This window comes from Podarcis cretensis (genome assembly GCF_951804945.1).
Source record: "Podarcis cretensis genome assembly, chromosome: 17".
Classification (NCBI taxonomy): Eukaryota; Metazoa; Chordata; class Lepidosauria; order Squamata; family Lacertidae; genus Podarcis; species Podarcis cretensis.
The window spans coordinates 14,934,373-15,006,461 of NC_137187.1; positions in this window are offsets into that span (position 1 = coordinate 14,934,373).

A 72,089-nucleotide genomic window follows, 5' to 3' on the forward strand; every position below is an offset into this window, starting at 1 on the left:
ATATTCCAGGTTTTGCTGCTTACATTTGAAACAACTTGGCTCCAGTTGACCTAACAATCTGCCATCCCCTCTACAGACGAAGCTGATATTAAAGAGGTTCCAAGGAGACCTTGCTCACAACCATAAACTGGGTCACTCGGTGGCAATATAGAGGGGACATTCTTGGTGATACTGCCCACCCTCTGGAATGTCCTCCCTCAGATAATTCCAGAGGCAGAGGAAGCAATAATACTGAAAGTGCTCTTAAAACTAATATGCTTTCTTACTTTTTTTTTTTTTTGTTCTTTTACAAACCACTCAGTTTTATTTGTGACTTAAACCTGGATTTTGTGTCCATCTTGTTTTGTCCTGTCTTTACATGATTGTTTCGAATGCAGTTTGCATTTTGATTGCTTTCATCGCATTGCAATTATAAACCACTTACGGATTTTTTATTATTTTAAGTGATGTAAACATTGTATAAATCAATCAGAGTGCATCTTCAGCAATGTCCTTCCTCTGCTGTTTCATCAACAATCAAATTGCAGATGCTGCAGGCAGATGGAAACCTATCATTCAATAATATTAATAATAAAAAAGATCACACAGTTTATGCAAAATAATAAAGAGGGAGGAAATGTACATCCATCCATTTCTCAAAGAATTTCCAGAGTCACAAGCAGAGGTGCTTCCTATGCTTTGCCCAGGACAATTTTCATTCTTCTTTTCTTCCACAGAACTCCACAATATCCATCTAGATACTGTACCACGAATCTCTTTGTACCATGGCAGATTTTTCATTGGGCAGCACAGAACTGTTGCTCTTCACATGCCTTCAGAAGAGCAAAAGAAAGAAAGGCAATAACAGATTAGAGCTCACTTTATTCCACTACTGCATAGGCAGTAGTGATGAGTGAGAAGCATCACCTGAAATGCAGCAGGAAGGAGAGAGCAGATTAAAGCAGGATGGGCAGCACAACATTTCAATATTCATGGACAAAGAAGAGTAAAACTGGGATTTTATGTCTTGTTCTTTAGGCGGGGGTGGGGGTGGGGGTGGGGGAGTGCAACCAATTTTGGACAGATACGCAGATATTTTTATCTATATCCCTTTGGGCAATTCTTCTTCTTCTTCTTCTTCTTCTTCTTCTTCTTCTTCTTCTTCTTCTTCTTCTTCTTCTTCTGCTCCTCCTCCTCCTCCTCCTCCTTCTTCTTCCAGACCCATCTGGTTGGGTTTCCCCAGCCATTCTGGGTGGCTTCCAACAAAAGATTAAAAATACATTCCAACAAAAGATTAAAAACACATTAAAAGATCAGTCATTAAAAACTTCCCTAAATAGGGCTTTATGTGTCTTCTAAACGTCAGATAGTTGTTTATTTCTTTGACATCTGATGGGAGGGCATTCCACAGGGCAGGCACCACTACCAAGAAGGCCCTCTGCTTGGTTCCCTGTAACCTCACTTCTTGCAGTGACGGAATGGCCAGAAGGCCCTCAGCGCTGGTCCTCAGTGTCTGGGTTGAACAATGGGGGTGGAGACTCTCCTTCAGGTATACTGGGCCGCGGCCATTTAGGGCTTTAAAGGTCAGCACCAACACTTTGAATTGTGCTCAGAATTGTACTGGGAGCCAAATATATAAGTTTGCCAGGTTTAAAACGCTTAAAAATAGTTAGATCTGATTTGCTGTAATTGCGGGTTCAAAAAATATCTTTAAAATTGGATATTTATGTGTGTCCGGGCCTAGCAATCTTGGAATGATCACCTGTCATAGACCGCCTGTATTCAGAGGAGTGGAGAGTAGAGAGAGGCACCAGCTGGGGAAACCCTTCAGGGGGGAGAAGGCTCAAAGCTAGGGGATTGGTGGTGGGACCACAATGAGTGGTCAGAAGGAGAAGAGGGAACAGACTGGGAGAAGGAGAAGCTGAAGAGGTAATAGGGTTTAGTGAGCAGAAAAAGGCTGTAGGAGAGAGCCGTCCAGAACAGAGGCAGAAGCAGAGCAAGTTCAAAGGCACAATGGAGGCAGGCTGCTGAAGAAGGAGACTTAGGCTGCTGGGGAAGGAACCAGGAAGGAGGAAACTTACAGAGCGGTGGGAAGGCGGGGACCTTCAGCCATCACAACTGCTTCATTGGGGCAAGACCTACTGGGAAGAGCTGCTGTGATCACTAGGCCTGCACTGTTTTGGTTTCTTTGAATAAAGAGTTAACTTCACTGGCACTGGGTGTTTTATTCCTGACTCCGGTTCCTGACATCACCCTGTGCTGTTTTTGCGGAAAGCGGTCCCAACAAATAGTCCTTTGTCCCTTGCTGTGAGTAGCAGAAGCACAATCAACTAAAGGCCAACTAAAAGACATCATTTGTGTTTGCTGAATAGGTGAGAATTATTTCGGTTACACTGCTCATTTCCTGTTGTCTATAGAAATTGGGTTGTTTTGTCTTGGTACGGTTCATTTTATAAATAAAAATGAAACCTGCCCTTGATAGACTTCTCCAGAATTTAATTTCTCTAATGGATAAAATACACCTGCCTATATTTATCATTGGAATATCTGTGTGTATTTCTTGTTTATGCCCATGTTCTCTTTTAAATAACTCATCCCCTGGTTCCAAGATGCACTTTGGTTCTGCATTTGTTTTCATTGTATCTTTCTATTTATGGCATTGTGAGCTGTTTATTTCTCCCCACAAGGCAAACTGATTGCCACCATTCATAATCACAAATGCCTCATCTTTTACACTAGGGGATGAGGCTAAGACAAGTAGGATACTAATAACCTATCATATGTGAGCAAATAAATGGCTGGTGCTTATATTTTTAGCAGTGCTCCCTGGGTAACAGTGATTCACGATGTGGTGTTGAACTGAATGGAGTGCTAACGCCAACTTCTGTGTTTGGTGTTCCCTTCTCATGTGTTATTTATTTAAAGCAGGTGTAGAATCTCAGACCTGGGGGTTTTCTCTATCCAGGCTTCTCTATCTGGTCTTTGAGATTCTTCTTAAGTCATAGGAGCCAACTCCTAGGGGCCGAGGGGTCCCCTCTACTAAAATATTTGAGTGGGATGGCCCCCAGAAAATTGATGGGCATTGACATTCAAGTGGTGTCTGTGCACCACATCATGTGATCAGTTATGCAGGGTGGGGCTTACCTGGACCCACTCCATATTTTATTTAAGTTGGCACCTCTGACCTAGGTCATGCCCCCTCAACAGACCACACCCTTCAACAGTCATGATCCATGCCCCCATTGATGGCATTTACTTGGTCACTGAACTGTGAAGATACGTATTGCTTGTAGACAAGTCTTTTTCCATGTATTGGAAGAGGATTCCAGTTGACCAGAAGCAAAGCATTATGGTCCTGTTCTATTTACTAATTGTGTGTTTATCCTGTATTTCTTTGAAGAAGCTGAGGTCTGGGTCAGTGTCCCCTCTCACCCTTGCAACAATGCCAGGGTAGGCTAAAATATAGCGAGTGGCCCAAGGTCAGTCAAATGAATTAATGGCTGGGTGAGGATTTGAACCCAGGTCCCCCAAGTCCTTGTCTGACACTCTAGGCACCACACTAGGTTCCCTTCACACTGCCTTTGTACAAAAGGTGACTGACTGATGATATTGCAGAAGATTCTGCTTTGTAAAATCACTGACAGTATTTTAGGACAAGAATACTTAATTGCTCAGCTGCTCACTGCTTTGTAAGACAGAAGCTGTACACTTTCTCTTCTGTTCAAGTTAATTGTATATGGAGTGCTGTCTCCAGTCTCCACATGGCTTATTTGTTTGTGCTTGCTGTACACTTTACGTTTCAATAATTATGACCAGGACACAGCAAACGGATTAGCCATCAATACTCTAAAGAGTATGCTGATTAAAGGATGGTTTCATTTCCTCTGGCAGCATATACCTGACAGTGTATATATATAATGTCACTCCCCAGCATTGTTCTGGAATTGGTAGCCAATGAAAGACATGGATCTACTTTGGTGAACCCACACTTTGAGTTGTGATGGTTGCACCCCAACATAGGGAAGTTGTGAATCTGTCACTTTCAGGTTCTCTTTGTTCCTTGTTTTTCCGATCTTAACTTCAGTTCTCTACATTTCCACATCTGTATGTGAATTAATTAATTCATTCATTCTTTAAACGGTCCTCATAACAATTTGTCAGCATTCGGATGAAGATTTTCCCTAATATACAATTTTTGTATGCTGTTTTTGTATTTATGTTTATTTATTTATTTGGTTTGTATACCATCCTCCATCCATAGATCTAAGATAAAAAATTAGTTACAGTATATATGCCTTTTTATGCACACTTTAACAAGTATATGCATTCTTGTGTGCATTACTTGGAGGGAGAACTGCATTGCAAAATTCAGAGAAACGTGAGTTCTAAAGCATAGCCATGTTCCAATTTGTGTATTGTTTCAAAAGGTGTGAATTTTGTATGTTTGCATGTTCACCTTTAAATGCAACTAAATCCAATTTCTTCTCCATCCCTAGCTGCCTCCAAGGTTTCATGGTGCTAGGATGCCGAAATGTATTTGTTGACTATTATTTGTGCACTTCAGATCTCTGTTAATGGTTAATAAATGGACTCTTTACCTAACTTATGTCTCATGGCATTGTTCTGCAGGAGTGAGCAAAGGCTTTTAGGCAGACATTATTCTGTTTGTAAGTCCTAGAAGTAGGGAATGCTCTGATAGAAATGAATATTGCACTGCTCCTTGAGGTCTGCAATTCAAAGTAGAGGGGAATTTATTAATCTAACAGCCAATCCATCAAAGACAGCCCTATTTGGATTGCACTTTTCTGCTGTGTGAATACTTGAGGTGGGGAGATTGCATCTTTTAAAAAATATTCACCATGTATAGAATCCCAAGTGCTTAGAATACTAGCCTAGCCCTCTCCCTAATGTGCTATGTTTCTATAGTCTTCAAAGCCCACCACTCTAAAGTTCTTGACCTTCTCTTTCCAAGGTCAAATAAATACTGCCTTTTGGAATCTCTCATCCTCTAAAAAATTCTTTTAATGTGAAGAATCAAGAGCAATTTATGCCAATGCCAAGTAAAGCAAGATGATAAAGCTGTGCCGCAAATAATATAAACAAGGCAGGCCTGGATAGAATGAATTGCAGCCGTTCTGGTGATAGATCACTGACATGCTATTAGTGGTTTATCAAACTTGCTGTCACAATAGTGTAGTAGATCAGGTCTTACACTGCCGTACTGCTGCTTTTTGAACTCACCGTCAATGTCCTCATTATCTGTAGCATTTCAAGTGGCTGAAGAATGAGAGAAGTCCCCTCCCCTTTAATTCTAAAAGCTCCTCCTCCTAGGAATAAAGGAATCTGCCTTGTATAGTTCAGTATGGAACTAGGGTGAGGAACCTGTGGCAATCAATGGTCAATGAGATAATAGAGGGCGACAGGTTCCCTAGCCATGATCTGGAACATGGAGAAGTGCTGCTGGAATCAACAGCTTGGCTGGCATTCTTGCAGGTACCATTTGTTTGAATTAGTAGTGCCTCCATGTGGATAGCATACCCATTGCTGTCTTGATTCTCATGATGGCAGCACCCTGAATAAGTAAAGTTGCCCTTTTATTATCTTTATCAGCATGGCAATTAAGATCAGTAGCAGGCAGCGCAGCAGTCACACACACACACACACACACACACACAAAATCAAACAAACAAGCACAGTGCTTAATAATTATGTACATCAGACTAACAGGAAAGCAAGTAGATACCAGTTGAATGGACCAGAGGAACCAAACATTAAGGATGGAGCCTCATTTATCTTCCCCTAAGGAATTGCTCTAATGAAGATTGATTAATATAATCAATATTTTTTTTTTAACCAAAGGAGATTAACAGCCAAGGTGAAACATCACACACACAGAGGAAATCTAAGTGTGGTCTTCAAGGTGAACCTGAAAGGAAGAAAGAGTTGTGCTTAGGATGGTAGCAGCATTCATTGTGGCATACAGGAGAAACTGTTGATGAAAAGCCAGAAGCATAATGAAAAGTCTCTATTTTTCAGAAACCTGGAAAGCGAAATGGCAGGCTGGGTTTGGAGTAGCACAACTATTAGTAGCGAGACCAGCTGCTAGCTTAAAAGGAAGAGAGTGATGTGGGGTCCCAGTATGGTGTATATAGGACTATGAACTAGGGCCTAGAAGTTCCATGAAGCTCACAAGACCTTGGGTCAGCCATAATCTTTCAGCATAACCTACCACACAGGGTTGATGTGAGGATAAAAGGAGGAGGGGGAAACTGTATATGCCAAAAACCATTCCTCTTCTATTCAGGCAGAGATAACTGATGCTCCTTTTGAACATTCATCCTGATTTCCTTGCATAATGCTTCCAGGGACGTTATTCTATCCAGTTTTGGTTTGCAGGGCAGTTATTTGACCATGAGTGTTCTTCCTGGTTTGCTTTCCTATTGTTTACATGGCTTCCCATTAGTAGTTTGGAGAGCCAGTGTGGTGTAGTGGTTAAGAGCAGTAGTCTCATAATCTGGGGAACCAGGTTCGCGTCTCCGCTCCTCCACATGAAGCTGCTGGGTGACCTTGGGCCAGTCACACTTCTTGGGCAGTCTCTCAGCCCCACTCACCTCACAGAGTGTTTGTTGTGGGGGAGGAAGGGAAAAGAGAATGTTAGCTGCTTTGAGACTCCTTAAAGGGAGTGAAAGGCGGGATATCAAATCCAAACTCTTCTTCTTCTTTGCTCACTCCCACACTTTAAATGCATTTTGCCATCACTTTCCAAACTGTAAAAAATACCTTCTTTTTAAAAGTGGATCTGTTGCTTTAGGGTGACAAAGAGTTTTCCTGTCAGGAAGTGAGAACTTGCCTAGGAAATCCTTTCAGTGAGTTACTTATTGAATAGCAGAAGGTAGAGAGCAGCAGGTGGTCCTCTTTTGCAGTGCACATTTTAAGCAAGTCACTGCTAATACCCAACCCTTTACTTAGAGCCCATAGCTGACTAACTGAAAAATGACTTCTTTCCCCGCTTCCTCAAGAGAGAAGCCAAAAGTTGTCACTAAATTTATATCTTTTAAAAAAATTGCCAGAGATGTCATCCTATGATAGACATCAAAATAAATAAACAATGGCTAACTACCTGGTTTTTTTTTTGTGCCTGAAGAATCAGAGCAGAGAATGAGAAAATTACTTTGCATGCCATGGCATTATTTTAATCATCTGCAAGTGATGTTTACTTTGCTCGCAATATGGATCTGTTTGCTTTGTTGATTAATGTTGCTAGGTTTCCTCCCCCTTCTTCTCCCTAATTGAGGGACTAGTGTTAATACAAAATATCATATGCAAAGCTAAGATTTCTGCATAGTTAAAAGCACGATACGTGGATGCGGTATTGAACAGGGGTGTGATTCGGCTGCAAATGAACTTGCTTTGCTTTTTTTCTTTGATTTCAGCTGGGGAATGTTAAGCACATGCTTAACTTTCTCCCTTAAATGAATTAGATTTCTGAGTGCTTTGCTTTGACCAGATTGGAAGAAAATCAACAAAACAATTTGTTAAACTGGATCAGACAAAAAAGAGTCGACTGAATCCAGCATTAGACTTCCAGCAATGGATTGTCAAGAATATCGAAAAACTCACAAGCAGGCTGTTAAAGCAATTTCCCATTGTTTGGTCCAGGCAACTTCCTGGTGCAGGTTGTTTTTAGCCATTTTGAGATTCTTTAGTAGGAATCATTGAATTAAATATTTCCAATCGCCACATTTCCTCTGTGGGCAGAATACTATGGTGAGGATTCCTTCAGATGGTATACGTAGTATGCTCTAATATGCTATGTAAATGGTAAGTATTGAAATTTCTACTAGTAATAACACTAGCAATATGGTGGCAGTCATGGCAATATTTGCAGCAGGAACCTGTTGTCAAAACATCCATTGCTTTAGTCATTTATGAGTGAAAGCTTAAATTAGGGCTCTACGGCATCACTGAGTATGTAAGTACTGTGAATATGGGAGATGCTGAACCATGTGTGCTCAAGTGCAACAGACCTAAATCGCTCCAGCACAAACTTGTTCGTTGATAAGTGAAACCCTAAGAATGGGGTATGTTATGCATTGTGATGCTTACATTTGTGGCACTAAGAACTCAGGAAACTGTCTTATATTGGTCCAAATAGCTCAGTGTTGTCCACAGAGCTAGAAGCTCTCCAGGGTTGGAGACAGGGGTCTGCCCCAGCCCTACATGGGAATTCCAGGGATTGAATTTGGGGTGTTTTACTTCAAATACAGGGGATAAATGTAACCCATAAAAAAGCAAAAGGGACAAGGAACAAAAAGCCAGCTTCTTCAGAACTCTGGACTGGGAAACCTCTTTCCTCTGTATTCTTAGAAGCTAAATTGATTCTGTAAAGATCACTCTCAGGGCAGCTGGGCAAAAGAACCCTGTCTCTCAGAGAAAATATAATTAAAGATAAAACAAATATTAATTTGAAGCTTCCTGGGATGGGAAGGTATTACTTAACCAGGCTCTGGAGCAAGGGTCTTTCTCCAGGTTTCCTTAGACAAACAACTTGGCATGCTATTACAGGTAGAAAATGCCTCCAGAATTTCTTTTCCAAAGGTATGAAATGGCCCATGAAACTGAAAGACCTTTCTTCCCCTCTCTGAAGAAGGACCACGGGATGGAAACAATTTGCTCAAGGCCAAGGTTTGCTATTTCCGTTTCCAATAACTCTGCAAATCATCAATCCAAGCTGGCCTAACTGAAAATGGTTAATGTTGTGATGCAATATTTTTTTTAGAAAACATGCTAATCAGTTAGTAATGTTGAGTGGCTTGAGTTTGCCTCAAGCAATGCAGATATTCCTGTCCATTGCTTACTCATAATTATTGTCCCTATTTACTGCTTTCCTGTATTAAAATCGAGTTAGAATAAGCTACTGAAAAAAGCACACACTCTACATTATGCTTCCAACCCTTTGACAGAACACAAGTTCAGATGTCTTGCCCATTCAGTAATCCATTTGTGGGGTAGCTGGAAACACACAGGTGTTCTATGAGGATCCCCATATGCCAGTGATGGGGAACCAGTAGCCGTCCAGGTGATGTCAGATACACTCCAACATCCCATACCCTCCTACATTTATCTGATGAAAATAGGGACATCCTATTCAATAATAATAATAATATACTCCCCGCCCATCTGCCTTGCTTACCCCAGCAGCTCTGGGCAACTTGCAGCACATATAAAAACATAATGAAACATTAAACATTAAAAAAACTTCCCTATAAAAGGCTTCATTCAGATGTCTTCTAAAGGTTGTATAGTTACTTATCTCTTTGGCTCAGGGGTTGCATAACTCCATGGCCTCCAACATTTCTCTGGTGAAAATAGGGACATACTAAGAAAAAGTGGGACATTCTATGATCAAATTAGTAACCAGGACAGCTTCTGTGATTCCGGGACTGTCAATGGAAAATAAGGACACTTGGAGGGTCCTTATCATCATGGCTTTTTCCATTCAAGACCATGGCCTTTCCTCGTGAGACTGGTTCAATCTGGCCTGCACTGTTCTAAGGAGAGGTATCAAACCTTCCTAACATGTTCATGCATAAATGCTATTTAACAGTGCATGCTTAACTCTCCCGTTTCAAGGGCTCATTTCAATTTCATGGCTGAGTAAGAAGCTATGCATCCCACTAACATCTTTAAATAATGGTGTTTTGGCAGAGCTCTGCACACTGAACCCTACTTAAGCGGGTGATTTGTTTGTTTTTGGCATTAGCAATCCAAAGGGCATTTGATGACACTGCTGCAACAAAGGCCTGTCAGGAGGCTGTGCTTTATTGCTCTCCCCACCTCTCCAGTCAATATCTTGAAATACCTTTGGCAGTCACTGTATGTCTCCAAATTGGCATCTAGGCTCCAGGTCTGCCGAGACGTGTACACAATGCAATATATGCCCTGTTAAGTGGCAAAACTTTACTTTTGCAGAGGAATTAAAGTATGTGGTTTAACTGCTTAAAGAAACAGGATTGGTTTTCTCATATTGTTTATTTCTTTTTTACTTACATATGTATCATAATTTTACACTAAACTATTTTACATGATATATCATCATGCAAATGGGCAAGATTGAACTGGGCAAAACTTGATAGTGACTGAACTTTTTTACTCCATCAAGCAAGACCAGCCTGGTTTGAACATGCAGCAGGCTGAGGACACAGCTACATTAGTAAAAAAAAGTGCAGCATTTAAAATGCGTTATAACACTGTGACACCAGATGGAGAGTTTGTGACACCAGCTGTAGAGTTTGATCCTTCAACAATGTCATTTCTCATTATGAGTTTTACAATGCGTTTTCCTGAAACTTTTTTTTAATGAGTCTAGATCCAGCCTGGGTGTGAGAACAGCCCCTTCCTTTCAGTTCCGGAACACGGTGTAGCTAACTGTAACTCAAAATTGAAAATTGCAGCAGGGCAACTACTGAAGAATGAAAACACAGAAGTGCCTACTGAAACAAAAGAGATAGGAGTTAACTTTCAGTTGTTTCATCCTACGGCAAGGCCACCAGCCCTCCTGCACAACTGTCACATTCATAACCCCATCTCACCCCAGAACAGCTACACTGTTCTGTGTTAACTTTTGGTGCTTTGTATTAATTCAGCAAAACAAAAAGCAAAAAAATAAACCACACAGAATAAACGTTTCTGCAGTGAGCGAATACATGGACTCTCCTCTGATGCTCAGTTCATATTTGCTGTGCGTTGCTTCTTAGAATGATTCTGCAGCCAGGTTCATTTGCTATCATTTACCTTCAACAGGGTCTCTATATGCAGACAGCTACTGGGCCCTGGCATGCAACAAAGAGGGAATTCTGTTGGGGAAATGGCATGGCAGGCAGCATAAGGACAGCTGTTGAAACTCTGGCAGGTGAGCAAAGCCCAGGCTAATCCTTTCCTTCCCTGCAGTCACTGGGACCTGGAAATGGAGATAGCTGTTCTGCTAGCTGGAAAGGTGTGGGGAGAGAGTCAGCGGGGTTGCTGAAGCTCTAGCAGATGGGTAAAGCTGGAATGCAGCCGATCCCTTTCCTTTTTCCAGCTACTGGACCTTGGCAGATAAGATGAAACTTCTTGGCTATCACATGATCTACAAATGCACATTCATGCATTATTTTATGAAACCGAAAGCCTATGAAGGAAGAAGAAATCTTAGTAGAGAAGGGATGGGGGGCAACCTGTGGCACTCCAGATGTTGTTGGAGTCCAACTCCCAGCTATGCCCAGCTGCCTAGTGCTGCTGAAAATCAAATTAAAGGGGATACAGGGCATGTTGTTGCAGATATTAAATATTGCACAGTTTGAAGTGAGTGGAAGCAAATGAACTGACATATTTTTGGAAGAAAACACTTTCAAGGCCCATAAAAATATTATTCAACGTTTATGTGCAGAACTCTTTTAAAATACAAAAGCAGAACAGTAAATGAACATCCAGGTAATATCTTGTGTAGTCCAGCACAGGCTCTGAGTATTAGAAAAAGATTCTAAAACTCCAAACGTGTCTCTTCCCTATTCCAGGCTGCTTTCCAGCTTCTAGGCTGTTTGCTCTCCCTTCAGGAAATCTACTTTTACATCTTCACTCCATTGAGTTTGGCAGAAAAGACTCAAAGGCAACTCCATTCAAAATGAAGATTTGCAACCCAATACCTTCATTCGCTTTTGTATCTGCCACCATTGACACCCCACTCTCTTGGGGGTGCCAAAAAAATTAAAAGGAAAAGAAAACTGGATGTACATTTCCAAAATATAAGGTAAAAAACAAATAAAGTAAAACCTACATACAGCAATAATGTTTTGTGTTGTGTAGGCTCCTATGATGTAAGTAATGGGCCCTGCCTGCCAGCCTGCTCCCTAAAATATCACTGGTTTGATCATTTCTATATATAGGGTGCCTACGTTCTGCATGGACTGGTTGCATGGCAACATGTGCAAATGGCTTTAGATACCTATTAGGTCCATAAATTACCATATAGCATATATTCAACACAAAAAACGGTGACAATTTGTTGCTGACAAAGGACAGCTGGACATATAAAGGCCCCCATGACCTTCAGTAGCTTAGGGCCTCATCAAACCTAAATCTGGCCCTGATGAGAATCCAGCCTTCAGTCTGAAAATGGTTCCCCATTCCTGATTTAAGAAGTAAAGTACAGTTTTCTATATGTACAATTAAGTCCACTCAGGACCCTTGAAGGCACTAGAGTGGTGACGGCTATGACTCGTTGTTCATTAATAGTCCTCGCTTTGTAAGCAATCCAACCAAATCCTTCATGCATATGGCTTTGAATAAGTGACGCTTATATTGATCACATCCTTCCAAATCAATTTTTGATTAGTCAAGTTCACTGCTTAATGAACCATGGCATATATGCAATTATGCTGCGCTGCAGTTTGAAACCTAAATTCAGCAGCTTGCACTGGAAAAGAAAACTCAAGCTCTGATGTAAGTAGAAGCAACATGAAGCTAGGAAAAAGAAATGGTTAGAATGCAAAGAATGCATTCCAGTGCCTTTTTAAGTCCTAAGTTAACTTGTCATATTCAAAACCATGCAGTCGTATTCAAAACAATGATTCCCCATTGTTTGTGTTGCAATATTGTTCTTGTAATGGTTGGTCTTTTTCGATGGATGATAGCAAACGTTGGTACTTCACCTTGGTGTGAAGAAGCTAACCAGCATAGATCACCTACCATGTGCAGAACTTTCTTATCATGTCCACACTATTTTTATCAGTGGGAGCCATGTTCAGTGTAATGGGCTGATCATGTGAAAACAACCTTCGGCATCATTCTGATTTAACTAGGGGCGAATCTACACTCATGGTTTTTAACATTAAGGAAGGGTTAAGGAATGATTTTCATAATGTAGATGGACACAAGACGTCCTACTTTTTATGCTCATGATGTATTACCTTGTCTTTTTTATCGCTTAATTTTTCATTGTTTTATGCTGCTATATCAGTGAAATGCTGCTCATATGCGTTTTACCTTTTTTACTGCATTCAAACTTCACATTTTATTTCTCCCTCCTTCTGGGTCCTTTGTTATCTGCACCCCTCCAATGATATTCGAGGGGCGCAGATAACAAAGGACACAGTGGGAGGGAGGGAGAAATCAAATGTGGCACCAGAGAGTGGAGCAAAGCGATCAACAACCACCAGCAGGGAAAGAAACAGAGTTTTGGAAAATGGCATGGCCAACTATTACTTACATAGGACCAAAAAAAAAAAGGTAACAAATGTTTTAATTCACAAGAATGCCCTGTGATGTATTAGAACAACATACAGTGGTACCTCGGGTTACAGACACTTCAGGTTACAGATGCTTCAGTTTACAGACTCTGCTAACCTAGAAATAGTACCTCGGGTTAAGAACTTTGCTTCAGGATGAGAACAGAAATTGTGCTTTGGAGGTGCAGCGGCAGCAGGAGGCCCCATTAGCTAAAATGGTGCTTCAGGTTAAGAACAGTTTCAGGTTGAGAACGGACCTCTGGAACAAATTAAGTACTTAACCGAAGGTACCACCGTATCTAATATAGTTCTAATGGGGAAAATAACATTAAACAGGCAGTGTAGATCCAGCCTAGGGGCTAGTTCATAAAGTTGAATCTGTAAACTCACTCCAGGAAGAAACATTGCATTTTGAGGGGGATATGAAGTGATGTGAAAGATCTTTCTCTGGTGGCCCAATCACATATCCTGGTGTAGGGATGGGTAAGAGCGAGAGAAAGAAAGACTCGACCTCTGATGGGAATCTCATTTAAACGCAGAGAAAGATTTTCAGCTGTTTCCAAACCACTAGCTTTCATCCGCTTACCATTCTAAGCTTATTAATCGACAATTTTATAAATAGATTGATTGATTTACTACTGCAGAGGGCATTCTCTCACACAACTGCACATCAGTCCTCTCCATATAATATCAATGAACTTCTGAGGCTCTGAGTCCCTAGGGTAGAATGGTCTCAGATTCGTCCTCTCACCAACACTCCTGGCTCCGAAACAGAAACAAAAGAGCAAGTCGGAAAACAAGTGTAAGCCAGAATCAATTCTGAGAAGAGCCTCCAAAGGGTAGTAAGCTTCTCAAAGATGCCACAGGAGTTGGCAACAATGCTCATTCTTTGCGTGGCAAGTTAATTGATTTGCATGAGCGCGGCAACCGAGGACTAATCCAAAGTTCATTAAAGTTAATGAAAAATAACTGTGCAGCCTTTAGGGCTTGCCTGCAGTTCTGCAGTTCCTCCATAGTAGTCGCACTGGTTCAGCCAAAAGTGTTCTCCATGCTCTGGTCAATGAACAAGCAGGATGTTATCCTTTTTTAAAAAAATAGTATAATTAGAATGGTAATTATACTTGCTGGGAGGGAACTGAGGCTCAGATCAAGTGTATAGTTGGCCACTCACTGAACGTTAATTGAATTTGTATTGCTTGGAAACAGAGCCTAATGATGCAATGCTGTACATACTTTCTTAAGGGTAAGTCACACTGAATTCAGAGACTTCCTTCTGCATGAATATGCATGAGAAAGGACTGCAACACACATTTTGCTTCCTTCACCTTTGAGTGGGAGATGTTATGCCTGCCATATAGTTTTAGTTGAGTTTTAGCAATGCAAAAAGCTGTCTGAGGTGGACTTCAGGGTCTCAAATTTCAGCAGCGCCCTATGTGATGCTAAAATCCACCCTCCCACCTCTAAATAATAGTTGTGGTGTCACCTGCAGCACCTTCAAGGCTCTGTGCCCAGTGCGACTGCACCAGTTGCACTCCCCTAAATCCACCAAACTGGTCACACTCTCCTAAATCTGAAGCCAAAATTCTACACACACACATATCCGCTCCAAGAAGCGGACAGACAGCAGATTTGGGAGGTTGCCAAGGTAATGGAGGGCATGATGTCACAGCAAGATATGTCATTAAAAAAAAATTTTAAAAAAGTCTAAAGGTGTACTGGGAACAAGAAGGAAGAAGCTGGGGCTGGCTGGAGAAGGCTGCACTGAGAGACAAGGAGTCATGATTGACTGCTGCTTTGGAGAGACCAGGAGTTGTGATTGACAGCTGCTTTGCTGAAGCTATGAGAGGGGCGAAGACAGGAGTGCCTGGCGTGCTCTGGTCCATGGGGTCATGAAGAGTCGAACATGACTAAACGACTAAACAACAACATGAGAGGGGCAGGGAGAGACACTCCTCCGGTATAATGTTCTGCAACCCCTGAAGACTCCAGGTATAAATCTGTGTAAAATAATCCATATTTCTTAAAGATGCTAGATTTTCCCTATGGATACACAACACTTGGGGAGCGCCTGGTATCCCCTGGAATTTTGCTACTGCATGAAGAGTTTGGGGGTGGTGCACAGCCTTCGTAACAATATGTTATCTCCATATCACCTTAGAAAAGGATTAAGAAGTTATTACTGGCAACCTTCCCTGAGCTAATTTTCATATAAATGTCAAGATAAGATGTAATAGAGGAGGCATTTTAAAGGATTCACATCACCTCCAGACATGACTGAAGATAAGCTCTAATTAGGTCACATGCATGATCTATTTGGGACTATTTAATAATTAAGCTGACATCACTACCCATCCTTTTCTCTTCAAATGGCTCTGAGAAGAGCTTTAATTAAAGGTAAACCTATGCAAATTCTGAGTTAGATTATTTGAACGGTTTAAATTAACCTTCAGTACCATTTAAAAAGCAATTCAAGTTCTAAGGCATCATTATTTTGCCAGGGGTAGCATAAAGCAGATCCAGGAGTCACCCAAATGGGCTGTTTTGGGGGGCAGGGGGTCTCAGTATTTAAAAGGAGTCTATGAAAAACATACTTTGAACTCCAGAGTTTAGTTTCATTAGTTAGGAGACTAACGGAAAGAAATGCATTTTGTAATATGGTGTGTGCACGTGTGAATGTTTTCCTCCAGTAAATCCTTTAAAATAGGTAATCCAGAAAACATTTCGACAGGCAACCAGAGATTTGGAGACATCACCATGCCCCATCCTCTTCCACTCCAGATTATAAAGTTGTGTCAAAATCATTATCAAATTCCCACCAGGATTGCTCTCTGTGTTTTCATGGTAGTTGTTGTTGTCCTAATGTTGCAGAAGCTGGGATGCTTTCAGATTAATTCAGTTGTATACAGAGGTTAAAGGCAAAGGTTGAAATATTTTCCATGGAACTATGCCCGTCTTACAAGTTGACAGGAAATTTTGGGTAGAAAGGTATTGAAATTGTTTTTGCATGAAAGAGATTGCCTAAATTGCTTTCCTTGCACACCCATTGACAGAACTTTGTGCCTCGGATTGGCCAAGAGGAAATCAGAACTCTGGCTGGGAAATGTAGTGGAAGTCTAACATTAAAATTCGTCCATTCACTCATGATTATTTCATGTCTTCAAAGTGGCTGCTGGGATTAAAATTCTGGCTAGCTCAAATCTGCCTGTTTATCTTGTGTAATTAAAGTCAGGCTGATGGCAGCTGTGAATAAACAGTCCATGTTCACAGATTCGGGGCTGTTTTGATTTTCAGTGCTGACTTGTACATCTTCTGATTGCACTGAGGCTACAGGTGAAGCTCCCCTATCCTCTCAAATGCAGGAATTTCCAAGGAAACGTATAAACTAACTCCACAGAATAGCATTGTGTTTTGCCATGATGTGCCTGACCCTGCTTAGCTTCTGAGATAACACGAGATTGGGTATATTCAGGGCAGTATGGTCATAAAGGTAAAGGTAAAGGAACCCCTGACCATTAGATCCAGTCGTGGCCGACTCTGGGGTTGCGGCGCTCATCTCGCTTTATTGACCAAGGGAGCCAACGTACAGCTTCTGAGTCATGTGGCCAGCATGACCAAGCCGCTTCTGGCAAACCAGAGCAGCACACGGAAACGCTGTTTACCTTCCCGCCGGAGCGGTACCTATTTATCTACTTGCACTTTGACGTGCTTTCAAACTGCTAGGTTGGCAGGAGCTGGGACAAAGCAACGGCAGCTCACCCCGTTGCGGGGATTCGAACTGCCAACCTTCTGATCAGCAAGTTCTAGGCTCTGTGGTTTAACCCACAGTGCCACCCGCTGTTGGAATTCAAGCCTCTATCGGGAGAAGCTGGCAACTCTCCCAGGCCCCCAGCTTGAGTTCCGATGATCTAATCTGGCTGCCCACGTCCCGGCAGTCCAGGCAGACCTTGATAGGCGACCCTCTCCCGCGTGGGAAGAGCACACCCACTCTTTCCTGCCCCGCCCCCGGCAGGGGAAAGAGATGGTCAGAAACGTCTATTTACATGGCTTTATTTCTGACTCTTCAGCATTACAAAAATCATGTCTGCTCTCTTCAAGCATCGGCAGACAAGTGACAAAGACTTCCTGTACTTCCTGTACATACACAAGAGGAAGAGCTCATATTACACTCTGAGCAAATTCCGGTGCATTGCCCTGTGAACTGACTGAAACGCTGTTTCCCACAGTCAGCCAAATCACATGGTGTAAATAAGCTAGATATCAGCAGCTTCGATGAGCTCATATCCTGACACCCGCATCCCTTAGTATGGCCATAGATGAGTACATATGAACATTTTGTCTGTGTTGACCCATTCACACCTGCGAGTCAACAGATGATGTCATTTAAAATCATGTAGTAGCTAGTAGTAGTAGTAGTAGTAGTAGTAATAATAATAATAATAAGGGCAGAGTGCCCCAGCCACTCTGGGTGGCTTCTAACAGAATATTAAAAGCACAATAAAACATTAAACATTAAAATCTTCCCTAAAAAGGGCTGCCTTCAGATCTTTTCTAAAGGTTGTATAGTTACTTATCTCCTTGATATCTGATGGGAGGGCATTCCACAGGGAGGGCATCACTGCCAAGAAGACCCTCTGCCTGGTTCCCTGTAACTTCACTTCTCGCAGTGAGGGAACTGCCAGAAGACCCTCGGAGGAGGACCTCAGCGATGGGGGTGGAGATGCTCCTTCAGGTATGCAGTGCTGAAGCCACTTAGGGCTTTAAAGGTCAGCACCGATGTGTTGAATTGTGCTTGGAAATATAACCCACATTGGCTCCCGGTACATGGTCACAGCGGCCGCTCCCAGTCACCAGACAGTAAACATGCATGTGTGAACCACTCAGTGTACTGTAAACAAAGGTAAAAAAAAAATTCAATTTATGTGTAATGTGTGAACTGGCCCTCAGTGCCTTGATAGTGCACTGCTTAGGGGTTCTGAAGGCAGCAGAATTCTCCTCTCTGTACATTTTCCCTCACAAAGTACCACCATGATGGATATTTTGGGGAGGGTTTGAATTCAGAAAGCTTCTCCTAGAATCCCCATCTCTGACAAAATGCTGCATAGATACTGCAGCGCAGTGTCTCTGCTGTAAAAATCAAAAGGTCAAGCACAGCCGCATGGCTACCCTGAGCGATTATGATTACTAATCTTTACTGCATCATCTGTAGGTCCCTAGTGGGTACTCATGCAAGCTCGAAACCGATTAAATAGTTCATAAATAATAGACATGGGAGGAGTGTCTTCTGATAAACAGGGCACTGGAAAACACATGGATGAAGAGAAATGCTTCCTGGAATATATGTTTGAATCTGAGCATTAGGCCTGTGGCGTTTTTGAAGTCGGGATGCAAAGGTTTCATAACAGGGTGGAGGGGAGTACTGTGGAATTAAGAGTGCGCATTACTTCCTGGAGCTTGACCTGAGTCATGAGGACATAAACAAAATTGCCTTGGGGAATTGGAACTAAGATCTAGAATGGTGCTCTAGTACTTTGTCTATTACAGTGACTTATCAGCGGTGGATGAACTCCGCTGGCATCAAGGACAGTACAATACTGTGAATGGCCACACCTAAGCTGAGACCCAGAGTGGAGTTTCCAGCCCACAGTGCCTGAGCTCAGCAGCCTGAACTGGAAGAATGAATTGGTCCCAATGCTTGATCTAATGCTAATCATACTTCTCTGTACTCTGTAGCCTAATTTCTACACCCTGAAATCTATGTGTGAAGGGAAGTATAAAAATTTAATAAATAACAAATAATAATTTGCATTGGGGTGTGTGGGGGTGTGGGTGTGCATCAACCTACAAGAGGGTTACAATATACAGTTTTTGGTCACTTCAAATCTTAGCAATACACTTCATTTATTACATCATTTTATTTGTTCATCAGCAGTACCTTCTAGGGAAGAAAAGGTGCTGGTACTGCGTAATATCTCCAGAAAAAAGCACTGTTTAGCTGCACATTAACATCCTCTCCTTGGTGGTTCTTTCCAAAATCCACCCACCAGTATTTTGTTCCTACAGCAACATTGTGAGGTACGTTTGGTTGAGAGATAGTGGCTACATGCATAGGTAAAGGTAAAGGGACCCCTGACCATTAGGTCCAGTCCTGGCCGACTCTGGGGTTGCGGCGCTCATCTCGCTTTATTTGCCGAGGGAGCCGGCGTACAGCTTCCGGGTCATGTGGGCAGCATGACTGAGCCGATTCTGGCGAACCAGAGCAGCGCACGGAAACGCCGTTTACTTTCCCGCCAGAGTGGTACCTATTTATCTACTTGCACTTTGACATGCTTTCGAACTGCTAGGTTGGCAGGAGCTGGGACCGAGCAACGGGAGCTCACCCCGTTGCGGGGATTCGAACCGCCAACCTTCTGATCGGCAAATCCTAGGCCACCCATGTCCCGGCTACATACTACGCCTTTAAAACACATTCAAAGCACATTCTTTCGCTCAAAGAATTCTGGGCCCTGTAGTTTACCCCCCCCCCCAAGAACTACACTTCCCAGCAACTCTTAACCAGCTACATTGTCCATAATTCCTTGAGTGGGGTTGGCGTGGGGTGTACTTTTAATGTGCTTTAAAAGTATAGTGTGTAGACAGCCAAAGACCATGAAAAAATCTCAGCTTCATGGCTGAAGGGTTTTGACAGAATGTGATTCAAACAGATCAAATAGGCACATCTTTGGCATTCAGCACCAAAATAGGGCTACAGAGCATAGGGGAGATTGAGAAGAATTCTGTTCTCTCCCCTCCTGCTGCCTTGTTTTTTTTTAAAAAAACTTATTTTTGATTTAATCTATTATTTGATAATATGCACAATGCACAACTCACTGATTCCAACAAAATAAAAGAACAAACAGGATCTGAAAATATGTACTGGATGTAACACTTGTAGCTACAATGATATTAGAGATAATCATATATTAAATGAAAGTGAGAGGAGCCTGACTGCTTTTGAATACATAATATTTCAGATTCTTGCAAAAATAGAAAGCAACAATTTCTTTTATTTATATAGGCACGTATCAGTGAGCCAGCATTTATAAAGGCAATTAAACAGGAAATTTGGAATAAAATCTGGTTTGGGAAACAATTCTCTTCATCGTGTAAGAGAACAAGATTGGCAAGATGTGTTAGTTGGTAGTATTACACACACAAGGAATTTAGAAATTAAAATAAATGAAATGAATCCAGTGAGACTGCTAGCCAACTCATATTTGAAACCTAGTTGTGGGCGGTGATTTGGGGCAGATAAGCTATGAGTGGGAAAGAGATTAAGCACTCACATGGACATGCACAATGATATCCACCACTGTAAATTCCCCTTTCCTCAAACTGCCCCTTTTCTTCATTTTTTTAAATAACACTAGAACTGCTTCCACAGTAGGTGTTTAGTATGGAATTGCCATGCTTCATTCACACAACTAGAGATGGGTGAATCTGCCAATCTCAGTCTCTCTCTTTTCCCTTCTGAAATCTAGTCCCTCATACTACTGCATGAGTTTGCATTTATTTATTTTTAAGAAAGGTCTTCCAAAAAAAATTCATCAGCATATTAGTAATGCCCATTGCTTTCAATATAAGATGAGGCAATTTTGCCTAACATTCACATTTTTGAAAGCAATTTTGCCTTTTTGCATGTTATTTTGCATGTTATTCCCCTGTTCAGGGAAGTTTTTAATGTGTGACATTTTAATGTATTTTTAATCTTTGTTGGAAGCCGCCCAGAGTGGCTGCGTAAACCCAGCCAGATGGGCGGGGTACAAATAAATTACTACTACTACTACTACTACTACTACTACTATTACTATTTTCACTACTATGTACATTTGTAAGAACACAGACGTTTTTGCACACTAGTAAATTGGGTCCGATAAAATGTGTATCCTCTATTCTGCCTTCTGAATCTTCTGAAACATGCCATTGATATTGAACTCAAGGAGGGATGATGGGAAGGTCTAGGTAGCAACACCCTTGATCTTTGAGGGTTGTCCTTTTAAGGAATAACAATAATCCCTTTCTCACCAATGGGCATAGAAATGCCATTGGCTCATTCAAGGAAAGTTTGGATGCCTTCCACTAGGCCTTGTTCCCCTAGCTGCCCAAGAGACTGATCAGGTTCCCAGTCTTTTTATGCGCCTGAGCAGCTGGGCTTCTCTTAGGAGGGCTCTTTGCTTTTCTCCCTACCTGGTCCTCTTGCAACAAGGTTGCTTACAACATGAAAAAATACAGAAGTACAACATAACAAAAGTAGTCAAGAACAAAAAATATATGGTTAAAAAACACATAACCAGGCTACACAATTTGCACATAAAGCACAACAAAATCTAAAAGAAAGATACCAGAAAACAGTAACAATGCCCCTCCCCCGCGCCAACTCCTGCACTCCAGCCCAAGAGTCTATTCAACAGTCTCCGCATTTGTAGCTGGAGTCAGTCAGAGCTCCACCCTCCCGATGGGAAAAGGCCTACCAAGGCAGGGGAAAGGTCTTCCAGGATTCCTAGCTAATATGGTCCTTGATAGTTCCTACAAACAGCATATGATGAACTTGTGTATGGACTGCACTGCCTCAGACTGCAGAATAGTCTCACCTGGTGCATCACTTCTCTCTATAAATACATTCCTACACACACACACACACACACACACACACACAAACACCTTAGCATGTTGGGAAGAAAACTAGGCTCAAACTTTTCTCTCTGACATCTCCCCCGCCCCCCGCCCATCCTGCATTCTGGGATTTATTTCTTACTTTTCTATAAAGGAACATTCATTCATATAAGTTTCCCTAGGTACACATTGGGTCTTTTGAAGATCTGACCCATTCAGGTGAAGGTCATAGTTTATTACCATACTACTCATTTGCCTTTCCTGTTTCAATTATTGGAAAAGATATTAAATTGCTAATTTTCTCTCATAAACGTTGAAAAATGCATCCCCCTCCATTCTCCTCCTAGATCAGCTTTACCCAGTGTAGTGTCCAGAAGTTTTAGACTGCAATACTCATCAGCTTCTGTATGTTAGAGACTCAAGATGTTAGGCCTCTCCATTAGATCCTCAATACTTATTCCAGGCCACACCCCTCATTAGCACTGTTGCAAACCTTCCTTAAGGACTCTTACTTAGCTGGAAGGTGTCCTTGAAGAGCAATAATAGCTCTTGTGTGTGTGGCTGGAGAACGAGAAAAAAAGACTATTTATGTATGCCACTACTGCAGCCCGTGATTTGTTAGCCCCAAAATGGAAAAGGAGCAAGGTCCCAACTGAAGAAGAACAACAACTTAAGCTGAAAGAATATGTGCAGCTTATAGAGAACAAGAAGAACATACGTTTAGAGAAGATTGGAAAATGTTTATTGAATATATGGGGGGAAACTGTGTACACTTGAAAATGTTGGCAGCATTAAGATAAATTCAACAGTGTAAATAAGTTTTGATGGATGTAATAATGGAATACTGAATGGTATAGCTCATGTAGCATATGAAGGGATTTGTAATATGCAAAATGAACCATGGAAAGAGAAGGAAAGTCGCTCTATTCCCCAGTGTCATCCTCATCCTCTGCCAATGATGCTGTTCCCACCTCTGCTCATTGAAGCACCTTTAAAAATCTATGATTCCTAATGGGGCACCATGCCTGACCATATAACTCACAGAGGGTCATCTCTTCACCTGGAGAAGCAATGGGTGTAACCATGACAATGTGTCACATTCCACTACAGTGGTACTTTGGTTCTCAAACACCTTGGAACCCAAACACTGCAAACCCGGAGGTAAGTGTTCCAGTTTGCGGACTTTTTTAGAATCATAGAATAGAATCATAGAATCATAGAGTTGGAAGAGACCACAAGGGCCATTGAGTCCAACCCCCTGCCAAGCAGGAAACACCATCAGAGCACTCCTGACATATGGTTGTCAAGCCTCTGCTTAAAGACCTCCAAAGAAGGAGACTCCACCACACTCCTTGGCAGCAAATTCCACTGTCGAACAGCTCTTACTGTCAGGAAGTTCTTACTAATGTTTAGGTGGAATCTTCTTTCTTGTAGTTTGGAACCATTGCTCTGTGTCCGCTTCTCTGGAGCAGCAGAAAACAACCTTTCTCCCTCCTCTATGTGACATCCTTTTATATATTTGAACATGGCTATCATATCACCCCTTAACCTCCTCTTCTCCAGGCTAAACATGCCCAGCTCCCTTAGCCGTTCCTCATAAGGCAACTGTCAGAGCTGCCTCTAGGTCCCAGCTCACAGAGGACCAACGCTAGGCTGTAGTAATGTACAAAAGTCTTTATTGAAGTTCAGTTTCCATTTCAAAGCCACAGCGTGCAGCCCTACGTCTTAAACCCTAGATCGGCGAAGTCCCATCTGAGTCCCCTCCCCTATGACACCAGTTTAAGATCCTAGCCCTGCTCCACCTTTTACACTGCTCTCTCCTCCTCTGGGTCCTCCTGCCCGCTGGGGCATTGCCCTTTCTGGACTCTTCCGACGCTGAGTCGCTTAGCTCCTCCCCCTCCCTCCGGCGGGCTTTAGGACCCGGTTCCCAATCCTCATTCTCTGCTGTCCCGCGCTCCTGTACATTTGAACTTGCCTCTCGCGCCAGCCCAGTGACCTTTCTCCTAACCATTACACTTCTTCGGTCACTGCTTCCCTCTTCCGGGACACTGGCTGGATCTGACCTCTCCTCCGTTGTCCGACTTTCTGATGGAGGCGTGGTCAGCCCTGCCTTATCTTCTCTCCCTGGTGGGGAATGCACTGGCCCCGATCCTTGGGACTCTTCCCCCCCACTCTGCTCTGGTGGGGTAGCTGGTCCTGATTTCCAGCTACTGCTCTGGGAGTCCCTGCTGCCCCCTTGCTCCTGGGGCGTTCCCCTTGGGAACCCCCTACCCCTGGCCACTGGCGCCCCCTTCTGTGAATCTTCCGATTCGCTGGAGAGGCTCATGGAATCCCTCGGTCCACTGTCCTCTTCTCCTACGCTCCCCTCGGATTCTTCCCCTTCGCTCTCCATCTCCTCTCTTCCCTGTGCCTCTGCTCCTGAGCCCCTGACAGCAACGTTTCCAGGCCTTTGATCATTTTGGTTGCCCTCCTCTGGACATGTTCCAGTTTGTCAGTGTGCTTGTTTTGAGTGTGACGCTTCCGATTTGAGTGCCACACTTCTGTTATGAGTGCTACACTGAGGTCTGTCTGTTTTTGCTATTTATTTAGCGTTTTTGTTTTTCCGGCTTTTTTTGTTTTGTTTTTGTGGCTTTTTTGTGTGACTGTGTGGAACCCAGTTCAGCTACTGATAGACTGATTGTGTGACTGCAGAACATTGTTTATTGCTTTCATTTTATGGATCAATGGTCTCATTAGATAGTAAAATTCATGTTAAATTGCTGCTTTAGGGGTTGTTTTTTAAAGTCTGGAACGGATTAATCCATTTTGCATACTTTGTATGGGAAATTGCACCTTGGTTTTGGAACGCTTTGGTTTTGGAACGGACTTCCGGAACGGATTAAGTTTGAGAACCAAGGTACCACTGTATGTTAAGAATTTCCATGATTTACCACTTATTTTGTCTTAAGCAAAGCTGAGCAAAAAGTGAGGCAAATTATTCAGCAATCTTCTTTTGGAAAGCCCTTACGTGAAATGGACTGAATAGATTATGGGCTGTTTAATCAGTGGAGATTTTAAGCTGCTTGCAAAGGAGAATGTGTTCTTTTTCATGCAAACCTGGAGGCTTGTTATTAAAAGCCGATTTCCCCTTAATGCCAAGCAAAGATCAGAGCTTTAACATAAATGGTGAAGCCACGGTGTGCACTGGTGACTGACATTAAAAGCTTTGCAAACATGTGGGCCAAAAATAACTGTTATTCCCTAGTCATGCCTACGGAAAGTACAGGGATGCTTCAGTAATGTTACCTGGTTTAATATTGCCCACTGTTATTGGATATTGGGGGAGATGTAGCATTGAGAAGGTCGACGGTAAACACTCAAGGAGAAATTAAATACCAGACAGATTGCACAGAAGGGCATATCAAATCTAATAGAGGAAAAAGGCAGATTTGATTTTGAAGTTGTCACAGCAATATAAAACCATCCAGGAAGAGGTGACCGTGACCATCAAATGGATTCAATCTGAAAACTGAAAGGATTCATAGAAAGGTAAGTAAAATTGAAAGGTTCAAAGTGATGCCTGAAGTTTTAATGCTGGGCTAGAACTGTGGCAAAAAGAAGAAAAGATTGGATTGCAGACTATGCATAATTCCCTGGGAGAAAACTTGATTGCAGATGGTGGGACTTGATTTCTGAGGAGAGGCCAGCAGAACGGCCAATTTCTGATCATGCCAGTTTTGCAAGTATGTTCACTCTGCCCTGATTCCTCATTAATCTGCAAATTTTGTTTTTAAAAATGCAAAAATAAGTTTTAAAATATGCATTATATCACAAATTATATATTTACATATCCATTTAATCTTAATGTGTACATTTCTAAATGTATATTATCCAAAAATGTACGTCACTTTTGTATTTGTGCTTTGATTTTGTAACCCACCCTGTTAGAAACCATCCTCAATATGAAAACAGGAGTGCTACGAGAGCACATCTGTTTTAATCTGTAGAATGTTGCTAGGTGTGAATGAGAAGAATGCAGGACAGGCTATTCACTTTCTCCTTTCCACTGGCATCTCATTCATTACCTTATCTCTAACCAGATGCTTTTGTCTTGCCTGGTTATTCACCCTTTAGGGAACTGTAGGGTCACAAGGTCCTGGCATGCAAGAGCACATCTGTTTGAAGCTGTAAATGGATAGCTCCACTGGTTAGAGCATGGTGTTGATAGCACCAAGGTTGCAGGTTCAATCCCCATATTAGACAACTGCATGTTCCTGCATAGCAGGGGGTTGGACAATATGATCTTCAGGGTCTCTTCCAATTCTACAATTCTATGTTGCTAGGTATGAATGAGAAGAATACTGGGCAGTCTATTCCCTTTCTCCTTGCCCTGGCATCTCATTCATTAGCCACCCCTTTCTTACTAGCTCCCTGTCTCCCAGATGTTGGAACCTCTCCATCTGCCCTGAGGCTGTGCCAAATCTAATACTGTTGCTGGCATTTTACTGACGTTCTGCATGCTCTGTATATATTCCCCAGAGGCATGAAAACATGAAGTAATTATTTTTATTCAACACTGACCTGCACTCTAGCTCTACTACTAATAACTGGAACTGCAATTTCTAATTATACAATTAATGGGCCTCTGCACTTGGCATTCAGAAACAGCTAGATTCAAGAGACAGAAGAAGCACAAAACAGCATTCAGATTTATTTTGCCCTGATTAGAAGGATAAACATCCATTTCACACCAACCACATTCTCTGTAAAGAAACTCCCCAGCGAAGACGTGCATCAGTCACCATAAAGAATAGAAGAGCAGAATAACTATAACTGACAAATTCATAGAATATACTTCAAACACGTGAAGCTGTTCTAAATAGGTTTGGGGGAGGTGCTCAAATTAGAGGGAGATTCCTAGAAACTATATGCAAGCAGCAATGCATACCCTCCGACATTTCTCCAATGAAAATAGGGATGTCCTATTCTATTCTATTATTATTATTATTATTATTATTATTATTATTATTATTATTATCATTATTCCCTGCTCACTTTGTGTGGCTTCCAACATACAGTGGTACCTTGGTAGTCGAACGGCTTGGCTCCCAAACAAATCGGCTCCCGAATGTCCCACAAACTGGAAGTGAGTGTTCCAGTTTGCGAATGTTTTTCGGATTCTGAACATCCAACATGGCTTCCACGGCTTCCTATTGAGTGCAGGAAGCTCCTGCAGCCAGTCGGAAGCCATGCCTTGGTTTTCAAACTATTTCGGGGGTCCAATGGACTCCCAGAACGGATTAAATTCGAGAACCAAGGTACCACTGTATCTAAAAGCATAATAAAACTATACAGGGCTACATTCAGATGTCTTCTAAGGGTTGTATAGTTACTTATCTCCTTGGCTCAGGGGGTCACATAATTCCATATGCTTCAACATTTCCCCAATGAAAATAAAGACGTCCTAAGGAAATGTGGGACATTACAGGATCAAATCAGAAACTGACTGGGATGGCTTCTTTAAATCCAGGACTGTCCCTGGAAAATAGGGACAATTGGCAGTGAGATCTTCAGGAGAAAAAGTGGGATACAAGAGTAACTAATGAGTTAACATATTAACTGTTTTTATATTATAGATAGAGGAAAATACAGTGGGCAGAAAGCCTTGGAGAGGAAACTCGACATGCAAAAAACAAGTAAATATAAAAGGATACTCCAGCCTTTGCCATTAGACAGGCAGGGTCCTCCTGGAAGCATAAACAAATGCTCCTAGCATTAAATTTGATTTACACACTATCAAATTTGATGTGCCTCTAGGGGCTGGCTTCATAAAGGCAGGTTTCAAATGTATAACATCCCATTTCTAATCTCATTGCTCCGGGCCAGCCTATATGTCACAGCTGCTTCATGGAAGCTGCTTTAAATCGTTCAGAGTCGTGGTTGTTATGCTGTTTGTGTCATATTACAGATGGGCCTGTGCCTCTGTGGCTTTAGCAGCAGGCAAATTTTCAATGCCATCCTAGAACTCTACGCAGAAGGGTGGATTCTGTTGACCTCCCTGGCAGTTTGAGGGAATTCACTTCTGGCCCCTTGAGAATGTTACATTTGTGGGAAAACAGCTTACCGTGTTTGGTGAATCTCACTGTGCCACCCACACATGCGGAAAGAAATCCATGTACATGGAGAGTTGCTGCATAGCAACAGCTTGTTATCCAGGTAGAGTGATTTGAAGAGCTCCTTCTGATGGGTTCTGCAATCTAGGGGCAGACCTTCCAAGTGTCCCTATTTTCCATTGGAAGACACAAGATTTGCCCACCCTGGAAGAATGGCAGATGCAAGTGATAGACTATATGGAATTGGCAGAAATGACTGGCAGAATCCGAGACCTGGGAGAAGAGTCGGTGGAAGAGGATTGGAAGAAGTTCAAAGACTATCTCCAAAAACATTGTAAAATGTTTGAATGTTAAAATGATGTTGGATATAAAGATAATATGGCATCAGTGACATAGTAAAAAGAAATATGCAAAAATGTTTTAAGAAAAAAGGGTAAGACTAGAGTAAAATTATGTTGAAGCTTAATAAATGACATAAGGGGAAAGGAAAACCGAAGACATAATAGGTTGAAATGTATAATATTAAATAAGATTGGAAAGAGGGTAAGGAATTGCTGAATTTGATTGTGTAAAGGGGAACACAGAAAAGGGAGATGGGAGGAAGTCAGGAAAGAGGGTTATAAAGATAGTAAGTAAAAAACTAGATTCTTATTTGTTCTCTGTTTTTTTTTTCTTTTTTTTTCTTATTATTTCTTCTTTTATTCGTATACGTTTTGTATTGTGTTATAATGTTTCTGCTGAATATTTGTTTTACTATGCAAAATCTTAATAAATATCTTTTAAAAAAAAACAAAACAAGTGTCCCTATTTTCCAGGGACAGTCTTGGATTTACAGAAGCCACCCTGGTTTCTGATTTGATCCTGGAATGTTCCGCTTTTCCTTAGGATGTCCCTATTTTCAATGGAGAAATGTTGGAGGGTATGGTAGGACATCCATATTTTCATCAGATAAATGTTGGGTGGTATGGAGCTATGCGACCCCCAAGCCAAGGAGATAAGTAAATATACAGTGGTACCTCGGGTTAAGAACTTAATTCGTTCTGGAGGTCTGTTCTTAACCTGAAACTGTTCTTAACTTGAAGCACCACTTTAGCTAATGGGGCCTCCTGCTGCTGCCGCTGCACCGCCACTGCACAATTTCTGTTCTCATCCTGAAGCAAAGTTCTTAACCTGAAGTACTATTTCTAGGTTATCGGAGTCTGTAACCTGAAGCGTATGTAACCTGAAGCATATGTAACCCGAGGTACCACTGTACAGCCTTCAGAAGACATCTGAAGGCAGCCCTGTGTATAGGGAGGTTTTTAAAAAATGTTTAATGTTTTATTATGGTTTTTTTTTATATGTTGGAAGCCGCTCAGAGTGGCTGGGGCAACCCAGTCAAATGGGTGGGATATTATTATTATTATTATTATTATTATTATTATTATTATTATTGTCAGGGACTCAGCGGGAGTGCAGGGAGGAGAGGAGATGGAGAGCGAAGGGGAGCAATCCGAGGGCAGCGTAGGAGAAGATGACAGCAGCCCGATAGATTCCATGAGCCTCTCCAGCGAATCGGAAGATTCACAGAAGGGGGCGCCGATGGGCAGGGCAAGGGGGGACCCAAGGGGGACACCCCAGAAGCAAGGGGCCAGCGGGGACTCCCAGAGCAGCAGTTGGAAATCAGGACCAGCTTCCCCACCAGAGCGTAGTGGGGGGGGGAGGAGTCCCAGGTATCAGAGCCCACATATGCACCACCAGCGAGAGAAGATGAGTCAGGGTTGGCCACGCCTCCATCGGAGAGCGAGGGAATGGTCAAGAGGAAAGTTGCAGGCTGGGTGCGCGCGCCAAGTTCAAATGTACAGGCGAGCGGCACAGAAGGTAGCCCGGATAGGGAACCAGGTCCTAAAGCCCGCCGGAAGGAGGGGGAAGAATCATCAGGGTCAGCGTCAGAGGAGTCCAGAAAGGATGAAACCCCAGCGGGCAGGAGGGCCCAGAGGAGAAAGGAACTTAGGAAGAGGTGGAGCAAAGTGAGAGTGTTAAACTGGTGTGGAAGGGGCGGAGACTCAGACGGGACTTCGCCGGTCTAAGGTCGAGACGTAGAGCTGCGCGCTGCGGCTTTAAAATGGAAACTGAACCTCAATAAAGACTTTTGTACATAACTACAGCCTAGCGTTGGTCCTCTGTGAGCTGGGACCTGGAGGCAGCTCTGACAATTATTATTATTATTATTATTATTATTATTATTATTATATAGAGCATCCCTATTTCATCAGAGAAATGTTGGACAGTGTGCAGGGGTTGAGATGAATAAAAACATATGAAGGGTCAGGGTGTTTTTTTCAGCCGGAACTTAGTTTCGGTACCTCTCAGGTGGGCGCCATTGCCATTATAAGAGAACAAGGGTGAGTTCATGGTGAGTTCTGGCCCCTCTTTTTATAGAATAATATAGCACTGTGAAGTGCTCTGCCCAGGGCCCATCTAGTCAATCTGTTCTCACATTGGCCAACTAGATGCCTATGGGAAGTCCACAATAAAAACTAAAATGCAAGAGCACTCTCCCCACTTGTGATTCCAAGAAACTGGTATTAAGAGGATTCCTGCCTCTGACAGTGGAAGAAGATCACAGGCATTGTGGCTAGTAGCCACTGATCAGGAATTGTGGACAGGGGATGGGAAGCTGTGATCCTCAGACATTTGTTGGACTGCAACTCTCATCAGTCCATCCAGCATAGCCAGGGATCAGGGATGATGGGAGCTGGACTCCAAGAACACCTGGAGGACCACGGCTTCCCATCCCTGGATGAAAATAATCCATTGTTGTGACACAGACCCATTCAATTTGTGGTGCCATGTAGGCTCAGAGGAAACCCTAGGCTAGCTTTCTTGAACAGCTGCTGAACTTCAGAACGCTAAAGGAAACCACAAACTAAAATGAGACGTGAGAAGAATCTGGCTTAAGAGGTGGTGGAAACCAGGGCCAGCCCATTTTGATGTCTGAGATGGGAAATCCAAACAGTGCAACCCTTCCAGCAGCAAACAACAAGTTAAATGGCCATTTATCATCCTTTCCAAATCTGCCATCTGAGGCAACTGCCTTTGTTTGCCTCAGGTTTGGGCCAGCTCTGGCAGTAGCACAAAGCAGTGCCAAATCTGGAACCCTGAAGCTTCAGAATACAGACTCCAGCCAGGAAGCAGCAGGTTTGGGATGCTGATTTTCAATCTCCAGCTCCTCACCCTCATCTCTTTTGGTTGCAAAGTGAGCTCTGTAGAATCCATTCATCTCAACCCTCCAGGTTTTTATATCAGTCCAGTGCATGCCTTGTGTAATCCACCAGCCTGAACTCTAGCTGAAGCATTCCCACCAGCAATGTACATCTATTGCTTCTGGCCTGGCTGTTGCATCTAATCTGTATTTCTGTGCTCTCATCTTCCTTCAGCGGGGATTCTGCTGCTGCCCGCTGACTTCAGTCTGTGTTTGGCTATTTGAAGGAGATGTCCCCAGCATGTGCTCTAATGATAGCTTTTTTTGCTCTGGCTTCTTACTGTTTCCAACCCTGATTTGCTTTAAATTTCATTTACCTTCTCTACTCTTTCATTTGTTGTAGTTACACTTAGCTTAACCCATGCATGCCAATTGACCGATTCCTTCTAACTTTCCCATTGCACCTTTGTCTTCCACTCCTTCCCTAGGCAGATAGATACAGTGGTACCTCGGGTTAAGTACTTAATTCGTTCCGGAGGTCCGTACTTAACCTGAAACTGTTCTTAACCCAAAGCACCACTTTAGCTGCTGTGCTGCCGGAGCACAATTTCTGTTCTCATCCTGAAGCAAAGTTCTTAACCTGAAGCAATATTTCTGGGTGAGCCGAGTCTGTAACCTGAAGCGTATGTAACCTGAAGCGTATGTAACCTGAGGTACCACTGTAATATGATCATTTATTCCTGGGCTAAAATCAGATGAACACATCCCAGAGTCAGGCCCAGTTCCTTTGGAAATGAGAGAGGAACATTTGTGTTTTATACCATTGTTATTATTAATAATTTTAACAGCAATAATTGATTGATTGATGAATCACCTTTGACTTTTGCCTCTGTTGCAGATATTAAATATTGCACAGTTTGAAGTGACTGGAAGAATAAGAATTGACTCTTTTGGAAATTAAGTATTGTCCATGAAGTTTAGGTGGGTTCCCATGAGGCAAGACACAGCGATAATAACAGGAACCTTTATTGAACCTTTATTGGGAAACAGGGGCAAAGCAACCGCTTATATACATTCCTGAAAGCCTGGGCCACTCCCACTCCCAACATGATTGGCTGTCTAAACTTCCAAGCTGCGAATCACGACTCAGAGTTCAAGGGCCAATGGCAGATGCTCAAATCCTGAAATGTTCTGTGATTGGACATCATGTATCGAATCAGAACACAGGTGCTCAGAATCCTTAGTCCAGACTCATGGTCAGGCAAACACAGACCACTGAATACATAATAGTCCAGACCCATGGAAATATTATTTAAACTTTTACTGGCAGAACGTTCTTCAAAACAGAATTAAAACATCAAAAATATCCATGCAATACCTTGTGCTGTTCAGCACAGGTTCAGCATGTTACAAAATATTAAATAATCCAAATAGACCTATAAACAAAGGTCTCTCTCTCTCTCGCTCTCGCTCTCCAGCCTGCTTTCCAGCCTCCAGACTGTTTGCTCTCCCTTCAGGAGAGCCATTTGCTTGCATTGTTCTCCCAGAGAGAAATTCCATTTGCATCTTCACTCAGTTGAGTTTGGGAAACAAAGAAACTCAAAAGCAACTGCTTTCAAAATGGAGATTCCAACCCAATACCTCTCACATGATCCCAGGTTTATAACCCTCGCATGTTAGCTACCAGACAACAACAGTCAGTTAGTTAGGCATTAACTCTGCAAGGAACGCAGAATCCTTTATAAAAACTCTTGAGGATAAACCCCAAGCTTAGCAATACACATTCAGCCATTTTCCGTTTTAAACCTACATACACATTTTTCATTTCTGTGTGAATTAAACCATTATACGTAACAGTCTCAAGGCGCTTTACAAACATACAAGAAAAACACCTAAATATTATTTAGAAAACAGTACCAAAAAAACCCAGCTGGAGATGAATTTAATAGCAATACAATATGAACACCTAAGGCAGAGCCCTTTTCATCTAGCTGGGCTGGGAGAGAACCCTGTCTGAAGCCCTGGACAGTCACTGCCAGTCAGGGCGGACAATACTAATGAGCTAGCTGCACTAATGATCTGACATAGTGTAGGGCCATTTCTGATGTTCCTATGAATAAGCTGCTCCCAAAGGCCCTTTGCAAAAGAGGAGTTCTTGGGCTTTGTTGTATGTGTGAGTGTAATAACTTGTTTGCCCCTTACAATGCTAGCAGCGAAGACTAAAAGAGCCTAGATCACAAATTAAAACAGCAGGCTGTTTCCCATATTGAGAGTAAATCTCTCCTTAAAATTTGCGGCAGCCAAATTGGCCTGGATGTGACTCTAACACAAAAGCGAAATCTGCCTCTTTGTTGCTTAATAACTATTGGCAGAATGCTTCCTGCAGAGGAGGAATTTAATCTATCTTAATGTTTAAGCAGAAATGGCGAGTTCCAGTAAGAGCAAGGAGGACTGCATGTTGCTTTTAGTTTGTTTTTATACTGCCAGATTAAATCTATAATCAAAATCCAATGAAAAGGTGGCTTTAAGCATATTGATCACTATTTTCAGAACAAAAGGAGCGGGGTTAAAAAAGGTAGGATTTAGCACTCTTTGAAATAAGTTAAATATTTGTAAATGTTATAAATTCTTCATTTTCTCTTGTTCTCTGCTTAAAGTAAAGTTGTGGGCACAAGGAGAAGGGAACGACAGAGGACGAGATGGTTGGACAATGTTCTCAAAGCTACTAACATGAGTTTGACCAAACTGCAGGAGGCAGTGGAAGACAGGAGTACCTGGCATGCTCTGGCCCATGGGGTCACGAAGAGTCAGACACAACTAAACAACAACAACATTGAAATTTCACTTTCAGCAAAAATGGTGGCATTAAGGTAGTGGCTGCATGGATAGTTTCTTCACTAGATCTGGCCTCCTGGAAGGATATCCACATGACTGTCCAGTGATAATCCACAGATTACCATTGAACATGTATTTTAATCATTTAATTTTATATACCACCCTATAGCCGTAGATCTCAGGGCGGTTCACAACATAAAACTACAGTACAAAAAAAACCAGAACACATAATAAATGTAAAAACAAGGACAACCCCAAAATCTCCCTTTCTACAAGACATTTAAAATGGCATCAGAAGTCAATCAGCCCAAGGACTGCTTAAGGAAGGACATTTTCATCTGGCGCCTGAAGGTGTATAATGAAGCCACCAGCCAAACTTCTCTGGGGAGAGCATCCCACACACGGGGAGCCCTTTTTATGTCTGAATCACTATATGTAAATATAATGCAATATTTAATTGCGTTTATTATTACCAAATCAAAAGAGAGAAGTGGATTTAGCTGTCAGGCAGAACTGATCTACCACTACATACACACGCATACATACACAGTTGGTGCAAGACTGAACAGCGTGTTCTGCAGCCATCATTAACAATCCATGCTTCCTGCAGGACTAATGTAAATTTGAATCAGTCTAAAAGATGTGCATCGCTGTAATTCATTTCCTTGGGAGCATTAAGGAAAGGTTAATTGGTAGCACATTGGCACAATTAGCATATGACAATGAATTTGCAACCCAGGGGAAGCCATTTTCTTTCTGTGCATCCTGGTGCTTATTTCAAAACAATTATATAAACTATATACATCTGAAATTCATGCAAAATTATTTCAACAGTTCTAGGGGACTGCCAGGACCTTCAATCAACCCCCCCCCCCCGGTTTATTAATTCAAAGTATATGTTTATGTGGATAATGTAGACTCATTTCTCCCAGCTGTTTTTGCTCCCTGCAGCACAAAAATATTTTCTGTTGTTTTAAGTAATTTCATAGATCTGTATTCATGTATTTGTTTGTGTATTAAGAACTTTTTAAATAATAACATTCTGTTAATAATCATAATTTTAGCCCCCTTTTGTGAATTGGTTTATTTTATTGCATTTCAAACCCATCTTTTTTTCCAAGGAACTCAAAATGGCATTCAGAGAGCTCTCCCTCATCATTCAATCCCCAAAACAAGCCTGGTAGGCTAGGCTCAGAGGCAGTGATTGGCCCAGTGAGCTTCATGGCTGAGTGGGGTCCTAGTCAGACACTCTAACCACTACACCCAGTGCTGATGCCAGACTATTTCACATCCTAGGTGAGGCTAACTACTGCACACACAAACACACAGAAAATTTGCTAACTTCGATTTTCAAAAACAGCTGTCTTATAGAAAAGATGAAAAACACTGTCAGGGAACTGCCATCGGAGCCAGAGGGAGAGGGAGGGCTCCAGAGGGATTCCGGAGAGCATCCCGGGAGGGAGAGAAGCAGGCCATCTTCTGGGGAAGGAAATCAGCGTAGCACCAGTGGAGAAGGGGGGCAGATGGGGGAATCGGCGAGGTGGCTCCATGACTCCTCGCCGGAGACCAGCGGGGAGAGCACGGGTCCTCCGCTGCCCACACCCTCCCTGCGCAGAAGGCTTCCACGCAGGGAGAGTAGGCGGAGACTAGGCGTCAAAGAGCTTCTTTGCTGGAAGAAGTTCAAGAAACGCCCACTGACGGATTCTGCCAGCGATTGAGACAGCCACGGGTGAGTGGCTGTCCGGACAGAAAGGGTTCACTCAGGCAACCCAGCCAGGTGTGGCACCGATTTATGCACGAGCAACCCCTAGAACCATTACAAATACAAAACTTGAAACCTGTAAATTTATTTTTGATTGCAAGAATGTGTAACACAACAATATTTGATAACCTGTCTCAAATATAAAAGACAGAACTTTAGCTCACAAATCATTTTGAATAACATTGTGAATTGTGGTATTACAATTTCAGTCTCTTAAATTATGCTGGTCTGTGACTGAAATAAAGTTTGACTCTTAAAAGTGCCTTTTTCCTTTGCAGATTTTGTCACCATTTCCTTCAGGTCAAGTGTTGATGCTTGGGTATGTTCAATTGATACAGTTGCCAAGCCAACTAGTCTCTTTTACAAACTCTGTAGAGCATTTGTAAGTTTTTCTAAGTCTGAGCTTTGAGAAACTGCATTCACCATTTGTCATGTACACTGGAAGTGTGAGAAGGATCCTTAGAGCAACAGAAACATTAGACACATTATCCAGGAGTGTTCTTATAGTATAAAGTGTTCTTTGTGGCAACACACACTTTGGAAGTCTTCGAGCTATTGCTATACGTTCACAGCAAAGATCTTCAGCATGAATATCTTTGTTTCCATTGTGCATCAATGGCTTTTCTAAATTCTTGCAGGCCTTAAGTACATCTTCAGTAGGTTCCCCCCCCCCACCCCAATATGATAAAGGAAGCTAAATAGGGAATTATCGTTGGAATTTTTCCTCAACAGATTGCATGGCCATGTCTACAGCACCGTAGTAGAAACCTGCTTTGAATTTCTGCTTTGGCTATTACAATGCCTTTTCTTGAGCCTCGTGCCATTTCTTTCTGCCTCTTCTAACATGTTCTGTTTCAAAGTTTGGTAGTGTTTCTAGTTCTTTTGTAATCTCAGTAGCATCTATTAAATTTGTTGAAAACCCTAATCACACCTGCAGTCCATAAGGTAATTATTGGTCATTTGCAGTTTGCGTGGCAAGTCCCCTCCCCCATGTGAAATGAAGACACTGGACACATTATTTAAGGTTAATGGGCATAAAAAGGCCACAACTTTATTGATTACAGAATTGAAAGGTATTGGCCTTAGGCATTAGCTCCTATTGACTACCCGGCATGGAGACCGGGAAGGGTTATCCACAAGCCATGGGAGTCCTGTTGAAGTACGCCAACTAGGATCCCACAGGTGTCACTGCTCGGGGGCGTGCCGGAGGCCCTTACCTCCCTAGGTTTCGGACAAGGCAACGGCCCCCGGAGTCCTCTACTGGACTACCCTTTTCATTGGGGGAAGGTGATGGTGCTTCCTTCCCCCCTTCATTTGCATAACAGTTAACCCCCTGCCAATGCCTAACTGCCAATACCGTGGAAGTTGTGACGTTTGCTACGAGGTAGGCGAAAAAACCAAAAGGCTAGAAATGTGCCAAATTGGAAAAATTCCTACCAGGCCCCTTGCAGCGACCAACCGGAGTCCATAGCAAGGTCATAGCTAGCTAAGCCTAAAGGGTGGGTGGGATGGGAAAAACTGCTCAGCTGGAAAGGGGAAAGAGGGCGGTTCCTGAGTGTGCCTGGCCTTAAATAGGCTAGGCCCCGCCTCCCCAGCCCGCCGATTGGTGGGCTGGGTCGAAGGCACGCCCGGGGATTCCCTGTTCTCGCAGGGGCAAAAAGCCAGCCCCTGCGTGTGTGGGAGGGGGTAGCCCGCAACACCCTCTCTTCCCAAGCTCAGAAATGGCTTTGCTTGAAACTAAACTTAAATCAGCTTCCTTATTCTGTAGTAGCTTGCTTGTAACACTGACTTCAGAAAGAATTTTGCACCATGTAACAATGGATACCACAAATTTACACTTTGAAATAGCACCAGCAAGAGTCTTAGTTTCAATTTGGGTAGTGCTTCCCGGTAAAGCTTTTAGGCTTGTGTCATCAAATATCTCTATTAAAGCATGCTATATACTACCAAGATGGTCTCAGTGGTTTCAAAGCAACACTCAGCTCTCCCAACTTGCAGGGTTAATTGCTTTTAATACTGTGTTTTAATGCTGTAAGCCACCCTGGGACCTTAGGGTGATGGGCCAAATAATAATAATAATAATAATAATAATAATAATAATGGCAGCTGGTCTTTCCCCAAGTTCTTTAGGGCTTCATATGTTAAAAACAATACCTTGAAAATGGCCTGTTAGCTGATCAACTCTCAGATAGCAGCACTTGGTCAGCAGATTGAGCAAATGCACAAGTCAACTGATAATTCATACACTATGTTGAGATATGCTTCATTGGTATTTAAATTTAATGTAATTATTTCTAAATCTGTACCTATGCATACAAATTACCATATGCAACTTTTGTGCAAATTAACATTCCCCCCTTCTTCTTCTTCTTCTTCTTCTTCTTCTTCTTCTTCTTCTTCATGATTCAAATGCATAACGGGTCTCCCTAAATAGGATGTAAAATGACGCAAGGACAAGTGAAATCTCAAAACAAAACAAAAAACCCACCAGGATGGTCTTGGCATGGCACACATGAAAGGCAATAGTGAAGTCAAAGTGGTTCTCCCCTCCCAGCCAGAACAGAAGGAGGGGAGTGAAAATAAACATCAGGAACAAGAGGGGGGATAATTATCTACATCGGGATCTGCTGGCCCTGTGGACCCAGCCATCTGAGGCAGTTGCCTCACCTTGCCTCATGGGTGCGCAGGCCCTGCCTCCTGGATGTTTTCAGTACAGTGGTACCTCGGGTTAAGAACTTAATTCGTTCTGGAGGTCCGTTCTTAACCTGAAACTGTTCTTAACCTGAAGTCCACTTTAGCTAATGGGGCCTCCCGCTGCCGCCGCACTGTTCCTTTTCTCATCCTGAAGCAAAGTTCTTAACCCGAGGTACTATTTCTGGGTTAGTGCAGTCTGTAACCTGAAGCGTCTGTAACCCGAAATACCACTGTATGATGAAACAGGCAACACAAAGAGGTCATCCCAGTGCTCTGTGAATGGGAGCGATCCCCCCTCCATTGTAACAACATTCAGTCATGAATGTTGCGAAACTATTTGGATATTTCCTCATGTATAATTTTCTGCTCCCTTGCTTTGATATATGATCATAGAATTGTAGATCTGGAATGCTGGAATCTTTTGCCCAATGTGGGGTTCAAACCCACAACCCTGGGATTAAGAGTTTCATGCTGTCCTGACTGTGATGGACTAGAACCTTCCTATCTCTCTCTATAAAGCTGTACCTCAGAAGTCAAACACCTTGCGAGTTGAACATTTTTGCTCCCGAATGCCACAAACCTGGTTGGTCTCTAAGGTGCTACTGAAATTTATTTATTTGTTTGTTTGTTTGTTTGTTTATTACAAACCTGGAAGAGAGTGTTCCAGTTTGCAAATGTTCTTTGGAACCCGAACGTCTGATGTGGGTTCCACGGGTTCCAATCAGAAGTCACGCCTTGGTTTCCAAATGTTTTGGAAGTTGAACAGACTTCCGGAACGGATTCTGTTCAACTTCCATGGTACAACTGTATGTATAAACTTGCTTGCTATCATGAGCCTATAATTGTACTCCATGTCAGAGGCACAGGTCTCCGCTGCCCAGCATCTTTAATATTGCAGTTTGGGCTGCTTGTTAGCATCAATGGATGTCTTTTCCCTTTCCCCCAATGCCTTATCTGTTTGTTCTGATTGAGTCTGCTCTGCTACCTTCCTTTCCTGCAGTGTAAAGAATTTATTTCGTGTTCAGTTTGTAATGCGTTCAAAAGCCAGGCATCTGTTTTTTCTATAATGAAGTTTGGGGCGGTTGTTGTGTTCTTCTACTACATGCAACCTGGGGAACACTTGGAGATGAAAGAACAGACTGCAAGTAAACAAGAAATAATCCAAGCTGAGAGCTTCAATTGCTGGTATTATCATTATCCAAGCTGGATGAAAAATGATGAACTCCACTGTTGAGCTCATTTATTTCCAAATCTCTACCACTGGTGGATCTCTGTCTCCAAAATTTTGGAGGCACTGACATACAAGTGCCAAAGTCTAAAATATTTAGAGACCCACGGATGCCTCCTGGAAAGATTTGACAAACATTCTCTTCTCAAAGAGCCCTAATGCAATATTGAACACGAGCTCAAGATTTTCTTCCCTACAAAGGTATTATTTACCTTTCTGCTTTCAAAGTTTTGTTTTGTTTTTGAATTAACTCACTGAATGTCAGAACTAGCAAAAATTGGCTCCAGGCAAAAGCTACTTTCAACCAGAAACTTATGCAACACTCTGAGCTACATTTCTTTGGGGGTGATTGATACATTGCTTCACATTTGCAAAATTCCAACATGTAACATGAATTCCTCGTGGAGCATCACACACAACAATTATACACGTGTAGTTTTTTCTCTTTGTAATATATTAGGAAACTGGCCAAGGATCTTTGCATATGCTGAGTAGAAAGCTCTTGTGTGAGATCTTCACATGCTCATCATGTTACTTCCTTTGTGCAAGTGACTTGTGGCCAGCCTTTTTGATTGTTTAAAGCAGCCTTAGGATTGCAGCCCAGAGTACTGTCTATCATCCAGACCCAAAGTATTTCAGAGCCAACTAATACTGGTTTCATTATTAATTCTTCATTTGTGGAGAAAGGGTTATTCTTCTGATATCAGAAACACTAGGATCATTTGTTCAGCCAAGTCGGGGACTTTTTAACAAATGAATGTTTAGGTGAGGCCTGCCCAACATAGACTCACCAAGACGAATGCAAACTATCAGCCATCTAAGATAGCCCATTAAAGAGCAACTAAACTTCCTGTGTTCCTGCCCACTTAGGAATGACATGTTTGTGAGAAGGAAGTTGTCTAGCTTCTGATAAGGGACATGACACAGCTGGTACGCTGAACTCAGTTTAGTTGACTGTTCAGGTCTGGCTTAGATGACAAATGCTAACTTGCAATACGAAGTTGTAACAACTGTTCAATGATAGATTTGCATGCACATTCCACCAGCAACATGGATGCACAGCTCCACTAAATTCAGGACTCTCTGAAGTTTTTACAGAGATCCCAGTCCGCAAAGCACTCAAACCATGCAAAAATAACACAACCAGTAAGGGCATGATTGAAGGACTGAGCCCAATATTAGACAAAGGGAGAAGGCAACTACCTCAGCTGGCAGGTCCTGGGAGGGTAGGCAGTGGTGACAAGGTGTTGGAAGGCAATCACAGCTTGCCCTACCCCACTATGCTAACCTGCTGCCCTCATAGGTGGTGGGGGATGCTTTCCTGTTGCTGGTGTTGAAGTAAGACTCATTTTCAGGCTCAGGGAATTCTATTCCTCCCCTCATGGCAGCAATAAGCGGAGAAAAACAGAAGGAGTTCTTACTGTTGAGTTTATTCAGTCATTGCAGCGAGAGACAAAGGAATGCAGTCAGTCTCCCGTTAATGGTGTTGCTCCAACTGAGCTCCTCCCCCCTCCTTTCCTAGCAACCTCACTTCCCCTTACAATGGCCGCCAGGGGCTAATTGTTTCTGAGCCCTTTGCTCTTGCACTCTCGACAAACGCCAGGTTCTGGGAGAAGGGGGGTTAGAAATGCTCTCTAGTGATAATGTGTCAGCTGGCTGCTCTGCCTCTGCCTCATTCCTATCTGCTCCCAACACCTCCCAACCCTTCTGTTTGCCCATCTCTGAGCTGTGACTTTCCTCAAATCACTGCTGTAATTTATTACTGCCTTCCTCTTCTCTTGAAGCTTCAGGAAGAGAAGGTGGGAGCGATCTCCATCACTCCTCCTCAATCTCAGCCCCTTCAGTCCAGTCCCTAACACTCAGGTAGCATTCCAGCTGCCTTCTGAGCATTGAATTGGGAGGGACTGCCATCTGGTCCTTAGACAGCAGAACAACTTGCCCCCTCCCCGAGCCTGTACCAGTAACAATGCCCCTCCATTCAGGCAAATACTGCTTGGAAACCCGTGACTACATTTGGACCCCCAGCTGTGCACGTTCACTTTTTGCTGTCACAAATAAATATTCAATGTAATAAATGTAGATGGTGGTTCACATGTGACTCTTCCCTTGCCTTTTATGCAAGTTTTCCAAAAGGAGGTCCTCTGTGTAACCCATGCCTGACTTTGATCAGCTAATCAAGAAGCTGATGCCAAAATAAACTGGCAGCTAAGTGAACACTTTGACAAATTAATTCCTTCTCTGGGATTCTGGAATTGATTTCCTCCTCCTCCTCCTCCTCCTCCTTGGCATTTGAAGAAAGAGTTGCCTCTTGGGAATGTACCAGAAGTAACTACAGAGTCTAGTAGCTTGTGATATACAGAGGAAATCTTTTAACAGTATGAGACCAACACCTTCCAGGTAGAACTTGTTTAAAGGAAGCTACATCTAGAGAGTTACTTTAAGCTACATCCAGAGAGTTACTTGGGCATGCCTCCTGGCATTCATTGATTCATTTATTCCTCAAACGATATGCCTGAACGTCATATCATCACTCCCTTCTGTTTCAGCAATACTGTGTTGTGTTTGAGAAGAGGGGCTGCTGTTAAAAAAATTGGAAGTCCACAGCTTCCTAGGCAGTGCCACCATTCCTGGCCTTTTAGACAAAATACAGTCCCCTGTTGGCAATTAGTTGTGGGTTTAAGATCAGTTATGTCAATTATACCCATATCCAACTCCCTCGAATGATGCTATGCCAACATTCTACGTTGGAGTGCCTTGCTTATCAGAAATATCTTATTTTTAAAAAAGAAAAGAAAACATTCTCAATATTTTATTTTTTTAAAAAAATGCATTCATTTAAAAGACTCGCATCATTTCTAAAGATTGCACATTTTCACAATTTGAATCGAACTTGCATTGCTAGAGCAACATTTGATGACAAAAACAGTGCCCTTTTTTCACCTGAGAGATCTGACCACTTTTCATCTAACAGAACTGGACATATAACCTTGGGCTACCAATTCAATGATCTAAGTGGTTAATAAAAAGAGATTGGGAATACCAGAAACCTCTTGTCATGCTCAAAGCAAAAAATAAGTCATATGAATTAGCTGCCGGGCTTTGCTTCCACAGTGTATACATATTTTGTCAGATGTTGCTGCAAGGTTCTGGGCACTACAATTTAAGGAATTCAGCAAGTGGGAACGTGTGCAGATGAGGGTGACCAAGGTGATCAAGGGTCTGGAAACCAATCCTTATGAGGGAGTTGGGTATGTTTAGCCTGGATAAGAGGAGACTGAGAAGAGATATGACAGCCATCTTCAAATATCTGAAGGGCTGTCACATGGAAGATGGAGCAAGCTCGTTTACTGCTGTTCCAGAGAGTAGAACCTGAACCAATGGCTTCAAGTGACAAGAAAGGATATTCCAACTAAACAAGAAGAATTTTCTGATGGTAAGAGCTGTTTGATAGTGTTTCCGTGTGCTCTGGTTCTGTCACGGTGTTCTGTTGCTCCAGATGTGGTTTAGTCATGCTGGCCACATGACCCGGAAAGCTGTCTGTGGACAAACGCCAGCTCCCTCGGCCTGAAAAGCAATATGAATGCCGCACCCCATAGTCGCCTTTGACTGAACTGTCCAGGGGTCCTTTACCTATACCTTACCCTGACAGTGGAATGGACCACCTTGGAAGGGAATAGACTTTTCTTCATTAGAAGTTTTTAAGCAGAGATTGGATGGCCATCTGGATACTTTAGTTGAGATTCCTGACCTTTGGGGTCCCTTACAACTCTACAATTCTATGAAGGTGTAGTTTAAACCAAGTCTTACTATTTTTAGCAGTTATGCTATCTTTCAGAAGGATGCGGGTCAAAAGAGGAGAGAGAATAGCATACCTATAAGGTAAAATTGTCTGACTGCAACAGAATAGCCTGGCTCGACTCAGCATTAAATTGTCAAGTTCTCTTTGTTCTCGGGGAGTAAACGGTGTCCTGGTGTACTGCAAAGCAATACCTTGAGAACTCTTTTTGGGAAACTGCCAGGAGTGCAAGGCACATCATGCTAACCTTTGTTTCCACTAAGCTTTCAGTTTTGGTCTGTTTTGCTGCCACAGATGGAGGGCTCTTTCCCATGCATATGGTTTCAAGCCTTGAGGTACAGAACAATGTTTCTGCTGTTATCTCTTCATTCTAGAGTCATATACCCAAAGGCATGGCAGGTTCTTTTGAATCAGCCTGTGAAAGTCAACACTTCCTCCTGCTCCTCCTCCTTTGGATCAATAGAAGAAAGACTGTACCTTTCTTTTTGGTAGGCACCAACATGATTAAGTTTTGGGGGCCAAACAAGTCTGCTTGGGTGGGATTGATCTTAGTCCATTCGCAGTGCAGCTTCCAGCACTGACCTTTGAGTGGGTGCAATGTAACCTATTGTGCAAGTGTTGCATTCAGTGCTTCACCCCACCCACTTTTGCCTCTGGCCCTGACTACCACTGACGTGGCTCCCCTGGAAGGTGGCCCATGAGGGAATGCAGACCTTGGGCTGTTTATAATTCCCTACCCCTGCCATCACCACCACCGCCACCATTAGTTTAGGTCTCAGTTTCCAGAACGGATGTTTTGAAGCATATGACAAGAATGGCCCCTAAACAGAAAGCAGCCATTTGATAACCAAAAGCAAAATCCATAAACAGTTTCAAAATGTCTAAACAGGTGCCTGCATTACGTGGGAGATGTTGAGAGGAGCGGGGATGGAACTAAGGTGTTGAGTGGCTGACCTTTGAGTGCCCCACAGCCTGCCTCACACACGCTAAGCTTCACACACTGCTCTCAGATGCAATGGGAAAATGTTGTCCTGTCGTCAACATTGAGGTAAGATTCAGCTGGTCAGCTTTTGTACCTGGAATGGGGAACGGCACCATCTTGTCACTTGCCTCATGAAACAGAATGTTTAGAAAGAGCTCTAACGCCATGTGTGCAGTTCTCTAGATTGACATTCCTCCCAAGGCTCCCAGCTTCCCTCTAAACAGAGTGTGCTAGCAAGGGATCCTCAATAAAGGATAAGATCCTAGCAGCAAATGGAACCCTGATGCATAAACACAAGATAATGAGGAATGATGAGCCACAGGCCAGCATTCCAGAACGCTTTCCCTCCAGCAGCTCAGACAGTCTGCATCTTTCATTTCTTTTTGAATGTCCAAAACAGGGGTAGCCAATGTGGTGCCTTTCATAAGTTTTGATCTTCAACTTCCATCATCCTTGACCCTTGGTCATGCTGGCTTTGGCTGATGGGATCTGTAGTTCTACAACAACTGGAGAACACCATAACTGTCACCCCTGGTTAACTGAGAGATAACTGCACAACTTACAGTGCATCTCAAAAGTCCTGTGGATCTTTCTACTGTCAGTAGTCCTCAGCAATGATGTCCTTGTTTGTCTCTTTTATGTCTAGAGAAGCATATGTTTCCTTCAGCCACCCTTGGGGCTCCAATAAGAATTGTGCCGGTATATGCAAGGTCAGTTGGGTTAAGGTGGTTTTCTTTTTTTTTCTTTTTTTGCTGCGTAGTTTTAGAAGCAATCACTTTTGAACAAATCTGCAATGTGCTGCTGCTGACACGGCAATAGAGGTGCTCCAGCAATATGAACAGCATCCTCAATTTGTCCCCGAAGTTAAAATAAGCATGCAAATGACTGCTGCTGATTCCTCACAGTCCCTTGAAGAATTAAGCAGCACCCCTTGGTTGGCTAAGTCCACAGGGCTGCATTTTTATTGAAACGGAGAGATAACTGGCTTTGAAATTGAAACCATAAAGCAGAGTGTGGTGCATACACCCCTCCACTTCCCCATTCTCAATAAAAGAAATGAGCCAGTTCTCACTGGAGTTTTATTCTGGCCTCAAAATTGGGATGGAAGGCTGTTTGCAGCATTCGCCTAACTCCAGCTTCAACTCATCTTCCTGATAGGAAGAAAAGTTCATCCTAGGGATAGGGGAGAAATTATATTCAGTTTGCATTTCAAGGCACACCTGTGTGCTTTCAGAAACAATATGTGAACTGGAAAAATATTTGGAAATCTGTAATGCTCAAAATTTTGCAGTGCAGTCCTCTAGCTATCTTATGTGGACAAAATGCGCATACTGGGGTGAAGTGTGCATAACAATACACCTTAGTGAAAGTAACACTAAAATGCATTATATTAGGTAAATTGTTTTGCAAAAAAAAAAAGTTCATATTAGGCAAAATTGCAACAAATGTGTATATCAGGAGAAAATCATTGCTGTTATTTAAAAAAAATAATCACAAACTAACGTAGAAATGCGGAGAAATGAAGTTTGGGAAAATGAGAACCCCCTCCCTCCCGACCATGGAGAAATTGATCTCTGGACACACATAAAAGCTGCAAAAATCAGCCTTCACTTTTGCAGAGGGATAATGTTTGCAGGAAATAGTGGCAGGAATGGGAGAGATTTTTACTACTTTTGTGTTTCTGCATATTCAGAAACATGTTTAAGAATAGGCATGATTCCTCATTCTGATTCCCACAGTGCAAATGTTCTTCAGCTTGTTCCTACAGCAGATCTAGCTGCTTTGCTCCCATGTCCTCCACCCTACTATGTAAGCATTCTGGTCTCAAAAAGGCCTTGCTGCTGGTTTCCCAGCTTTCTTCATTCTCTGTGCCAGGCCATCCATTGATATCTCCTCTTGGGCTTACTGCTGAAGCATTTCTTGTCAATTTCCCTTGACCCAGAACGCAGCATTTTTGTTGCCGTCATGAAACTGATCAATAGCATTTGGAATAAAGCAATGGCTTCTAACCTCCCTTTTCCATCACCTCATTCTGCGATGTTGTGGAATTTATCAGCAAACTGGCCACAGGCCTCCTCCACTCACTGTACCGCAACACGCGCCGTTTCATTTTTGGTCTGTTGTGAAATGATCTCCCTGTTGTCACTGATGAGGTCGGGAAGGATTCTCCATCCTGTGAAATGTCAGAGTGAATGAAGCTTAGAAAATGGGAGTGTATCTTTTAGCTGGTGGTTTTTGTTTTCTGCAGTGTCGGTTTCTAGGCAAGATCTATTGCCCACATACTCCATAGGCTTTCTTTTTCTTAGGGAAAGGTTAGACACTCAATTGTCCCACATATGAAACCTTGTTGAGCTGTGAGCCACTTAGTTTCATCAGTTTCTTCTTTGCGGGCCATCAAAGGAAGCTGCCTTGTACCATGTTGGATTATTGGTTCTTCTAGCCTGGTATTGTCTACGTGCTGAGTGGTAACAGATACCCTAGATCTTTTCTAAGCTCAGCACATGACTAACTAGGACGAGTGCTGAGATCCAGAGGCCCTGGTAAAGGCCACCTTCACTGCCACTGAACTGTTACCCGTGTTAGTTAGGGTTTTTTTTTCACCTTCTGGGTGATGCAGAGTGATGCACCCTCAAAGCCTTAGTGATAGACTCCACACACAAGGCTTTGAATATGACTCTTTACTTGCTAGATGGCAACTATTAACAAGCAGTATTATTTATGCGGGACACAGGTGGCGCTGTGGGTTAAACCACAGAGCCTAGGACTTCCTGATCAGAAGGTCAGTGGTTTGAATCCCCACCACGGAGTGAGCTTCCGTTGCTTAGTCCCTGCTCCTGCCAACCTAGCAGTTTGAAAGCACGTCAAAGTGCAAGTAGATAAATAGGTACGGCTCCGGCAGGAAGGTAAACGACATCTCCGTGCGCTGCTCTGGTTTGCCAGAAGCGGCTTTGTCAGGCTGGCCACATGACCTGGAAGCTGTATGCTGGCTCCTTCAGCCAATAAAGCAAGATGAGTGCCAGAACCCCAGAGTCGGTCACAACTGAACCTAATGGTCAGGGGTCCCTTTACCTTTACCTAATATTTATGCACACCAAGCCCAACATAATGTGTTTCTCTCCCTTGAGCCCAAGAGAGGGTCTTCTTGTTTCCAAAACTCATTCGTAGCAGTGCATAGGTTATCAGTCCATAGCTTGTCTGTCTTCTAAAGGTTATATAGTTACTTGGCTCGGGAGGTCACATAACTCCATACCCTCCAACATTTCTCCAATGAAAATAGGGACATCCCCAGGAAAAGTGGGACATTTCAGGAAGTGGGATAAAATCAGGATGAATTTTGTAAACCTGGGACTGTCCCAGGAAAATAGGGACACTTGGGGGAAGGGGTCTGTGGTTATCAGGCACTTGGGAACTGCAGCTCAAGGGAGACTTTCAGCCCTATGATCCAGTTTAGGGCTAACAAAGCACTTTCCATCAGAGTGCAGAGGAAGAGAATGAAAATTAACCTGCTATCTCTGCTGCTGTTGTATTTTTTAACAACTGCCCTCAGAATGTGTCAGAGAGTGGCTGGGGCACGTGAGAGATCACCCACTGCAGGCTGCAAAATCTGACTGCTATTTCCTGCACTTGGCACTCCCGAGGAATTGGCTGTTAGCTATATTATTTATTAACACCTGACTGTACTGGAAGGTTTAATCATATCAGACTCTGGTTTATATATTTTAACAACAAATAAATAATATTGCTTGAAATGGCTTTTAATGATTGATGTAGCCTGTTTGGTGTCATTGGGTGCTGCAAGCATTTCTGTTGAGTTTCATAGGCTTTCTCAGAAGCCTGAGTTGACTCACTGGATGAATCTGATTTCTTTCTTTCTTTTTTTTTGGAGTTGTTCCCTCTCCTTTTCCTTGCTGCATTTTTATTTGTTTTAGCCTTGTGTATTGCTGTGGTATTTTGTAACATTTGGGAAGTTTGTGGATATTCCAAATGAATAAATGTTTATGTGATCAAAACTGAATTGCTTATTTGTTAGGTTACAAAATGCATTAGTAGTGGACTGTTTATTGCAGGGGTAACCTATGTGAGGACCTCTAGATATTGTGGACTCCAGCTCCCATCAGCCCCAAACAGCAGGACCCATGGACAGGAATAGTGGGAGCTGAATTCCAATGTCATCTGAAGTGCATTTTGTAATGGAACACTCCTGCAGGGCCCATGGCCTCATCCGGCAACTGTAACAGCTACGCAGCATTCCTGGGAAGGGGTCCTGGTGTTCTGGGTCTCACAGCTGCTCTCTTGTGAGCACCTGGTCTTAGCAGAGTACAGCAGCGCAGACAGAGGTGAGGAGGTATCAGGGCATACCTACTTTATATCTATCTACTAATTACAGATTAAAGAACATAACAAACACATATGAGAGGAGCAGCCCTCGTACAGACATCCTGTCTCATCACAAGACATAGTGGGGGGGGGGTTACATCCTGTCTCATCACAAGAGAGAGTGGGGTGGGTGGGTTACAGACTGTTCAGGTGGCACATTTTTGGGTTACGGATGCACCAAAACCCGGAAGTACCAGAAGGGGTCACTTCTGGGTTTCGGCACTCGCGTATGCACAGAAGCAATAAATCACATTTTGCGCATGCGCAGAAGCGCCGAATTGCAACCTGTACGTGTGCAGACGTGGCGCTGTGGGTTGCGGACACTGTGGGTTGCGAACGTGCCTCCCGCATGGATCACGTTCGCAACCCGAGCGTTCACTGTACCAGAGATGGAAGTCACACAGACAGGCTTCCTTTCTCATGGAACAGAAAGTAAACAATAGAAACAGATGATCCTTGCAATGGGAGGAGTGAAATTCTAACATCTCGTTGTCCATTGTTTCATTGCTGTTCTTGCGTTGTGAGCTGCCAGGGGCACTTTATTGTAAGAAAGTGGCATGCAAATTGTACTTATCTTCATCATAATCATCTGTGTGGCAATTAACAATGCAGCTTTATACGTGTCTACTCAAAAGTAAATGTCATTGAGTTCAGTGGGACTTACTCCCAGGTAAGTGTATACAGGAGCACAGCCTAAACCACACTGCTCCTTTTTGTCTGTTGAGAACAAGGAAAATCCATTATTTTTCGAGTAGGCTTCCATCTCCATTACTGGTTCAGAGGATTTAGATAACAGGAAGCCATCCCAGATAGGGAAACAATAGAAATTATGTCATTATAACATCAAGGACATCAAGGCAATATTTCATATCTAATATTCAGACTGTAAATATTGCAGTAGGATACCCTACCTGGGAGAAAATCATTAACACATTGGACGGTGTCCACTATAATTATAGCAAGACAGATTTATTTAGCTCCCAACGAAGATGTATATAGCTCCCAACTATTTTAATGACTCAATTTAAGTTGAGATGAAACCAAGTTGTTCTGCTATCACCAACTGCTGAATTTTCAGTTGTCAAAGTGATGTCATATTTTCATATTTTGAGCATACTTACGTTAAACATGCAAGGACTGTGGCATATCTTACACTAATTGAGGAATGGATCAATTCAGGAGCAGAGTTATTGCAGTCATGCTAAAAATATTCTGACTATTTTGGATACGTTTGGGACTAACTGACTGGTTGGCATCCTTATGTCTCCGGAGACAATGGAATCTGGCGGAGGAATCCTCTCCAGCACCTGGGACGGGACGCCAAGGGGCAAGACAAACTGCCCAGTGGTGCGGGCATGACGTCCATATGGACTGCGCACGCATGACAGCCTGTACGTTCGCCATACGAGAGGCAGCCCATACTGACTGCGCACGTGCCCTCGGCTGCTCTACAGCTGGGGGGAGGCAGTGGGCCATCTTGTCACCCTCCCAGAGTGCTACCTGGGGTGGCCCGCCCCCTCCACCGCCCCCTTTGTATGCCCCTGAATGGAATGGAGACTGTGGGTGAATTCTGATTCACACACACAGAGACAGGATCAGCTGAGCACACACACACACCCCTGGGTTCATTTTACCAACAGATCTGTGTAGAACATTTTTGTTAAATTTTGATTACATTGTTCCGGACTCATAAGGGTCACATCTAATTGTAACTGTTCAAATTTTAGGGTGGAATGTTTCATTGGTGATCATATACTATGGATAAGTTAATTAATCAATTAATTGGTTAAATGCAACACAGTTTTATTGGCTAAACACTATATAATCACTGCCTTAATTAAACCTCTCAGAAAGACATTCAGTGCAGAAATGCAGTTAAATAAACAACCACTGTATTTGGCAGGTTTTCCTATTTCAATGTAGAGAACATGGTTAAATAAATGATTATTTTTTTTGGCATCCTAATTGTGTCTTCTGCCTAATTTCCCAAAATTACAGAGCTGTACTATATGGCAATTATGTTAGGGGCAGGGGGATGTTCACTGCCCCTTCACTGGTGCAATGACCACCATATGCCCAGCACATAAAGTGGAACACACACTTGAGAATATCCTCAAATAGTTGTGGGCTGGGGAGGCAACCATGTCCTCAGTGTCCATCAAAACACCACCAACCCCCACCCATCAGGGACTATCCTGGTAAGCATGCCCACACATGGAAAAAACCAATGAACTCACAGCAATGATTGCATGCCCGTGATGTCACATCCCTTAAAATGGAGCACACACAGCAATTCTTCAGCACTCTTACTCAATCATCTCCAGTGTCCCAGCCAGCAACAACCCCAAGCAGGGTATTTGAGCCTCCTTGTACCTCACACAAGAATGTTTGGGGGCAGAACACACAAAGGAAAGGAAGGAAAGGACACACAGCGCAGCACTCACATAGGTCCCCTGGCACAGCAGATGTATCATGGTGTGTGTGTGTGTGTGTGTGTGTGATCTGCAAGTGTATCTGAGCAGCTGGCACCAGTGCATTTGCAGTAGAAGCATTCTATGTGATGCTTCAGCAGTATAGCCAGGCTTTTACCATAATGCTTAGCCATTCTGCTGTCATATCTCAAGTCTAGGATAGCACCCATAATATATAGTCAGTACAATTTTAACTTACTGATCATGAATGAAAGAAAAGGCTTTGATGCAACCCAATGACATCATTAGAACCACCATATAAAACTGTTGTAGGTTCATACCCATAATCTCGAGCTTTTCAACTAGACCTTATTATTTCACAAAAACTTATGCCCCCATAAGGGACACAATTTGTATTGCAACAATAAGAGCGAGAAACACAGGCTTTTGAAAATTCCTAACAGGTCTTTTGAGTTTGATAACCAAACACTCAAAAAGTAGAGCTGGGGTACAATTTTGACAAAATGTGACAATTTTGTTTGTTTTTTCAATATCCGAATGTGACCATGCATTTTGATTATCAGTTGTTGTTTTTTTGGAATCTGAAAGAATGTGACTTTGACATAATGCTTTGAATATTCACCTGTTGAAGAGAATGTTCTCTGAATGAATGAATGAATGAGTGAGTGAGTGAGTGAAGCTTGTACAAAACGTACTGTATGTCACTGTGAGTCAGATGTCAGCTACTGTCAGATGTTGGCTTGTACATGTCAGGGATAGCTGACTGCTCCGGCATGTAAGAAATAATATACCATAACCTGTGGATCGTTATGTTACATACTGCCAAATATTGATTGCTACCGAACATCATCATCTGTCAAATGCTGATGCAAAGTATTCATTCAGAGACTAACCCAGAGGGTATTCACTATGAAAAATTGCAGAGAAAATTCACTTCAGGTCTACCAAAAAGTAGATACAGAATGGTGGGCAAGTTATTTAAGGAAGCCACAGAAGCCTGTATTAGACTTCTGCATCCCCCATCACCAAATCATATTCCTCTGTTTAATCAGCTGTTCCATATGAATGCAACCATAATTCTGAATGACACTGAATGACACTAATTCTGAATGAATCTGAATAATTCTAGAGAAACTGCTCCCTTGTTCTCAACTGGTCTTAACAGGAAGTAGCCTGTTTTTTGTTGATTTGTTGGTTTATTTTGTTTTGTTTCAGGCATAATTCTTACGATTCTGATGGTCTGGGAATTTGGGAATTTCATGTGTTCTGCCACATTACACAGATAATTGCCTTATCCTGAATCAAACCATTGGTCCATTTAGCCCAGTATTGCCAGCAATCATTCCTGTGTTGCATTGCAGGGTGTTGGACTGTGAGATTTTGACCAGCTTCGGCCCATCTGAAGCTGAAGCTGATACAGGCTCGTCATATCTTGAACCCAAGCAGAGCGTCGTCACACAGCAGAAGGATAAGCAGTATGTGCCACATTCTCAACTTTATTTACACTTCTATGCTCAGAGAATACAAACGTGCATCTTGCCTCTGTGAGAGCAGAGAAGCAACTCCTCTCGGAAACAAAGAACACCGAGAGATCAGTGAAAAACAGGAAACCAGTGAACGTCACATCCAGTCTCCCATTCCCGTGGGAACCCAACAGTAACTCTGACTGTGGAATGCAAAACAATGCCTTGTGACTTGACTGCAGTTGCTGCTCAGTGAGGGAAATAGAAACCAACATGGACTAGATGGCACTGAGGTCCTTTCCAACTCTACAGTTCTGTGATTCCATGACAGGCAATGATTCTCCAGGGTTTCAGTCAAGGAGCATTACCAGTCCTACCTGGAGAGGCCAGGGATGCCAGGGAACCTGGGACCTTTTGCATGGTCTACCACCTTGCTATGGTCCTTACTCATCTTGCCAGGTAGTGGGCAGCATTTGTTGCAAATGAAAAAGAGCCACACATTCCGTCTATACATTCAAAACTACATTTGCTAGAAGGCTATGAGAATGGCTTATTTAGAGATGCGAGAGATTCACCAGACAGCACATCACTCACAGCTGTGGCAATTGGCGGAGATGTGAAAGATACTCTCTGTACAAAGGTAGTGGCAGCTGACAGCAGTTACAGTAGGAGGTAGACAGACAGAATGAGCATGGGAGACGAGAGCATAAAGGAAACGAAGTCTAGAATCCTGGGAGATAAAATAAATCATAACAATTGGGGTAAATCAATAGAGTACAAGAATAAGTACTCGCTTGTCTTGGATACGAATGCATAGGGATATGGCTTCTCTAATAGAGCTGTCATGCAGCATCAATTACGCTATGCCTGTGTGTGCCTGTCAAAATTTGGGAAGGCTTCCTGGCAGTTGTACATTTCACAGAGATGCATCATGCCACATGGTTTCATCTGGGGAAATGTGCAGGTGTTGCTTCTACCCAGACATTTGATCCATTGGGAAACTGAACTGTTAGCAAATGCGCAGCCTACATCGTTGGTTACAATCTGGTGTCCTCCAGATAATGGGTTGCAACACATGCGGACAAATCCTATGCATGAGTACTCGGGGAGTATGTCCCACTTAATCTAATAGGACCTAGACCCAGACTAGAGCATGTATTTTTGCCGCATGACAGTCTCTCCCAGGCTTGTTCTTTTTATTTTTAGGAATATAAACCATGAGTGGCAGGAGTTGTAATGGATTGGGATCATGGCACATAGGGAAAGGAGTTGACTTTTCCGGTCTGCACTTTTTTCCCAGTTAAAACTGCACACAGAGACAGGTATGTTCACTAGGCATCATTAAGTACTAGAGAATATTTAGCAGGAAAACAGTATGGATGAAAAGTTCAGACCCTCTCCACACGCCAGGTTCTCATTTGTTGTTGTTATTATTGTTGCTGTTGTTGTTAATTGGAGAATCATTTATATGGTAACTATAATCTATTCTCATGGGACGTGGGTAGCGCTGTGGGTTAAACCACAAAGCCTAGGACTTGCCAATCAGAAGCTTGGCAGTTCGAATCCCCACGATGGAGTGAGTTCCCATTGTTCGGTCCCTGCTCCTGCCAACCTTAGCAGTTCGAAAGCATGTCAAAGTGCAAGTAGATAAATAGGTACTGCTCCGGCGGGAAGGTAAATGGCATTTCCGTGCGCTGCTCTGGTTCGCTAGAAGCGGCTTAGTCATGCTGGCCACATGACCCAGAAGCTGTACGCCGGCTCCCTCGGCCAGTAGAGCGAGATGAGCGCCGCAACCCCAGAGTCGGCCACAACTAGACCTAATGGTCAGGGGTCCCTTTACCCTTTACCTATAATCTATTCTAAATCCCACTCTCAGCTGCAAAGGAGTGAGGAGACGCTTGTGAGCTAATTTGCTAGATCAATTTATTTACAAAATTTTTATGGAACAAGTTTCTCCCAGTTAAATCAAACACCGCAACACACCCACACCACAAAAAGCACAAGGAGCAGGTGCCATCTGAAAAAGAGCTATCCCCAGGGCTTTTTTCCCCAATGGGAATGTACCAGAACTCAGTTCCGGCACCTCTTTGGTGGGCGCCATTGCCATTATAAGAGAACAAGGGAGGTGTTCATGGTGAGTTCCAGAACCTCTTTTTCTACAAAAATAGCACTGGTTATTTCTTCCCCCACCCCCACTGCTCTCAATAGAAAGGTTAAGCTGAGATTGGCAGTGATTTGCTCATCTGCTCAACATTATAGTTGATCGGAGATTTGAACCCTGGTCTTCTTGGTCCAAGAACTAGGTGCTGCCTGTCACACTCCCCTTGTTTTTCACAGAATGAGCATTTATTTAAAAATCACATTTGACTTCTGTGTGGGTCCAAATGTGAATAAATAAATAAAGTATGCAACTAATTTTAGGGTCTGTTTCCATCAGGTATGCTTAGCACCAGTAGCAGTACTGATTAATTTCAAAGCAGCTCATTCCCCAATTCTAAAATCAAAATGCAAAACAAAACAAAATTCAGGTACACCTTTGTGCTTAACATGCTTTTCAAAAAGCAGAAAATGCAAGGAATCAGCAGTTTTGTTTATGCAGAATCCACCTGGAATGGCAAAATACTCATTAGGTTTACGTCAATAGTGCTCAGCATTTTGATCAATATTTCAAACAGTTGTGCAGCTGTAATGGCACCAATTGCTGTATCTGTTAGTCTTTGTGGAAGATTCATTCACTTGGGTGCTCCTAACTCACTCATGTGAATTGTTCAAGAAAGTTATTAACAGGGTTTTTGGACTTTCTGTAATTGTGTCAGTGGTGTCTCGTTGTAATTTAGGTCACTTGCTAGTCCTTTCTGCCATTTATAAACATGCTTCTCCATTTTCTTATCAGTCAAGTCTAATTATGTGTCCTAAATTTTATACTGTGGGGGAAGAGAATAGGATGAGAAAAAGAGAGACTGGGGCTTTGTGCCAAATTACACTGCTGTGCCTTTTGCTGTTTGGGGGCAGTGATGAGCAGAAACGTTGAGATCCATTCCAGAAAGGTTGTTGCAGCAAGGAATGAATCCATTCTGCACCACACAAATGTCAGCTTGCAAAATACGGCTTTGAATGTGAAATCTGTACCTGCTCTGTAGCCTCTTGCACAGGAAGGAGTTCAGATATCTTTTTTTGTTACACACGCACACACACACACACACACACACACACACATGTCAGTAGCTAGTAGAGAAGGTAGGAAGAAAACAGAACACATAAAACACAATATAATACATCAAGTACACTATGTAATGTAAAATATAAAATGAGAAATATAAAATAATGATATTAAAGTGGTAAAAACAACATTTTATAATTTCAGAACTAAGACAGGATGCTGTGCTGACAAGCTATTTCTAGCTACCTTAGCAATACAGTGGTACCTCAGTTTAAGAACTTAATTCGTTCTGGAGGTCCGTTCTTAATGTGAAACTGTTCTTAACCTGAGGTACCACTTTAGCTAATGGGGCCTCCCACTGCTGCTGCGCCACTGCCGTGTGATTTCTTTTCTCATCCTGAAGCAAAGTTCTTAACCCAAGGTACTATTTCTGGGTTAGCGGAGTCTGTAACCCGAAGCATCTGTAACCTGAAGCATCTGTAACCCGAGGCACCACTGTAATCTCAAGAAACTGGTCAGCCAAGAGACAGTCAGTATAAAACACAAGGCTCTGGAGGCTCTTGCACAGGAAAGAGTTCAGACATCATTCTGTCCTTGCTTTTGAAACTGGTGGATATGTGAGTTGGGGACTTAGGGTGGCACACGTTTACACCAGGCCAGGGATTGTGGCATAGCACAAAATGAACCCACATTTGAAAGTTCAAAGAAAAGACAGGACCACATAGTGTTGTGGGCATGGCAAAAGGCATCTACACCAGCCCCTGCTGTACTCACTCACTCACTCACTCACTCACTCACTCACTCACTCAAAGAAGCTCTTTGAACCTTTCCTCTGTTCAGAAGGGGTGAAAGGGTAGCTATCCAATCCTGGCATATAATGAAATATCATAAGGTGGGGAGGTCATGGTCAATGTAGGGGAGGCCAAGACAGGGCAAGACGGAACTGAGCAGGAGGAGTTAACCCTCAACACACCAGAGACCTTGGAGCATACCCACAAATAGGGATGGACATATCAGTTTTATTTCCAGTCTGTGTCTACAGTGCAAAAGTGCAGACCCTCCAAGCGTCCCTATTTTCCAGCAACAGTCTGAGATTTACAGAAGCTGTCTTGGTTTCTGATTTGATGTCCTGCTTTTCCTTAGGATGTCCCTATTTTCATCAGAAAAATGTTGGAGGATATGAAAAGTGTCCTTTCCCATATCAAGAATAATCTTCAAATTATTATTATTATTATTATTATTATTATTTTAAAAATCCTGCACAGAATTTATATTTAAATACACCGCCTTCTTTTAAAGTTTACATTTCTAAAAATGCTTGGATCCTAAAATATATCTTTTAAATTTGCATTTTGATTAAACCAAGAATGGCACCCTGAAGAAGTGAGAAATCTTATGGATAACTGAGGGGGGATGCTTCTCTCCCAGAGAATATTCTTAGCTTGCAGGCCACGAAACCCTACCTCCCCAAACAGTGGTCTATTCTGCCTGTTATATTGGACCCAACTTGTGGTGATGGCTCTGAATGGTACATGAAAATGCCATGTGTTTGCACTGACCCAAAGTCTCCTCTAGTGCAAAGTGCACTTCATGCTTCCTTTAAATGATATTTTAAATATTTTAACAGCGTCTGAACATGACAGTGCCCGGTCCCTTTGAAAGTGCCTTTGACAGACAAATCAGCTGAGTAACAAGCCTTGTCAGCAGCTGGGATAGTCTTCCGCTCTTTTGTAAGCAGCTGCTTCACTTTAGGACGTTGAGGGCATTTTTGACATTATTGGATCGCAGGAGGTCACTGATACTATTCTCAAAGGCTGATTGATCCCATCATAACAGATAAAAGAGAACGACCTGGCAGAACGAAGAGGGATTTGCTGTTGCTCACTATCTTGAACATTCCTCATAGGGAAATCCCTTGAAGGAGAGCTGGGCCAAACTCTTTGGCTCAGCTTCCTTCAGCTTTTGGCAGGGTAGATGGGCAAAAGTTAAAGGTCTTCCTCCACACACCACAATAGATAAAGTTTTCATTTCTTTCAAGAGAGGAAACCCGGAAATCTGAGATAGTCTCAGCTGCAGATATGCAAATTGATCAGTTTCAACTTCCCATTTTTCCAGACCCTCCAACCTTTCTCCGACACCCTATTCAACAACAATAACACCCCACCCATCTGACAGGGTTGCCCCAGCCACTCTGGCAGGCTTCCAACACATATCAAAACATTAAACTTTTTTTAAAAAAATAATCATCTTTCATCTGTCTTCAGATGTCTTCCACAGGTTGTATAGTTACTTATCTCCTTGGCTTTGGGGTCACATAACTCCATACCCTCAAACATTTCTCCAATGAAAATAGGGACATACTAAGGAAAAGCTGAACATTCGAGGTTCAGATAGGAAAACCAGGAAGGCTTCTGTAAATCTGAGACTGCCCCTGGAAATTAGGGACACAGAGGGCCTGTTTTTCCTATCTTAAGTTCAATTCTCCGTATTTTTACATCAGTATGCTTGGGTTGTGTTATTTTTTAAGTCCTCATGAAAATTCAGCATTTTATTGCATTTCTTTTTTCTAATTTACACATTTTTGCAAGACAATTTCCCTCAACACATTGCAATTCCATATGTTCCATATGCATTTATATGCACTCTTTACCCTAGTGTGCTCATTTTTGTACACATTCCTCAGCTGGAGAACTGCACTGCCAGAATTCAGAGAAATGCAAGTTTCAAAGGATAGCTGTACTTTTGGTTCACATATTCTTTCAGAAAGTAGGAATTAGGAAGGATCCCCTTTAAATGTGAACTGACTCAAATCCCCTCTCCAAATCTCAGTGCCTTCTAATCATTCTGGTTTCTTCACAACCCACTCGCTGCCTAGTATCATCCTATAGTAGCAAATTTCAATTGTCAAGTAATGACAAACCTAGACAGCATCCTAAAAAGCAGAGACATCACCTTGCCAACAAAGGTCCGTATAGTTAAAGCTATGTTTTCCCCAGTAGTGATGTATGGAAGTGAGAGCTGGACCATAAAGAAGGCTGATTGCCAAAGAATTGATGCTTTTGAATTATGGTGCTGGAGGAGACTCTTGAGAGTCCCATGGACTGCAAGAAGATCCAACCTATCCATTCTTAAGGAAATCAGCCCTGAGTGCTCACTGGAAGGACAGATCCTGAAGCTGAGGCTCCAATACTTTGGCCACCTCATGAGAAGAGAAGACTCCCTGGAAAAGACCCTGATACTGGGAAAGATTGAGGGCACAAGGAGAAGGGGACGACAGAGGACAAGATGGTTGGACAGTGTTCTTGAAGCTACCAGCATGAGTTTGACCAAACTGCGGGAGGCAGTGGAAGACAGGAGTGCCTGGCGTGCTCTGGTCCATGGGGTCATGAAGAGTCGGACATGACTAAATGACTAAACAACAAACAACAAAAGCAAATTTCAACCAGAGACTGGGAACAAACACACAGAGAAAGATCCCACAGAGAGCAAAAATCCCCAATGAAGGCAGCTGTACTGAAGAGCCACCACCTCAATTAATTAGAATTATCTTCTTCCATAGCCTGCAACCTTAAGGTAGAAAGACCATTGTGCTTCCTGTTGAGATGTAATGAGATCTTGAGTTCAAAGTGCATATTTAAATTAGTCACCATAGGAGATTAATCAAATGACATTTGGAGGCCCATGTTCCAGCCAATTATCCACAGAGTTTATTGGTTATATCTCTTTCCAATTCATTTTAAAAATGTGTAGATATGTTCTATTATCTTCTCTCCGTCCCCTCTAAAAACAAAACAAAAATATTGTTAGAGAATGTGAGGATCATTGGATGTGTTTTTTGTATTTTTTTGTTTTTGCTATATCTGCATATTTTGCCTCCGTGTTTTGAGGAATAAGCATTTTGCATTTTCACTGACTTGCTGGTGACAGTGATAGCCATTGTCCATATGTGCATATATTGAAAAAGCAATAAAACCTGCCTCCTTTTTAAGAATGGAAATGCATTTTTGGCCACATTTACTCCTTCTGTAATCACACTGATGTGAATAGAATTGTAACTGGTATAAGCTTGGCCCTGCAGAATTTTAGACACATGCATATACTTTCAGTTTTTTATTTTATTTTGTATAAAGCTCAGGACTGAAATATGCTTTTGTATCCAGTGAACAGCCTACAAGTACCAATTGCATCTTCTCCTAAGCCTGCATACCATGACTGTAGAAGCTTTGCATGAGTTCCAGTTAATTAAAATGATATTCTACTCGGTATTATTTATCAGTGACTGAAAGCTTTTGAACAGCAGATATAATGCCCTTCAAGCTTCTGATCACATTCCAATCAAATACAGATGCATACGTCTTTCCTGACTGTGATACTATTTCATAACTTCAATATCCCAAACTATCTCTACAATGAGCTTCTCCCTAGGCTGTTTTATTCTAATTATGTCATAAGTGAGTTTCCTTCTTCCTTTAACTTGTGCTCTTGTCTGGAGTGCTAAGTGTATTTATTCCTTTTTGCCACCTGTGATTTCGAAAATTTATTCCACTATTACTTTCCAAGTGGTATGCAAACTTGGCTTTGAAGGTAAAGTCAAGAACGCAAAGTGAGTTATCAGAAACTAGCAAAATCCCTGTCGTTTTTGATGGGGTGTGTGTGTATGTGTGTGTGGAAGGAGAAATTGAATTTGTAAGGTTTCCACTGGGTTATATTATGCTGAGCTCATCACTTGGTGAGGACCAGGTCACTCAGAGACAAAGCTGGACGGTAAGGATGGAGGAATTAATTCAGTTTGGTCGACATTTTAATGTGAACCTACCTAAACTACACTTCCTGATACAATAGAAGAATTGAAACACAACTATCCTCATAAATTTGCCACTTCCCAGAATGGTGTGGTGCATGTTTCCACCTACAGTATATATAAAAATGTGTATATTGAGAGAAAGTGTTTATAAAGTAGTGCGCCTTAGTGAAAATACACAAATATTCACTGTATTCGGCACATATGAAGTTGATAGAAATTAAAAATTGAGAACTGATGTGGTGGACTAAACTTAAGCTTGAGAGCCAGTGTGGTGCAGTGGTTAAGAGCGGTAGTCTTGCAATCTGGGGAACCGGGTTCGCATCTCCGCTCCTCCACATGCAGCTGCTGGGTGACCTTGGGCCAGTCACACTTCTCTGAAGTCTCTCAGCCCCACTCACCTCACAGAGTGTTTGTTGTGGGGGAGGAAGGGAAAGGAGAATGTTAGCCACTTTGAGACTCCTTAGGGTAGTGATAAAGCGGGATATCAAACTCTTCTTCTTCTTCTTGGAATAACGAGAATAAACTGAGACTGACCAATTTGTTAGTTTGCACTGGAGAGCAGCATTTGTCCTCACTGTAACCCTATCAGAATTATGCATCACACTTAAAGCTTCGGTGTGACCTGGTTCTGCAGATATCCATGTATTAATTGTTTTTTTTCTAGAGAAATTATTCGTTCACCCATAATAGAAGAGCTTCCTATTTCTTTGTTCCTTCACACACCAAAGTGTCCAAAGGATGTTTCCGAGCTTGCTTCAGCCAAGGGTGATTGATGACACAGTTAATACTACCAGACAAGTGTTCAATAGGCCCTTGAAGGAAAAGACTTTAGATGGCTGCTTCTTCCCAACCTCCTCAGCACAGTACAGCAAAGTTTGGAACTTCAGTGCAATGCTGGGCAAGGAGGACTCATGAGACAATGGACTAACAGTCAGTGCTGGATTTACGTATAAGCTAAACAAGCAATAGCTTAGGGCCCCACTCTCTTGGGCCCCCCCCAAAAAAAAATTAAAGGGGAAAAAACTGGATGTACATTTGCAAAACATAAGATAAAAAAACAAATAAAACCTAGATGCAGCAACAGTGTTTTGTGTTGTGTAGGCTCCTATGATGTAAGTAATGGGCCCCGCTTGCTAGCCTGTTCCCTAAAATATCACTGGTTTGCTCATTTCTATATACAGTGGTACCTTCTTAATTGTATTTCAATTCAACAATTACTCTGATAAAATACATATTTTGTTATGTGCAAATGGCTTTAGATAACTAGTATGTCCACAAATTACCATATACTGTAGCATATATTCAACACAAAAAACAGCTAGACATATAAAGGGCCCCATGACCTTCAGTAGCTTAAGGCCTCATCAAACCTAAATCCAGCCCTGCTTACAGTAGCATCACTTTGTGTTCAGTCTAGGGAATTGCTGCTGAAAACTATAATTACATACCATGAAATAGCACTGGAATATTTCAGATATTAATATTGCACAGTCTGAAGTGACTGGATGCATGAAAACTGTTCCTTTCCGAATGAAGCATTGTCCAGATCCATTAGTTATTTTTCAAATTTTTACTTGCAGAATTTTCTTCAAAACGAAGCAGAAACACCCAATGATACATCCAAAAAGACCTATACAATATCTTGAGCTGTCCAGACCAGGCTCAGCGTCATAGAAAATATGAAATAATCCAAACAGATCTAAAAGCAGAGTTTTGTCTCTCCACACAGCTTGCATTTTGCCTTAGGCTGTTTACCTGGAAAGCTTTATTTACCTCCTCCTTCCATGGAGTTTGGGAGAGAACAAAAAACCAAAGGCAACTCCCTTCAAAATGGCGATTAGAAACCAAATAGCATTTTCCTCTGATCTAATGTTATTCACTCACATGTTGGCTCCTAGAGAACAATCAGTTCTTTATCAACTAGCTAAAGCTCAGGGAGAGCTCTTCTTGCTGTTATTTAGCTTCAGTGGAATTTCCCCATGTTAAATCTCTTCACCAATACACAGGCATTCCCATTTCTGTGTGAATTAAACCAATTATACTTTACAGTTCTTGGAATATGTGCTATATTTCCATGTCATTGAAATACACTGGACTAAATGTAAATTTGTGCTAAATGAACTGATCCGTTTGTGAAGCTAGATCATTGGTGAAAGTTGGGCAGATACATTTCATTTAATGTGAAGCAATGAAAAATGAGGTTAACTGGAGCCATATGTCTGGTGTGATGAAGGGCAAAGCAATTCCAATGCACTATGCATAAAAAATAGCCAGTGTGCAAAAGTGTCAGGGACTGGGCAGAGGAGGGATGGTGGAGACCGGCTTCCGAGCCTGACCCTTCCAGAGAAGAAGACAGTTCAGAATTACAACAGGGGTTTGAGGGAGGTTACAGCTCAGAGGCAGATGAGTGGGAAATAATGGGAGAGGAGGAAGAAGCATGGGGGGAACAGCTGATGGATGGACACAGTGTCTTTAGAAGGCATTCCAGACCTGCCTTCCCAGAACCCGGCGAGCATTGAAAGAAGGAGAGCAGAGAGCTCAGAGGCAGAGGGCACTTTGCAGCACCTTCATGACACATGAAGAGAGGGAGGGAGGGTGGTGGAGACCCACTTGGGGCAACGCCATTATTCTGAGCAGCTGCTTTCCCAAGCCTCTCTCTGTGAATACTGAATAAAAAGCAGTTGGTAAGAACTTTTCCTAGTCTAATCTGTTCCTGGCAACCTGTCACGGGGGTTGGTTTCTCTGCTACCTGACAAAAAGCTTCCCTTACCAACAGTAGTATAAGGAGAAGTGATTTTCAGGATGGTCAGAGGGCAGTGGAGGGGCATAGTGCCCAATCATAGCTGTCAACTTTTCCCTTTTCTTGTGAGGAATCCTATTCGGAATAAGGGAATTTCTCTTAAAAGGGTGGGGGGGAGTTGGCAGTTTTGTGCCCAATACATCTTGAACCCTGCCAGTTTGAACCAGCCACAGCAGAAGGTAGAATCCTGTCTCTTATGTGCCCCACCCTTATGTTTTGCTGCACCAGTTCTAGGCTAGCACAACAGATGGACTCAAGGACTGGGCCCCTTTGGTGAATATATTATGCTTCAGAGCCAATGGCAACATCCCAGATCACCGTGCTTCATGGCTTTCTGTAGCTTATCCAAGAATGGAGAGCCACTGGCAGAAGCCCCTGTGATTCTGATATATCCTATGCTGCTATTAGGACAGCATGGGATAATTTTCATCAGAATTGTGGATGAGAAATAGAATGGTGAAAGGCAGTTGGACTGCAGGGAGGAAAAAATGATATATTTTTTTAATCCAGGCTCCCACTCATAGTCTCTGTAGAATGTACAAAAGTCAGTTGATATGTTCACATTCCCAAAGCCATAAAGGCTGAAGAATGTACAAAAATCAGTCAGTATATGCACACTTCCTAAGACCTGTTGAAGTCTGTTTATATTAACTAGATTTTCTCTTCATGGGTAGAATATACACATTTTCCATGAGGCCTGGTGAATGTGCACAATTGCAGGCTGCTATACAGATTAACCACTCACCTAAGGTTTGAAATCTGTCAAGCCAATGACTGCTTTATTGGGCTTCCAGCCAGGTTGCTTGTGAATCAAACAATAGTCAATATGTGCTTTTTAAGTGTTTGTTCCTTTCCCCCACTTTGACTCTTTCAAAGTGCTTTTAGGACAAAAACATTTTTTTACATTGCTCACATTTGACATTCAAGCTCCTTTCCTACAACCTCCTTTTCAGGGCAGAATTGGCATACAGGGGTTTTCAATTTGCAAGCTGAGCATAGTTTTAGAGTAAAAAGTTCTGGTGTGCGCCCCCACTTTTTTCTTAAAATGCCATATGCACAGTGCACTTAACCACACTATCAGCCTTAGGGGGGAAGAGAGAAAGCAAAAGCTGGGGGACATTTATCATATTCGTACATAGTCATGGATCCTTGGCCAGTATAAGTGGGTGAGTGATGGCCTCAGACAAATATTCCATTTTCTTTATATCTAAACCATTTTTCCCTCTACAAGGCAACCAAATTTTGGGTCCTTGCTTTGGATTTGGGCCAAAACAGTATGCTATATATCTTTCCTGTTCTCTCTCACTCAGATTTATCTGTTGAATTGGGATTGTTATTTTCTATCTTCTCTCTCTTCCTTCCTGACTGTGTTACCGGATTTTGGCATTTCGAATTAATGGTGCCATCTTCCTATGTGGCTGAAGACGAAAAGAGAATTGAATATCTATGGACGGATCAGCCTCGATCAAAAAGTGGAAGATTAAATATTGTCATCCCACTATACAGCTCTGTGCACGATAAAATGCACACATAGAACAGTTGTGCACAGGAGCTACTGTATTCAGTGACTGGAATGAGCAAGTTTCCACATGCAAGTGAATGAATGGACTAATGTCTTCCCTCTCTTGAAAGAAAGGAGAATTTTACATATTGATAGGCACTTATTCATACCCCCCTCCCCACTGCAAATATTGCTCTCACACAATTCCCTTAGCCATGTGGCTAGTCAGCTTTGATCTTTTTTTAATGAGGTGACCAGAATTCTTGTGCTCCCGTGGTCCAGTCCGTACTGGTTAGGAGTAGTATTCCTAGTCCAACGTCCTGCATCCAGAAGTTCAGTTCTCACATGCAATGCTGCCTTGGTAAATCACTCATCACCATTGGCCATACTGACTGGGTGTCCAGCTGATGATTACGCTATGCAGGAAAGGGACTCTTGCAGATACCATTTCATGAGGTGGTGCATTTCATGGGGTATTGGCACCAGGCCTTCATTGTGGTGGCACCAGTCAGGGCTGGTACACAATCCAGTCACACCCTGTCTCCATGCCTGAAAACAGCACACCAGAGCCTGAGGCTCAGAAAACGTGTCCAGTTACTTAGCTCAGAAAATGTGTTCAGTTACAGAGGTGAAAACACCGAAAGACTGTACAGAAGAAAGAGAAAAGATAGAAGGAATACAGAAATCCTCAGCAGGAGGATATTTATCTCCCACTGAGAGCATTTTGACCTTGAGTCTCATATGACTCTCCTAAGCACACCCAAGTTGCAGAGAAGCTTTGAGAAAGTTCAGGAACATTCTGTACCCATAAAATGCCATTATCCCTGATATTGAACCTTTGGAATTCCATTACATCTTAGACAGGTACTAGCATCAGGTAGGTAGCTGTGTTGGTCTGGCACAGTTGAAATAAATCAAAAAATTGTCCAGTAGCACCTTAGAGACCAACTATGTTTGTTCTGGGTATCTGAAGAAGAGTGCATGCACAGGAAAGCTTATACCCAGAAAAAACATGGTCTCTAAGGTGCTACTGGACAATTTTTTACTTTATTTCAGGGACTAGTTTTACTTTATTTCAGGGACTAGTTATCTTTTAGGTGCCTACTGAATCCATTCCTTTAAAACAACAAAGAAAGAAAACCATTTTAAATGGATATCCTTATCCCTGTCTGCATGTGTAGTGGGTTTCCCATTGTTTTTATGTGCAGAACCTTGAAGAGCAACAGATTCATTGTGGCATAAGATTTAAACCAGGGGTAACCAATGTAGCGATCTCCAGATGTTGTGTACTCCAACTCCCATCATCCCCAGTCTTTGGGGCATGACGACTGGGGCTGGTGGATGTTGTAGTTTAAGCACCATTTCAAAGGGACCATGGTGGCTGCTCCAGTAAAAAGCTGTTAGTATTCAATATGCCACTAGACTCTTGTTCTTTGGGTGCAAAAAGCTCACATTGTCCCCACTCTGGAATTTGGATATTCTTAACAACTTCTTCAACCCTCTGTGTCTCAAACCCTCACTAATTAAAGCATGGGACTATGACTCCCATGAGCCCCAGCCAGCAATATCAGTGGTCGTAGATGTTGTGTGTTGTAGTTCACAACACCTAAAGGATACAATGCTGACTACCTCTGTGTTAGATGTACAAAGAAATGTAAATAATTTACTGTTTATTATATAAGAAGTACACAAATGGAGATGAGGAGAGCTAGGAATAAAATACCTCAGCTGTTTCATCCTCCTTACCTAGAGTACTTAGTGAAAAATTATGTCTCCTTTTTTTTCAAAAAAAGGTTGAGAGCCACTAAATGCTTCATTTTATAGGTGTTTGCTCCCTATGCCTTTCAAATGATAATATATTCTAGGGGCAGGTAGCCAATTTTCAAGGTTAAAGTATAAGATAAGGACAATTTCACAGCTGATTGATTATGCATTCGTTCTAGAACTGAAACAAACAGAGCATTTTTAATATGCGGCTCAAATATGAGCATTTATATTATGGACAAATAAATTTCTATATGCTTTTTGTGCCTTCTGTGAACTCTAGGGTTTTTTTCTGCTCACTTTAATTTTACCTTCACGTAGGTCACTGGTGTCTTGAGGATTTTGCAATTTATCTGGGGTGAGGGATGGGAACCATATTTGTCTCCAGTGCTGCGTTCTTCTTCACAGTATGTAGAAGAAGAAGAAGAGTTTGGATTTGATATCCCGCCTTTCACTCCCCTTCAGGAGTCTCAAAGTGGCTAATGTTCTCCTTTCACATCCTCCCCCACAACAAACACTCTGTGAGGTGTGTGGGGCTGAGAGACTTCAAAGAAGTGTGACTAGCTCAAGGTCACCCAGCAGCTGCATGTGGAGGAGCGGAGACGCGAACCCGGTTCCCCAGATTACAAGACTACCGCTCTTAACCACTACACCACACTGGCATCACAAGGAATGGCATCACAAAGGCCCAGATGTCCTTGTGGGTACCTAACCCCACATAATAATGGTCTCTGTTCTAAAATGAATTACATAATTTTAGGAAGAATGAATATGCTTTGAATTGACTTTCTAAGTCCTTAATGCTCTACCAGAAAGTGTGGGAATACACACTCATTAAAATGTCTCCCTTCCATTTCCAAAATGATCTGTTGCTGCTGAGATTTGTGGCCAAAATGAGCTGCTAAATGCATAAATGCGCATAACTATAGCAGTAGACAGCAACTCTCCATTAGGGATGAAAGGATCTGTCAATCTCACTTCTCCCAGTTTCTTTTGCTTCCAACTTGAAATTCACATTTTTCAGAAATGTAAGAAAAATAATTCAAATCCTCGTGAACATTCATCAGCAATTTAGTGCCAATTTCTTCCAACGAACACATTTTACATGCAGTTTTGATGAGGTGCCCAGTTTTTAAAATCAATTTTCCCACATAGAATGCATTTTTATACGTTATTTGCACAAAAATCTTCACTTTACGCACGCTTCCTCCCAATACAGGCATTCTTGTAAACATACTTTGGTTGTATAGCTGGATTGCAAAATTCAGATAAATGCACATTTTGAAGAGGGTGCAAAAAACCCCCCAAAAAACCCCACCCTCAATGCCAGCCAATACGTAATTCTAACAACATTCTGTATCTTAGGAATTAAAGTTTCTACTATTGAGTTTTCACATGATGTTTTTCCATCCCCTTTCAACTCTCAGATGCAGGCCGCTGTTGGCAATGAATGCTATGCCTACAGGATTTGATTAACAAATTCCTTTTTAGCCAGCAACATGGAGTTAATAAGCATTTTCTCCATTGCCTCTGTAGCCCAAGCTATACATGATCATCATCATTCTTTCATTTTCCTTGATTCTTAACAAGCTAACAATCTTAAGGTTGTGCAATAAATTGAGCAAATATCGTAATTTCTGTTTACATCTATGGAAAGCATGGAGCTGTTTATCACACCGCTGGTTTTTTTTTTTTTTTAATAAAGAGACTAGTTCTTTTAAGAATGATTTAATATTCTTCCAGACAGATCTCCTCACTAGCTCTATATCCCACAGGAGCTTATCAATAATAACTGGTCTCTATGGGAAACAACAGTGTTTTTTTTTGGGGGGGGGGTTATACTAGAAAAAGGGAGCAAGGTGATGATTTATTTAAAGAAAAGTGCATTGGAAAAATAACTGAGTGACATTCTATAAGTGGTTGCCCAAAGGAGACATGCTCGATTGTTCCTTTGGAAACAACACAGGAAGTTTGACTCTTGTTTATTCTTTTGCAACAAGATGCTGAAAATTCCTGCACACATATTCAAATATTTATGAAAGGTGCCGTTCTGCTTATAGGTCATTCCAACCTCTGCATTCTAATTATGTTGTCTTCGTCTCGGATAATGTCCTCCTCAGGAAAGTGCTAAATGGATGTTGCATTTGCAAATAATTTTGTGGCAGAAAGTGCTTCAAAACTCATGTATCAAATTCCCCACCTACAGAGGTGTTTCCTAATTAGATGCCTGTGAATATTATGAATTTTCATTTCTTTCTTTCTTTCTTTCTTTCTTTCTTTCTTTCTTTCTTTCTTTTTTACTTTACCGTTTTGCTTAAAAGCCAGGTTTATGTGTGCCTTGGAGATGGACCGCATCTCTTGCAAATCCTATGTGTGACTTGAAAATGGACAAGTGGGTTTCATGCATAGAGTCACAAGCTGGAAGAGACAAAAGAAGGAGCTATACAATGAATTGTGGCAGTACAAATTGGCTGGTCAGATAAATGCTTCCTTCATATCAAGGCATCACATGATGCCTCATTGGCCAAATTCCAATTCATCTTACCAAGGTCTAAATCTAAGCACTTTCCACCCATTTTCTCTCTCCATGCAATTAATGCTCTATCTCCACCTCCTCTATTGTTTTGTCTTCCACATCTATGCAATCAGGAGACTGTTTTACTTGTGCAAACCCCTTACATGTTTGAGAACTCTAGAAATAATAATAATAATAATAATAATAATAATAATAATAATAATTTATTTATTTATTTATTTATTTATTTATTTATACCCCACCCATCTGGCTGGGTTTCCCCAGCCACTCTGGGGGGCTCCCAACAGAATATTAAAACAGGATAAAACATCAAACATTAAAATCTTCCCTAAACAGGGCTGCCTTCAGATATCTTCTAAAAGTCAGATAGTTGTTTATTTCCTTGACATCTGATGGGAGGGCGTTCCACAGGGTGGGCGCCACTACTGGGAAGGACCTCTGTTTGGTTCCCTGTAACCTCACTTCTCACAGTAAGAGAATCACCAGAAGGGAACAATGAGACAATGGAACTTGAGGACCACTGGTGGTTTGTAGACCAGAGTTTGGGGGTCTCTGTCCTATGGATTGTATCACACCTTTCAGCTGTAGGTGCAAGCTCATGAGAAAACAAAACAAAAGACAACACAGGGATTCTTCAGTCCAATGCCAAATTCAACCTATTACTATCAAAGGGTAAAACAGCCAATAATCTTTCTTTTAATCAACAGAATTGATCAGGTGCTGCCATAGAACTAGAAAGTGCTGGCAGACATGAAAGGCCAGTTTGGCAACAGATGAAAAAAACGAGATACTATTTATTTCCCAAGGTGTTTGCTATCCTTTCATGTGATGCTGTATTGAATGCAGAGAGAAAAATTAATGTTGGCTTTTAAAAAATAAATAAATAAATAAAACCTTGCTTGGCTATATATATATATATATATATATATATATATCCTGTTTGTTGATTTTCAGCCTCAGTCCAGAACCTTAGATGAAATGTGTTTTATCAACTCTCCTATGAATGAAATGAAACCTGTCAACTTTCCAATTACTTATGTGAACAGAGAGAATTTTTTAAAATATCAAGAAAGGAGTTTTGGGTGCCTTCCTTTGGGCAAGTAAAACGGCAACATTCATTTTTTCTGCCAGAAGGAAATGGAAGTTTGATTTGGGCACAGGGAGCAGCAGCTCCAAATGGAACACATTCTGTGAGAAAATATCAAATTGTATATTACTCCAGACTAGTTTCAAAATATCTTTAACCCTTAGGTGAAATTTGCTTGGCATTCTTCAGGACATGTAAATGGAAGTATACTGAGAAAGAATTGTATCTGAAATCCCAACTATATCTACTCAGAAGTCAGTCTTTTTTTAATTCAGTGGGGCTTACTATCAGGTAAATGAGATTAGGATTGTGGCCTAAATCATACCGAGAGTAGATCCACTGAAAGCAATGATTTCTATGGGTTTACTCTGAACATGACACAGAATGTTAAAACATTTGCAGTTTTAAATATGCAGAACAGCGGTAAAATTAGGGACGCTTGAAGAATTTGAATGTCAGTAATTCCAATACGAATTGAATCAAATTGATCTGCACCTATTGGACAAATGTGCAGGTCTGAACTTAGAAACTCACCAGTCATTGCACTCCCCCCAAGGTTGTGACACAGTTGAAATGTGCCTATCTATGTTTTAAAATGCACATTTTAATAGGGAATACATTTGAAAGCAAATGTGTTTAACATATGCAATTAAATGGGCATTTTTGCAAATTAATGTGTAAAGTGAAAGCAGAATAATTTTTGGTGAAGGCGTACAAAATCTTTGTGGACAGGAAATAAGGCCGCTATCCACAATTTGGTTGCAATCCTCGCTTTTTTGCATTTGTTCAAACTAAAAAGAATGACTTGTAAAGAGGAGGATGTAAGTTCTTCGGCTAAGTCACAAATTGTATTTTAAATCAGGAACAACATGAACTATGAAAATAGTCTGATCTACATAGTTGTCTCCTTGTCTACAGATAGATGGGCCAGAAACCAGCTTCTCTGGTTCTGCTGCCCTAGAGAGGAGCCTCAACTGAGTCATCATTCAGAGAGTAGCCTGTAATATTCTCCATGTAACTATCACAGATTCACTTGACAGTACTAGCCGTAGCAGTTAAGAGTATTGGAGACTTTTGACAAAAATGGAAATGGGAGCAGAAATTGCTGAAATTCACTTATTTGTTCCATCAGTTGTGTCTGTGCATGTGTGTGTTGTAAGGTAAGTAAAGGTAATAAGGTAAAGGTAAAGGGACCCCTGACCATTAGGTCCAGTCGTGGCCGACTCTGGAGTTGCGGCGCTCATCTCGCTTTATTGGCTGAGGGAGGCAGTGTACAGCTTCCGGGTCATGTGGCCAGCATTGACTAAGCTGCTTCTAGCGAACCAGAGCAGCACACAGAAACACCATTTACCTTCCTGCCAGAGTGGTACCTATTTATCTACTTGCAGTTTGACATGCTTTCAAACTGCTAGGTTGGCAGAAGCAGGGACCGAGCAATGGGAGCTCACCCCATCATGGGGAATCGAACCGCCGACCTTCTGATCGGCAAGTCCTAGGCTCTGTTGTTTAACCCACAGCGCCACCCGCATCCCAAGTAAAGGTAATATTTACAGATAAATTGTAAACAGGTAAGAACATTGGCAGGATTGTTGTAATAACCTGCAGTTTTATAAGAGTATATATTTAAAGTAGATGAATAAATGAGCAAATTAAGTTAATTTGGATATGCAGAAAAAATAAATATAAGGAACTGCAAAAG